General features: G+C 47.6%; 3 protein-coding genes across 3 annotated transcripts; all 3 read left to right on the forward strand.

Annotated features, from left to right (window-relative positions):
• Positions 1-7,031: 7,031 nt before the first annotated feature.
• Positions 7,032-16,194, forward strand: KRT71 (keratin 71). The gene is made up of 9 exons (XM_047740806.1): positions 7,032-7,534; positions 9,883-10,097; positions 10,784-10,844; positions 11,352-11,447; positions 11,810-11,974; positions 12,173-12,298; positions 13,715-13,935; positions 14,631-14,665; positions 15,450-16,194. Exons 1-9 carry the CDS (start codon positions 7,088-7,090, stop codon positions 15,659-15,661), a joined length of 1,578 nt encoding a protein of 525 aa, XP_047596762.1. The 5' UTR covers positions 7,032-7,087; the 3' UTR covers positions 15,662-16,194.
• Positions 16,195-37,670: 21,476 nt separating this feature from the next.
• On the forward strand, positions 37,671-44,255 carry KRT5 (keratin 5). The gene is made up of 9 exons (XM_047740795.1): positions 37,671-38,309; positions 38,865-39,079; positions 39,845-39,905; positions 40,015-40,110; positions 41,183-41,347; positions 41,740-41,865; positions 42,130-42,350; positions 43,111-43,145; positions 43,598-44,255. Exons 1-9 carry the CDS (start codon positions 37,749-37,751, stop codon positions 43,894-43,896), a joined length of 1,779 nt encoding a protein of 592 aa, XP_047596751.1. The 5' UTR covers positions 37,671-37,748; the 3' UTR covers positions 43,897-44,255.
• A 17,716-nt stretch (positions 44,256-61,971) lies between these two features.
• LOC125106560 (keratin, type II cytoskeletal 6A) lies at positions 61,972-67,396 on the forward strand. Its single transcript, XM_047740796.1, has 9 exons — positions 61,972-62,581; positions 63,500-63,714; positions 64,095-64,155; positions 64,313-64,408; positions 64,533-64,697; positions 65,218-65,343; positions 66,173-66,393; positions 66,621-66,655; positions 66,769-67,396. The coding sequence occupies exons 1-9, from the start codon at positions 62,042-62,044 to the stop codon at positions 67,020-67,022; spliced, it is 1,713 nt and encodes a 570-aa protein (XP_047596752.1). The 5' UTR covers positions 61,972-62,041; the 3' UTR covers positions 67,023-67,396.
• The last annotated feature ends 3,097 nt before the right edge of the window (positions 67,397-70,493 follow it).

Consider the following 70,493-nt stretch of genomic DNA (forward strand, 5'->3'; position numbering starts at 1 on the left):
CTTAGGTTTTAGGTCATGAATGGGACTGGTGCTCTAATAAAGAGACCGCCCAGAGCTCTCTAGCCCCTCCCACCACATGGGGACATAGGGGAAGTTGTTGGCTGTGCACCCCCTGCAGTGCGACCATGCTAGTGCCTTGACCTTGGACTTCCCAGCTTCCAGAATTGTGAGAAGTAAATTTCTGTTGTTTATAAGGTACCAGTCTGTGGTATTTGTTGCAGCAGCCTGACAGGACAAAGACATAGCCTAAATGTCCACAATGAATGGTTATAAAAAATTATAGTATATGCTTTGCAACAGGGTATTATTCAGGCATAAAAAGAAATGAAGTGCAGACACGTGCTGTAATATGGATGAATCTTGGAAACGTGATGCTAAGTGAGGGAAGGCAGACGTGGAAGGTCACATATTGTATGAATCCATTCATATGAAATGTCCAGAACAGGTAAATCCATGGAAACTATGCAGTGGCAGAGACTGGGATAGGGGAATGGGGAGTGCCTGCTAGGGGGTACTGCATTTCCTTTTGGAGTGATGAGATGTATGGACATAGATAGAGGTGGTGTTTATACCACACTGTGAATACACTAAATGCTACTGAATTGTTCACTTAAAAATGGTAAATTTTATGTAATGTGAATCTCACCCAAATAAAAATTAACATTTGGGGGCAGAAGGGTAGCAAGGAAGACGCCAAAGAAACCATGTCCTTGGACACACTCCTGGCCTTTCCCACCATATGGCAAATAGCAACCTGGAATAAAGATGGGGGAGCAGATGGGGCTAGTAGGCGCACGGAAATAACTAGCGCTCTGTTTGATTGGCCAAGGGCAAGCCCGGGAATTTGCCAGCCTCCGTCTTCCTCTGGCCCAGACTGCTTGCTCCGTAATTGGAGAATGAATCACACAATGTGAAAGAAGGCAGTCACAATGTATGTGCCCTGCCTCTTGGAGCCGCTGCTCTTCCAAGCCTTTCCTCCCTGTGCCTTTCCCTTGGCCTCAAACCTTCCCATTTTCTCACCTGTAGAAGTGTTCTCCCTGGCTTCCAAACTTGGTATTGTGCGAGGCTTTCACTGATTCATCTGTGTTCTCTGGTAGAGAAGGTCTCAGTGGAATGAATGCTTTTTCAGGCCCAGCTAGCTAGAACCTCGAATTTTCATGGTTTAGGGGATGTTGAATGAATGAATGAATGAATGAATGAATGAATGAATGAATTTGATTCCCTCAATTGGTCACCAGCTGGAGTCACCATGCTTCCTCCTTTGGCTATTATTGAAAAAGAAGAAAGGTGCCTGGGTAGCTCAGTTGGTTAAGCATCTGCCTTCAGCTTAGGTCATGGTCCCAGGTTCCTGGGATCAAGCCTGGCATCGGGCTCTCTGCTTAGCAGGGAACCTGCTTCTCCCTCTGCCTCTCCCCCCACTTGTGTGGACTCTCTCTCTCTCTCAGATAAATATGTAAAATCTTAAATTAAAAAAGGATATGATGAAGGTGGAACAGTCACCCATGTGCCACTAACAGAGAAGAATAGAGAGCTAATCTGAGAGGGACCCACTGTCAGGTGGACTGTCACCAGAAGCCAGTGTATATGTGCTCAGACACATGCCAGTGGCTCAAAGGCCCATACAGCTGGGCTCTGGCCCATCACAGTAACTGTCAGCCGCAGATCACTGGGACCGCCATGCCACTCCCTACAGGCTGGATACCCACGGTGCTCACATGCATGTTCATGACCACCCCCACACTGTTACGCACCCACATGCACCCTCTGACACGTGCTAGAGCACATCTATCAGTTGGCACAAGCCCTGGAGCCTGGGGCCACAGGAGCAAAATGCATTGCCTGACCTCAGAGGGACCTCTTTGATCATTTTAGAGGGATGCACACAGCACCTGGGCAATCAGGCGCGTGCAGAGAGGTGCAGCTGATCCTGAGAGGGAGGATGTGGAAATTGGGGAGGAGCTTCTTAGAGGAGGTGTGTCTTGGTTTGTCTTAAAAGATGGGACAAGCTGCCCTAGTGGGCAGGAGGCTAGGGGAACAGTCCAGAGCAGGACATCAGGGAAAAGCCTTGCTGTGTGTGAGAAACACGGAACCACCTCATAGGCTCTTGCTGCCCATCTTCACCCAAGTCCTGACACTACCTTAACTTTCTTCAGGAGAGCTGAGAAGGCTGAGAAGGAGAGTGTGGGGTCAGATCCCACTGGCTGGAGGGTCTGTGGTGGCAGGAAGAAGAGTGGGAGGAAGTCAGTCCTGGCGAGCACATTTCATCACGTTGAGGTTCAGATGATGGAGGGAGAGCAGGGACACAGAACCGGAGCTTGGGGGAGACTAGAGATGGTCCTGTGCACCTGGAAAAGGACAGGCACCTGTGCTGGACATCTGTACACGATTAAGCCAGGACAGCGGAGAGGCTAAGCGTGCACACTGTCACCAAGCTGCTGGGATTGAGCCCTGGTTCCTCTGCTCATGAGCTGTGTGGCTGTGTGCCCTCCAGTGAGTTACTTAATTTCTTGGTGCCTCCGTATCTCCATTTGCAAAACAGGGTAATAATAGTATCTGCCTCACACAGCTGTTGAGAGAACTAAATGAGTTACTACATGGGAAGTGCTCAGAGCGGTACCCCACAGAGCTCACAGTGTGGTAGCTATCATTAGTAGTATCAGCATCATCATCATCATGATTATTTAAGTGGTGTCTCCCATCCACCCCTGGGAGCAGGTGCAGCAGGTATGAACAGCCCCCTTTTTAGAGATGTGGAAACAGAGGCTTAGGAAGTTGGGAGACCTGCCCATGGTCACCTGGCAGGACCTGGACCTGGGTCCTCAGATTCCCATAATCCACACCCTTCACCAGAAGCTTAGGGTGGGACTGGAGGAAGAAGATGGTCAGCAAAGCTCAAAGGAGATGCTCCCGGCCCCAGAACTGAGTGAGGAGTAAGCCTCTCTGGCAGCCACACTGTGGGTGGGAGTGGAGCTGAGTGCCTGCCAGGACAGCCCTTTTCCATCCTTTATACCCCAGCTCCTCTGGGATGAGCTCACCTTCAGCCTTGCCAGCTTCAAACCTGCTGAACAGCCATCCTGCCCCCAGATGAGTGGCTCTGATTGCGGCCAAGTCCCCCAGAGACTGCACTCCATCCAGCTGGCTTGGGGCTCAGTGCCTCACCTGCCTGGAACTGCAGGGGGTACAAGGGTAGGAGGAGGGACCCCTGCGGGGGGCTCACGGGTAGCATGCTCCCTTCTTGAGTCGGTCTGCTGAGCAGAGCTGGCAGGATCCAAGCTGATGTCATCCAAATAACCCAGCTCATTCTCTTTAATTTTGGAGACGATTATTTGCTCAGAGAACCACCTGCCCCTCTCTCAGTGTCTCCAGCCTCTCCCCACCCCCGCTACTCCTACCCACCAGCAGCCACATTCTGCTTCCTCAGACTGTATTGCTTAGGTTCTGCCTGGCTCAAGAGCCCTCAATGGCTCCCTATCACTCATCCTATCACATACAGAGCTTGGGCTCTGTGAGTCCTCACCTGTGGTTGCCCTTCACTAGTACTTGCTGCGGCTGAGGGTACTTTCCTCACAAATGCCCTTCCTGGACTGCTTTTGCCATTCCGCATTGCCAGTCTACCCAAGGCTTTTTCCCCTAACAGACTGGAACCCAAACCCCCTCCTCCAGGCAGCCCTTGTGGATTCAGCGTCCCCTCTCCTCTGTGTTTTTTCTTTTTCTCTCATCTAGCAAGTACTCTCTTGGATTATACTAGATTTCTTGCCTGTCTCCCTCTGAGACCTCTCTCGTGGTTTATCAGACCCTAAAGGCTGAGAGTAAGGAGCCAATGGGTCTCGACTGGAGCCATGGGATCACAAGCATGTCCAACTGATCACCACAATGTAGAAACAAAGACCACCAAAAAAAGCTACAAATTATTTAGGTAAATGAAATAAAACATTTTGGCTATAAAATCAAGAACCATACAAATGTCATTTATTTAACAAGCAATTTAAATTTTCCTTGAGTGTCTAAGGAAAACTATGGGGTCCTGGAAACTTGGGGGTTTGATACTCTGACATGACATACTTCCCCACCATTTCACAAATGAGTAAAATGGAGACTCAGAGATGTCCGTGCCTGGCTCCAAATTTAATTCTCGCCTAGAAAACCAAGTGATCCTGATACCTCAAAGGGTGTGAGGGAAGATGAAGCTGGGACATGGGATGTAGGAAATTGTCTCCAGTCTCCCCTGCCAGCGGCAGAGGTATCCCAAGGCAGGGGGCTCTGCTTCCTCCTACCCCTGAATCTCTCCAGAGACTTAAAGCTAGGGCAGGGCCTTCGTAACCTTGCTGAACTGTGGCTCTGTTCTGGTTTCCTTCTGTCCCTCCCTTTTTCCTGCAGCAAAAACACAGACACCCTAGGAGACCTACATGGGCCCACCCTTCCTGTGGGTGGCCCAGAACTCTTCACCTTCCTCTCCTATCATCATCCTCATCAACAACATTGGGTGTTTCATTCCCGATGGCCAGTATGACTTGTTAATAGCTTGATGAGATGCTTTTCCCAGGGACACCTGCCTTTGGATGGATCCAGAAACTAAGTTCTTTAAGAACAGAATGCTTGGTGTTGCCTCCCTCAGCACCTGGTAGGTGCTCAGTAAGTATCTGATAAATGGATCAATTGTGAGAGGACTAATGTTTGAAAAGTGTTTCCTACTGAGTTTTGCACTCGGCAGACACTTGTTAGACAGCGGCGATTATTATTCTTTCTAATGGCGAATTTTCCATGACCAGACATGGTCTGAGTGGAGAGATTCCTTAAGCCTGGGGTCTCTGGGAACATCAGTCCCTCCTTGTCCTCCAACAGCAGATGACACCGTATGGAGATGTGCTGATCCAGACGTCCTCTTCCAGAGGACAGGAAGAAGGACAGAGAGCAGAAGAGGAGAGGACAGCCTGAGTCCTAACTTCCACTTTACTCCCTACTTTTGGTCATTGAAATATCTGTTAAACACTGAATAAGCAGCAGGCACATATCAAGCACTTCACACGGATCAGTGCCTGTAATTGTCACTACTACCCTATGAGGAGTTTATTATCCCATTTATGTCAGGGAAATGGAAGCTTCGAGAGGTTATGTGCTGCTGGGTGGTGGGGTGGGATTCAGACCCCTGCAGCCAGCTCCTCGTCTGGGCTCCTACCGGGTAGCCTTCTAGCTGGATGCAGGCCCAGGGGCTCCCTGAAGGTGCACTGTCCCTGCTGTTTGGTCGCTGCTCCAACAACCGGCAGTCCTCTGGCACGTGGGAAGGGATGTCCAGAGGCTGGTCTTGGGCCCCGAGGAAAGGTACAGAGGGAGGAGCCGATTGGGAGACATTGGACCTTCACCCAGACCCCAGGTCCTAGCGAACACAGCAGCTCAGGTCTCAGTGGACAGAAGAGTTCAGCACACAGAGGAGGAGATGGGGTTAAGCCAGGGTTTGAAGCGGGGTTTTAAAAGAGCAGAGGATTTGGATCAGAAGAGTTGGGGAGAAAAGGTGTTTCAGGCTGCATAGGGATAGTGTGGCAAAACCAAGGAAATATTTGGAGATAAGGAATGTGAGTGAGATGTCCCTGGCTGAGGCAGGGAACAGTCAGGATGACAGTCGTGGGCAGGGTGGGACAGGGTGGCAGCTGTGGGGATGTCGAAGCCTGAGCTGGTGAGCTGTTACGCACATCCCAGTGAAGCCATCAAGGGGGACATAGGGCTAGGATGGGTTCCAAGAGCTGGGAAAAGCCTTTAGCATTAGACCACCAGCCCCCATGTCCCCTACAGTGGGCACTTGCCTGGCACAGAGAAGCTTTCAATAGAGGTGACCGAAGGGAGAAAAGGAGGGATGGAGGGAGGGTGGGAGGAGTAACTAGGGGGTCTTTGAGCCGAACACTGAGATGACATATGACAGCCTTCAGAGGGAACTCATGGGAGCAGCCCACAGAGTCACTGTGGAGATGCCTGCTCTCTGGGGGGCTCCCAGCCAGCCTGGACCTCTGGCTCACATGCGTCTGGAGAGAGGCATCAGGGTTCAATGTCACCCGACAGCAGCTCCTCCATTTGATCTCTAAAGAGATGGTCCCAAACAAACAACAAACAAACAAACAAACAAATATTTCCTGTCCTCAGCTGCTGCTGCTCTTACTAACAGATACACATCAGAAGGAAGAAATGTGCAGACATCCCCCGCTGGTACAGGAGTCTTCCCTCGAAGCCTCCAGGCCCTGGCGAGCCTCTCTCTGCCATTTCCCTGCCTCCTCTGTGCTGACTGCCTGAATTTTCACCCACCTGCAGCAATCCCAGCCTCCTTCACTCTGTCCAGCATTTGGATCAGACAATGATCGTGACTTGTGCAGCCTCCCTCCTGCCTTGTAGGAGTTTGAGAGAGGTGAAGTGTGGAGATCCCAGTTCTTGGAGAACTGATGAAAGCATATGACTCCCCGTGGGCTCATGTCCTGTGCCAGGGAGAAGGTCACTCCAGTCCGCACGGCCCAGCAGACATGGCCACTGTCCTCTGTGGGTTAGGTGAAGGGGGCACCAGTGGGGTGTCTCTCTGGGAGGCCTGAATGAAGGGGGTCTTTCCATGAAAGAGGAGGATACACCTATGGATGGAGCCCCCAGATACCATACCCAGGAGTCTGCCCTGTCCGAGGGTCTATCCCCTTCTAACTCCCTGAGCCCCCAGGAGGAAGTCCACGACCCAGAGATTAATCAGGATAGGGATGGTGAAGTCCAGTGACATCCCTCTGGAGAGGCTGGGGCCTGGGGCAAATTACCCTATAACAGCAGGTTAATTAGATAAAACCCAAATTACATGAGCAAGGCTTGCAAGCCCAGCAATTTGAAGGTTTCATGTTGTTTCAGAGGTGGGGAGGGCTTGATCTCTAGCTCAGCATAGAGAAAATGACTTCTTGCTCCCAGGCAAGCCAAACCCATGAATTAAGCTCTTGACTGCCCATCCATGAGCCCCAACGCCAAGCACATATAAGGAAGGGTGCCTGCCGGTCCTCACTGCAACCTGTAGAGCCTGTGTAGGATTTGGTCTTCATCCCTCCTGCATCTGAACCCTCTCTCCACCACCAGGATGAGCCGCCAATTCACCTGCAAGTCGGGAGCTGCCACCAAGGGGGGCTTCAGTGGCTGCTCAGCGGTGCTCTCAGGGGGCAGCTCATCCTCCTACCGGGCAGGGGGCAAAGGGATCAGCGGGGGCTTTGGAAGCCGGAGCCTCTACAGCCTGGGGGGCATCCGGAATATCTCCTTCAACATGGCCAGCGGCAGCGGAAAGAGCGGAGGCTATGGGTTTGGTCGAGGCCGGGCCAGTGGCTTTGCTGGCAGCATGTTTGGCAGTGTGGCCCTGGGGCCTGTGTGTCCATCTGTGTGCCCTCCAGGGGGCATCCATCAGGTCACTGTCAACGAAAGCCTCCTGGCTCCCCTCAATGTGGAGCTGGACCCGGAGATCCAGAAAGTGCGAGCCCAGGAGCGGGAGCAGATCAAGGCTCTGAACAACAAGTTTGCCTCTTTCATTGACAAGGTGGGTCTAACCTTCTCTTCTCAGGGCATGAGCTTCTGTTACAGGAGCAGGGATTCAGGTTAGATATGAGGAGGCACTGATTGTGGATAAAGCAGATGTTTTCTTTCATCGAGGTGACTTATGTATGGTTCCCTGCAGTCGTTCTCAAGAGAACACAGAGGGGGTCTGTCTCTACTGGCAGAGGCTGATGGGAGTTACTGGCAGGACCTCCGAAGGAAAGATTTCGGTCTCTTAATCGAGGGTTGGCTTGGTGCCATTGCTAAGCTTGGGGTCCGTGCAGGCTGTGTGTGGAAAAAGCAGTGAGAGGGGGCACCTGGGTGGCTCAGTGGGTTAAGCCTCTGCCTTCAGCTCAGGTCATGATCTCAGGGTCCTGGGATTGAGCCCCACATTGGGCTCTCTGCTCAGCAGGGAGCCTGCTTCTCCCCCCTCTCTCTCTGCCTGCCTCTCTGCCTACTTGTGATCTCTCCCTGTCAAATAAATAAACAAAATCTTAAAAAAAATTAAAAAAAAAATAAGCAGTGAGAGGGAATCTGCCCCAGAGTCTTCCTCTCATCCATTATCAGCAGGTCTCATCCACTAGTCATTTGACGGGTCATTGCCAGATGGCTTGGCCATGGGCATTTTTTTCACTTGGCTAAGGACTCGAGAGAGAAGCAGAAGAGTGCAGTGGGGAGGACGCCTCCACAGTGCTCTGAAGTCAGACCTAGCTTCTGCTCTGGCCCCATCACTTACTAGCTGGGTCTTGACTAAGCCAGCCACGGAGCAGCTGTGTGGAGAGTTATTTATTCTGTCTGCACCTCCGTTTCCTTATCTCTATAATGCAGATAATAGCCTGCCTCTCCGGGGTTTTGTCAGGTTGATAAAAGAAAATGCATGTGAAGATCTTGGCACAGTGCCTCCTCCCACAGACGGAAGTGCTCCGAAGGGATGGTTAGCGTTACTATCATTTTCATCTTCAGAGAGATGGGGGAGGAGGGTTGAGAAGGGGAGGATCCAGGGTCTGGAGGAGGGCTCAAGGCATCATCTAAGCCAGAGATGCCCCTGACTTTTGATAGATGAGAAATTATTACTCTCATTCTATGAGTCGGCAAAAGCATGGAGGGACATGCCTTGCCAGGGTATGGCATCTGGGGTGGGAGCAGGAGGGAGGAAGGTGAGACCCACTCCTGGGCGCTGGGGGCTACGTTGACTAAATGACAATAAGGCACCAAGGGTGGGTCAACCCAGGACAAAGCCTATGCTTGAAATGGGCATTGGCCATTGGAGCCTCCCCATCTCCCCACCCCAAGCCCCAGCTCTAGACTCCTGCTCCGAGCATCCCTTGTTTGCCTCAGGGGCCAGCACTGTCCCTGTGACTTTATTCCTCAGAATGAGGACACAACCTATTTGTGATCCTGACAGTCCAATATGTAGCCCAGATGCCAGTTGTGGCGTCCTGGGTGTAGGGTTTACTCTGCGACTAACGCTCAGTCTTAGGGATATACGTGAAAGAGTCAGGACTGATTAAACCAAACCAAGGCTGGATGATCTGCAGGGGGCAAGCAGTTTGGCAGCTGTTCCCATCTCAGCGCTGAATCCCAGCCAGTTTTTGGAGGTCCTGTGCTTATGATAATAGAGAACACAACCTTATTTTGATAATGGCTGTGCTCATGTGGATTAAGTCATATTTTAAAAGTCGTGCCCCCCCACCCAAACTGCACAAGAGAAAAGTATGTAGATCCCCTCCCTCTGGTCAGTTTCTTGGCCCAGTGAGGTGACAGTGGCATGGGGAGCCCTATTTATCCATCCTGCCCCACGTGCCATGCTTGCTCTGTGGAAGATGGTTCTAAGGGGCTGAACTAGGGCAGAGGGAGGAGGCCATGAGCAATGATGGAGCTGGGGCCTGATGCAGAAATTTAGAACACCCGGAAGCTCTTGGCCCATTGAGCCTCACTGAGTTTGATAGGCTACAAAATGAAGAGCAGATTCCCTTCTGCAGAACGGTCAACTTTTCCAAAGATGGACCCAACCTGACCCTGTCTTGGTAGTTTTTAGGCACTCCCCTATCCTGAGCTGGATTGGCCATAATGGGGTTCTAAGTGACTGGATTCATGAGTTATGGGACACAAGTCTGGGTTTATTTCTGGGCTCCCCCTCTTAACAAACTGGTAGACCATGGAAAGAGGTTCAACTTCTCTATGGGTCCATTTCCTTCCTATCTAATGGGGTTGACAACTTGCCCACCTCGTACAGCTGTTGTGAGTGGGTGAAGGAGAAAATGCAGGCAGAGTGCCTTGCACAGAGCCTTGTGAATGACAGGCGTGACTATTCCCATGGGGGCTCAACAGTTTCTGCTCTTTGGGTCCCAGGTGCGGTTCCTGGAGCAGCAGAACCAGGTGCTGGAGACCAAGTGGGAGCTGCTGCAGCAGCTGGACCTGAACAACTGCAAGAACAACCTGGAGCCCATCCTCGAGGGCTACATCAGCAACCTGCGGAAGCAGCTGGAGACGCTGTCCGGGGACAGGGTGCGGCTGGACTCGGAGCTGAGGAGTGTGCGGGATGTGGTGGAGGACTACAAGAAGAGGTGAGTGGGGAAGGGATCCCCCTGCAGCTGGACAGTTGTCCCTTTCCCTCTGAGCTCCTTCTGCAGGAGTGGCAGCTACCCCTGGCTTAAAGTTTTTGGAGATGAGGGGCATTGTTCTTCGTCTTACCAGGCAGAATCATCCCAACACAACTCTGGAAACTGCTCTCTGCTCCTCCAGCCTCTGGTCTGGCCCTTGGGACAAATGTCCATTGAGCTGAACAGTGGTCAAAGGACCTTATCTGCCTGGATGAGGGAAACCTTGATGAAGCTACTCATAATTTCCTGGAGCTTCTGGGTCCTCACTGGAGGAATGGCTATGAGGAGGAACAAAGAAAACACTCCCATTCATTTGTAAGGCTTCATTCAAATTTTCAAGGAAGAGTTTGCTTCTTGCTTCCTGTAAGATTTCCCATAGAACATTTGCTCCACATGCTCTTACCTCAGTTTTGTAGCTGGATCTTCAATAATCACCTTTTTTTCCCCCTCCAGACTTAGTTACCATGTCCCCTCCTCCAGGAAGCCTTCCTTGCCTGGTGGCCTCGCTAGCCCAGGTCTCTGTGGCCCATTAGCATCTGTCCCTCAAATGACCATACTGCCTCTTAAAGTTTTCTTTGAGTGAAAGAGGTTTTCAGTGAGAGGGTTCTAAGTGAGACATATTCACTGACAAAGCTCTGGCATCCTTGCAGGTATGAGGAAGAAATCAACAGGCGAACAGCTGCAGAGAATGAGTTTGTGTTGCTCAAGAAGGTAAGAGGCAAGACAGGCCTTGAGTCCAGGGCTGGCTTGGGACCAGGGAGAGCTGAGCTTACCAGTATCCTCTGCTCTCAGTGAAAGAGCTGATTCCAAACTAATGACGTAAAGGCTGAGGAAAAACACAATGGACTATCCAAAAAGGGAATGAAAAGGCAGAGAGATGATGGCCTTTCTAAGTGTTTCATGTCTACAGTAAAGAACAGCAGAAGATGACACACTGGGGCTCCCCTGCAGCCACAGGGCCCAACTTACACATCAAAGGGATGACTGACAGCAGCCTGGCTGGGGCTCCCTTCCTTAGGGGGGTACCCCATCCCTGCTGAAGGAGCAGATACTCAGGATTGTGCAAGGCTGGGCCTTTTGCTCCGTCGTCTCCTCTCCCATGAGCCTCTCAGAGAGAAAAGGGCAACTATTTTAGTGTGCCGGGCACCCAGGCTGGGGTGAGTGTTTCCTTCTCTGCTGCACTGGCAGTGACCAAGGGATGTTGGGGGCATCTTCCAGGATGTGGATGCTGCTTATGCCAATAAGGTTGAGCTTCAGGCCAAAGTGGACTCCATGGACCAGGAGATCAAGTTCTTCAAGTGTCTCTATGAAGCCGTAAGTCTGGGTCTCCGCCCACCCGTCTGCTGGCAGTAAGTAAAACTCTGTTCTGGGGGCTGAGAGAGGCTCTTTGATCTCAGGGAGACCCCGTGGTTAGCCATTCATCTCCCACTTCAGCCCTGAGAGGCTCCCAGTCTCCACCTTCTGGGTGGAAAGGAAATGGTCCATGTCCTGGCTTCATGGTGGCAGGAATCTATCTGCGGCCTGGAGGAAACTCACTTTGCCCAGGGAGCAACAGCTTTGCCCCAGAGCCTCTAAGTTAGCATCACCCAGATTTGCTTATCTTGCTTGAAGGAATGGGTGGGAGGGCTGTTAGCCTCTGAAAGTCAAGACGTGAGACCAGCCTTGTTTCCATATAGGAGATTGCTCAGATCCAGTCCCACATCAGCGATATGTCCGTCATCCTGTCCATGGACAACAACCGGGATCTGAACTTGGACAGCATCATTGATGAGGTCCGTGCCCAGTATGAGGAGATTGCCCTGAAAAGCAAGGCCGAGGCCGAGGCGCTGTACCAGACCAAGGTGAGCTGGGCTGAAACAGGACTGGGGAGGGCAACCTCAGCAGGCATGAGGACTGGGCCTGATCATTCTCAGAACAGAGGCCATGTCCAGTTAAGTGTCCAACATGTCCTTCCCCCATGACATCAGCAATCCCGAGATATCATGTGGTCCTATGGACCATCCAGCATGCTCACCATGCTCTGTGCTTTGGGGTCCCAGTTCCAGGAGCTACAGCTGGCAGCTGGCCGGCACGGGGATGACCTCAAGAACACCAAGAATGAGATCTCAGAGCTCACCCGGCTCATCCAGAGAATCCGCTCAGAGATTGAGAATGTGAAGAAGCAGGTGAGGGAACTGGTTGCCCATGGCCTGGGGCAGGAGGGCATAATTGGAGGGGGAAAGGGTTGGTCAAGAATATCAGCCTCTCAAATCTCTGCCCATGAAAGGAAAGGAACCAATGAGGTCACTGCCTCAAATACTTAGAGCAGACATCCCTGGGGCGTCTCATCTCCCACTCTCCCCAAGAACCTCTGCTTTGATGCCCTTCCTATAGGAAGCCGTCTCTCTCATTCCCCAGAATGGGGTAGGACCACACCCCCCTGTGCCTTCTGCCTTAATCGCATGCTGTTCTGGCATCTGTGCTTCTCTTGTCCTTCTCACACTTTGGTGATTGCCCCACAGCAACCTGTCCCTTCTTCCATGGAACTGGAGGAAGGCAGGGAGCTGGCTGTTCTGTTCCCCCATTGCTTTTCCAGCATCTAGTACAGTGCCAGGCCATAGTAACAGCTTAATAAACATTTGTTAGTGAAATGACTAACAAGTGGGCTCAGAGAGCGCCATTCAAGAGCCTTCTGTAACTATTTAACTATCAGTAAGGCCTTGCTCAAACTCTTCCCAGGGCTCTAGGCTGCAGTCTCAGCTTGAGTAGATGGGGAGACAGGATGAGGTTACAGAATAACGACAGCGGTGGCTCTTATCATTTTCTCACCCAGAAGTGTCTCAAAGATTCTATGAGGCAAGAGCTACCCATTATTACAAATGAGGAAACCTTAGAGAGGTTAAGTGGGTTGCAAGCTGGCGAATGGCAGAGCTATGATTGGAACCCACTATGACTCCTAGTCCAGTGCTCTTTCCACCTTCCCAGGGGCTTTAACACTTAGTGACTCCATGACGTGGGGCAAGTTAGTTGTCCTCTCTGCACAGGCGAGTTTAAGGACTGCATGAGCTAAGACACACAAAAGGCATGTCAGGGCTGAGGGTAGTGCCAGGCATATGGTAAGCACTTGGGAAGTGATAGTTAGTTCTAGGGAACCTCCTTCCCTGTGCCCCTCATCTGTGGTCCTATGTACCTGGGCAGCCACTCTCATTGTACCCACAACACAACATTCTAAGGATCTGTCATCCCAGACTTGAAACAACTCAAGAGCAGAAAGCTCTTCTGTATCCTTGGCACATGGATGACCAAGTAAATGTCTTCCTAATGAACTGACGTGGTACTGAACTGGCCACAATCATAGGAGAGCAGGAGGGCAGGGTGCACTATTGATCATCACCACCAATGCCTAAATACAAGCAAGTGGAGATAGAGCTAGGAAGGACTTGCTGGCCCCAGAAGGGGCTCCAGCCTATTAGAGGAGTGGGAGGTGGGAAAGATAGAAGTGGGCATCCCCACCCAGGAGTCTCCAAGCACTAGTGGGGTTTGGATGTGGATGATTCTAATCACCCCGTCCAGTTTTCCAGCTTCTTTGATTCCCTGTTTAGGCTTCCAACCTGGAGACGGCCATTGCGGATGCTGAGCAGAGGGGTGACAATGCCCTGAAGGACGCCCGGGCCAAGCTGGACGAGCTGGAGTCCGCCCTGCACCAGGCCAAGGAGGAGCTGGCCCGGATGCTGCGCGAGTACCAGGAGCTCATGAGCCTGAAGCTGGCCCTGGACATGGAGATCGCCACCTACCGCAAGCTGCTGGAGAGCGAGGAGTGCAGGTGGGGGTCGGTGCTCTGGCAGGAAAGGCGGGGGAGGGGTGAGGGGGGTTTGAGAAGGACAAAAGAGAATGCTTAACACACTCATCCAGAAAAGATGAGTCCTTGGGAGTGAAGGGGTGGTGATGATGGGAATAATAACAGTAATAAATAATACCTACGCCTGCGTGAGCCCTCACTCATGCCAAGCACTGCACCTCAGCGATTAGCTCATTCCATCTTACAGTTTTCCTGGGTATACCTCGGCATACTACCACCCCCCAACCCCAACCAAAAAATAAAAAAATAAACCCCACCCCATTACTATGTTAGGCCTTCTTGTTCCATCATCCTTACCTGTCCAGAAATAAGATGAGCTTATCAGACGTGTCCCAGGGCAACCACTCCAGCTTCCCCAATGTTCTCAGCAGCCGAGAAAGACTCAGGGCTGAGGCCGGTCCTTGGGAAGTGTGCATGCCAGCCTGCATGTGTACCTTGTGCCAACTGTTTGATTCGGGTTTTTGCCTGCTTACCCCCAAAGATTCAGGGGCTGCAGCCACAGCTTCCTAAGCTCTGCTTTCACCAAAAGCCCAGGAAATTTCCAGAGGTGCCTATTGGGTTCAAAAACCCACAACAGGCCGGTGGGGATACTAGCTTTGAGGTTAATAGACTGTGGGTTGGATGACTGCTTGCTCTTACTTTATTTCTCTCCCTTACAGGATGTCAGGAGAATTTCCCTCCCCAGTCAGCATCTGTAAGTACTTGTGTGCTGGGCCCTAGAACTGTAGAATCTGCAGACAGGAAAGGGCCTTAGTTGCACCCTGTGTGTGTAGCTGAGCAAACTCAGGACCGGGGAGCAAAAACTTTGAGATCACACAGCCACACAGCAGAGGCATAGCCAGCAATCAGTTCTCCTGACTCCCAGAGCAGAGTTCTTCCTCCCTATCCCTCTGTCTCCCTGCTCCCAGGGGGTGGCCTCTAGGAAAGCTAGAAGAGGAAGTAGAGGATGAGTGTCTGTGAGACCTGGGGCACCAGGGCCACAAGTTGCAACCAGCCCTGGGCTGGAGAATTAGAGGCGGCTGAGGGAATTGTTGAATGGGGACCTCAGAGCATAAGCTGACAGTGTTGGATCTCTGTATTTCTCAGCAGGACTAGGAGTTTAACCAGAGCTCCAAAAGATGCCATTTATAGGGCAGCTAGTGAGAGGGAAAGAAAGGTTGGAGGGGAAGTTTGGCAAAAAGGCTAATAGAAGAGGGGGTGTGTATCCAGAAAAACAGGTGGTTGTATTGGTACCTGGACCAAAATGTTAGGCTTCTGAGAATTAAGAATCAGCTAGATTGGGGTCTCTGGCGGGGGCATGGCAAGGACAGGACATGGGGGAAGCGGTCTTTGGGCTATTTTCCCCAGGGAAGGGGGCGGAGCCGCGGGGCGGGCACCTAACCCATTGTTCCAAGAGACCCTGAGTCCCCGGGGGGCGGGGGCTGGGGCCTCGCCTAGCCCCGCCCCTGAGGGTACCGCCCCCCGCTGTCCCTCTGCAGCTATCATCAGCAGCACCAGCGGCAGCGGCGGCTATGGCTTCCGGCCCAGCTCCGTGAGCGGCGGCTACGTGGCCAGTAGCAGCAGCTGCATCTCTGGCGTGTGCAGCGTCCGCGGCGGGGACGTCCGGGGCAGGGGCAGCAGCAGTGACTACAAAGATACCCTGGGGAAGGGCTCCAGCCAGAGCACCTCCTCCAAGAAAGCCAGCAGGTAGAGAGGGCTGCCCCCTGCCCTCCCGCCACCCCTGCATCCCCAGCTGTCTTCCACATGCTCTGTCCCCCAGCCTGCTGTCAGCCCCCTCTCCACCCTGCCCTGCCGTTGTCCCTCTGGCCATCACACTTCTCCCAGCCTGCGTCTTCCTGAGCCTGGACAGGTGTGGATGGCTAAACTTGGTGAAATTCCTCCTGGTACGTGCCTGGCATTCAGTTTCTTGGCTGAGGTCCCCCAGCAGGCGACGGGCTCAGCTCCAGGCTCCTGGCCTTCCGCCTTGGACACAACATCCCGCTTAGTCACTAACTACTCTGTCCGGCTACTGGGTCTCAGACCCAGGCCCCCCTCTCACACTGGGCCCTCAGTTCCAACAACTGCCTATTCTGGGAGGGCCGAAGGACAAGAGAGGCCAGTCCCCACCACATGGCCCCATCTCACGGTTCAGGTCTCTCTTCTCTCTCCTGTATCCAGAAACAGAAGAGGCAGCCCCTCCACATCTCCTTTCTTCTTAGAGGTCCTCCCATTGCATCCTCAATAAACAGCACGATCTGATGGCTTGGTCTCTTGAGTAGTCAAGGTGTGTACACGTCCGCAGTCCAGAACCCACAGGAGCAGGCACCACCCAGACACACAGACACACACACACCAAACACACTGCGGATTGCCTGTGCAACCCGTGTTTCTAGGGGAATTTTCCCCGTAGAGCCGAATAAACAGAGCACGCATGAAGCGTGGGGCCGAGTTTGGGAGGACGGAGGAAGAAGAGGAGAGAGAGAAAAAAGGAAGAACATGGGAAGGGTGAATGTGTAGAGCATGGTTGTGGCTTTCAACAAAAGAAGTACCTGTGTCTACCGGCAGAAATGGTCCTGCTCCTGACAGGGACCCTAGCCTCCATCTAAGAACTGGATCTTTCCTAGAGGGAAGCTGGGGGTGTGGCAGGCAGGGGTCGGTATTTTTCAACCCTTTCCTCACTGCACAGAGGCCTGGGCTTGTGGGTTATCACCCAGGAAGGGTGGAGTTGAGGGAGACACCACACTCTGGGCCTGCTGGGAAGCTAAGATAGGGAACCAGTTCTGAGACCCTGAGGCCAGACGAGGGTGAAGTTAGTTGGGGGTCAGGGCAGCCTGTGAGTGTCAGTCACTGGCCCAGATACCTGTCTGTCCTGGAGTGAGGAGGAATATAAGGAAGACAGACAGATCACCCAGCGACCCTGCATGAGCCAGCAAACCTCAGCCAGGAAGTCCTTGGGGGCCTGAGGAGCTTAAAAAATCAGAGGTACAGGGATTGGAGAAAGGGATGAATAGGTTAGGTTAACAGACAGAACTTCAGAGTAGTGGCTGGGGTGCAGGCCAAGGTCATAGGATCAGGCTCAACCCCTTGCCACAGGAGGTGGCTATTAACGAGAGCTTCCCACCGTTCTGAACCTGGGTGTCAACACCACCGTGTGGGTGGAGGAGGGCCAGGAGTTCAAGGCTCAGAGGCAAGTTTGCTTCCCTGGTCAACAAGGCCAAGCCTGTGTGTGTGTGTGTGTGGGTTTGTGTGTGTGTGTGTGTGTGTGTGTGCGTGTGCGCGTTTTCAGAACTGGGTAGAGATACTGTCACTTCCTCAGCAAAGGATCCACATAAAACCACTGCCCCTGCTACCTTTGCAACAGTAAGAATTGAGCTGGGATAGCAGAAGGAACTTTCCAGTTGAAAGGCTTAGAAGAAGACTGGCTTCTCAAATGGAGGGATGGAGACTAATTCTCTAGATGCTACTGTTTTCTCACCCAGATTTGGGGAAGAAGTTAAGAACTCTCCCACATCTCTTTGTGCCCTAGAGCTCACAGGGGTTTCCTGGGTGGGCAGAGTTATCCTGGGTTTGGAATTTTTTTTCCAGAGCAGCTAACCAGGGTGCTGGAGGCTGAGCGGGGTTTCCTGTGGGAGATCGTGAGAGCCCACGGCAGAGAACCGAGTTCTGAGCTTGGTAGGTGTTAGAGTGAGGGGGCTCAGCTGGCTGTGGGCTACAGACCAGGCAGGAGCTGATGGATGACTTGGGGGACAAAAGAGGGCTCTGAGGAGAGAGAATAAGGACAATGACTCGCAGGGACGGTGATCATGAAGTCCCATGAGTCTAAGTGGCTATTTGATCCCAGTTGCCAAGAACCGTGGTGCTTTACACAGGCTCAAAAATAACCTGGAACTTTGAAAAAAAATACGGAGGTCTAAGCCAGTACTCCAGACCAGTGAAGGCGGTCTCCTGGAGTAGGGTCCGGGTGCTCATGGGGATCTTTTGAAAGTCAGGGAAGGGATTCTAGCAAGCATTCAGAGCTGAGAATATAATCAGCTGAGAAAGAGACCCTAGCAAATGGAGCAAGGTTTTGGAATGAGGGAATGGAGATGGGGTCAAGGAATTAAGATGGCGGGACAGGCTCTGAAAGGGACATGGGATTGTGGCACTGAGAACACTTACGCCTAATAGCCTAGACTTTAGTCAGGTGCAAGGCCGTGTGCTGAGGGACAGGGTGAGAGGTGGTATGGGACGCCAACAAAGGCTGAGGGACAGCTGGGTAAGAGCACTGTGACAGGCCCCACATCCTGTCTCTGGGTCTGAGACATGAGGCTGTCTTCCTCCCCTCAGAGTGAAGGGACGCTTGTGGAGTGGATGCAGGAAAGAGAGAAAGTGAAGTTCCAATCCCTGCTCTCAGGAACCTTCTGGCCTATGGACCACTCAGGAAGGATCCAGGTGGAGGAAAAAGTGGTGCGAGTGAATAAAGTCCTCAGCCCACCTTATTTGTCCTTTGTGTCCCCTCCCCCAAAGCCGTTGACAGGGCCTGAACTGTCCTCACCTTTGTCCTCTTATGTCTGGCACACCATTTGCACCGAGCACAAGCTGGTGGAATAACTAGCCCTCTGCACTCCCCATGGAACCCCGGCTCCAGGCTGCTGCTGTGGCCACTGATGGGAGCGGGCCCTGGGGACACTGCCTGGAGGGGACCCTGCAACAGGCCAAGCCAGACACAGCATCAGTCCAGCTGTGGGACTGCCGTGGGTCAAGCTGGCACCTTCAGGATGTCTCTGGAGGGCAAGGAAACAAAAAGGTTCCCACAGGGTCCCTAGGGTGCCCGCCAAGGGGGCTGAGGCCTCCCGCCTTGATCACTACTCACTTCTCTCCATCCGTGAAGCCTCACCCCTCTCAGCCCTTTCCTATATTTTAGGCCCAGCATACGAGATGGGGGCCCGAGGGTTGGGAGACTGATGTTTACGGAGCACCTACCATGGGCTGGAATCTCCCTGAGCTGGGCATGTCCCCTGTGTCACCTCTCTGAGGTGGGCGTTATTATTCCTGAGACAGACACCTGCTATAGCCACGGCTGCAGAGCCAGAACATGCAGCCAGAATTCCATGAGGTCTGCCTCTCCGAAGCCCACACTCTTTCCACATCACCGCCCTGCCTCCCGGTACGGGAACCACCTGCCTCTGCCCACCCAGCTGCTGTGCGTTCCCAGGCTTCCCTGATGGCCTGCGGGTTCCCTGCCCATGGTTTATTGGAACTTCCATCAATTCCATCATCTGAAGCCTGATGGCTCTGTGTCCCGGGCACTGAGCTGGGTTCCTTTTATGCCTACAATTGTCCTGTAACCCATCTCAGATTTCCCCACTGTAGGCTGCCCACGGAGGCTGTGGCCCCTTGCCACCTGCCAGTCACAGAATCAGATCCCCTCAGTGGTGGGAGTTGGGGGTGTTCAAAGCAGCTTAGATCAAGTCCCCCCCTGAAGTTCTGGTATCCTGTGCCAGAGGTGGCCGGGAAAGCTGGGTGGTGTTGGATCCGGAGTAGGAGCAGGAGGGGACAAGAAGGGAGCCTCAAGAAGGTGGTAGAGGTGGCCTGGGATGGACCTAGTGAGTGGGGAGGGGTGCTTTTGAAGGGAATGGGCTGAAGCTGACTGGGGTGGACAGTTTATCCTGAGAAGTTGGCTGGGCTCTGGGAACAGAAGTATCAAAACGAAATCCCAGACCAGCAAGAAGAATCTGGAGCAGCATGAAGGAGGTGGACACGCTTATGGGAGTGGGCTCTTCCGGGCACTGTCTTTTCTCCAGACAATGGTACGGTGACCAACCCAGCCAGCCAAAGACAGCCACCACTGCTGGCAGAGACATCTCTGCTTTTCTTTTTTTTTTTTTTAAAGATTTTATTTATTTATTTGACAGAGATCACACATAGGCAGAGAAGCAGGCAGAGAGACAGAGGAGGAAGCAGGCTCCCTGCTGAGCAGAGCCTGATGCGGGGCTCGATTCCAGGACCCTGGGATCATGACCTGAGCTGAAGGCAGAGGCTTTAACCCGCTGAGCCACCCAGGCACCCCCATCTCTGCTTTTCTTGAGCACTCTGAGGAGGCTCTGGAGCTCTCGTGTCTCGTAACTTGGCATTAGGAAAATTCTGCTTTGCCTCTGACCACCCTTCTGCAGATACACAGGACCTCGGCTCCTGGCATGAATGCACTGTCCTGCCCAGCAATAAACACTGTTTCTTGTCTGGCTCCCTCCCCGGCTGCCCTTCTCAGGGCTGGAGGTTCCCAGTTCCCACCGCCCACCCTCGCTGGCCTGGTTCTCCTGTGCTCACTCTATCAGGTGGGGGCTAATCCCAGTAGAGCTGGAGGGAGGAAAATTATCTTTCGAACCAAAGTTTCTCCTTTCCTTTCCCGAGGCTATTTCCTGTCCCCCCACGCTAGACTGGAATACGGTCCCTGTCTTCTGGGTGCTAGTGGAGGAGGAGAAAGAGCCACCCAAAAATGAAGAACGAGCCATGAAACAGGTCATTCAGAAGCACAGATGACCTAAGGATTTTTTCCATTTATAAGAAACAGAAAATATTTATCCTCTAGGAACTAGCTCTCCTCACACGGCCCTGATTTTTGTTTGTTTGTTTGTTTGTTTGTTTGAGTGGCTCTTTGATTGTCTTGGAATCTAGCCAAATCAGGAGGGCGGGGCCTCCAGGCTGCCATGGAAAATCCTCAAAAGAAAGACAAAGTGGGTGAATCACGGCTTTCAGGACAGATAGGAAAAGGACAAGGACAAGGAAGGGATGGAATAAGGGTAGGTGGTGAGGGGATCCCTGCTGGACGTTCTTCCCCAGACAAACAAGTGGAGCAGCAGGGAAAGGGGCAGATTTGAAGAGGGTTGGTGGGGATACTCACTCTCTGAAGCCAGAAAGCCCAGAGTGTTCCCTCTGCACGTCGTCAGTGGCCGGGTCAGCCCAGGCCCCTTGCTCTCTCTGAGATGCCCCCCTTCATAGTCCAGGGTGATGGAGGGCGTCTTTCCAGCTCAGTGGGAGGCAGGTTGGGCACTACCCTTTGAGTATACTTCACACTTTGTCAGCAGCAATGGAGCCCCTGGGTAAATGGGCCAGACTGGAAGAGGGGTGCCATGGAGAGCTCTGAAACCCCTGCGCTCCAGGACCGGAGGGCAGGATGCAGAGAGCCCACTATCCGTTAGGATTTCAAATTAGAAACTACGGTGGCCAGCCTTTCATTTTGCCAAAATGGGACATTTAAAAAAAAAAAAGCAACAATTACCATCCCCTACTTTCATCATCTCATAAAGGAAAAGGACAATCTAACAGTGGGAAGGACGCCTCTCAGAATGAAGTTCAATCCTGTAAGTCAAGTTAGCCCCACCTGACAACCCATATTGCCCCTTCTTAACTTTCCTCTGTTCGCACAGGACAAGGGAAAACCCCTCCAAGCTGCCATCTCTTTGTGATCTATGTGTCCTCGTCTCAACAAGGAGGATAAAATCACTCTGTCAACTACACAGTGTTTACAGAATTGTCAGAACAACAAAAGGAAGCTGGTAGGGACCCAGCATGAGTGTTTGCAGTGTTGCGGGTGTGACACTGCAGAGACGAGGCTGTGAGCTGTTGCTGGGCAGTCACTCTGGTTCCAGGTGTGGAAGGCGGCACCACTCCCTACGGCAAGTTTATTATCCTCTCTCTGTCTGTTTCCTCTTCTGCAAAAAGGGGAAGAAGTGTTACCTCCTGGCACCGTTGCAACTGAGACATAAAATGCCAGCCCCACGTAAATCTGAGCTGCTATTATTATTAATTATTATTATTCTCACTACTACTGTTGAGACAGTGGTAACCATCTAGGAAATCTGGGTAATGTTTAGGGCTTCCCTGAAAACTCTGATCCTAATTTGATCTCCCGCCAGTGAGAGTGCCCATCTCCTCCTGTCTTCATCTTGTACCCCAGGCTCTTGTATTTGAGTCCGAGTTTCTGAACTCTGCCTCCTTTGGGAAACTAACCTCTGATGCCTGCAGATGTGGAAATGAAGCACGGGGAGGGACATTCTGGCCAACCCTGCAGAGGACAGGGCCTGGAGGGTGGGCAGGGGGCAGCCGGAGGGTTGGAGACAGCCGTGAGCTGATAAAAGCTTTGTCAGTTCTCTGAAAAACATGTGTATACATGGATATACATACACATGCATATATGTACATATGTATATAAATAGGCACAGATGCTGGTCCTTATTATCATCCTAATGCTGAAGATGGAAGCAAAGCAAGGAGGATGGATGTTGAAACTTCACTGGCTCCTCAGAGATGGGAGTGATGATGCCAGCGAATCAGGTCATAGTTTTTGGATACTGGAAGATTATTGTCAGGGTTTTTTCTTTCTTTCTTTCTTTCTTTCTTTCTTTCTTTCTTTCTTTCTTTCTTTCTTTCTTCCTTCCTTCCTTCCTTCCTTCCTTCCTTCCTTCCTTCCTTCCTTCTTTCTTTCTTTTTGCTGTTTATCATGTAATGGCTATAGAAATGACACACTTTTAAATTTAATCTGCACCGCATCTTCTCTAATAATTAAATCTAGGCCCGGACTGTCCAATCCAAGTGCAATGCAAGCCACACATATAATTTAAAATTTTCTAGTAGCCCCATTAAAAAAAAAAGCTCAAATTTATTTTCATGATATATTATACTTAACACAAATATTATCATTTTGACACGGAATCAATGTCAGAATTGCAAATGAAATATTTTACATTCTTTTCCCAGGCTAAGACTTTCTAATCTGGCATGTGTATTATGTTAACAATACATCTAAACTGGACTAGCCACATTTCAAGTGTTCAGTGACCAGGTGGGGCTAGTGGCAATTTTAACAGACATTATGGCTTTAGACAATAAACAGAACAATACATCACTTCAAAATACGTTCACATGTAGAGTCGTTATGTTGTACACTCAAAACGAATATAATGTTATGTGTCAGTTATATCTCAATTTTTAAAACTATAAAAAAACAATGAATGAAGCTTTGATTTGTAGTGTTTGGTGATTCCTTTGGTATAAATATTCCCATAATGGTGATTTCCGTCACCAATACGATGCTGCTGATTATAGAGTGTACATCATTACATAGCATTTCTACCATACTGATTCAAGAGATATAAGTCATCTCAAGAGCTTAGATAATAGTAACTTAACTAAGAAGTTATGAGTTTTAAATGCTTCTTAACTTTGTTTTTAGTTTAATTTATCTAATTGTAAGTTTAGATAATTTAAGTCGAATTATGGCTCTGTATAATAAGCAGCCCACAAATTCTTAAAAATCTAGCAGTTGGCTGTCGTCAGCCCACTGAACTTGCCCCAGCACAACACTGGCGAGAGATAAGAAAAAAGAAAGGCTTCAAAGGGGCCAATGGGTTTTGGCAGAAATGAAAATAGGATTTCTCTTTGTCGAACTAAACAGGCATTTATTGACAGTGGTGGTTAATTTTATGTGTCGGCTCAACTGTGCTACCAGACATTTGGTCAAACATTATTCCAGGTGTGTCCATGAGGGTGTTTCTAGATGAAGAGAACATTTGAATCTGTAGACTGCGTAAAGTAGATGGTCCTCCCGAACGGGGTGAGCCTCATCAAATCCACTGAGTACCCGAACAGAAAATGCTGAGTTAGAAGAAACTTTGCTGGCTTGACTATTTGAGCTGGGACATTGGTCTTGTCCCTCAGACTAGAATGTGCACATCAGCTTTCCTGGTTCTCAGACCTTCGAACACCCACTGGAACAACACCACTAGCTCGCCTGGGTCTCTAGCTTACTGACTACAGGTCTTGGAACTTCTCAGCCTCCCCAGTCATGTGAGCCAATTACCTATAATGAATGTCTGTATCTATCTATCTATCTATCTATCTATCTATCTATCTATCTATCTATCTATCTATCCATCCATCTGTCCATCTATCTACCTATCTCTTTTTAGTTTCTGTTTCTTTCTGACAAAAACATTGAGGTCCCTTCTGGCATAGGGATTGTGTAAGAGGGCTGGTGTAGGGAAGGGTGGGTGGGAATATGATTTTGGCCCTCAGAGGTCTTAAGATCTAAGGGAGGCACAGATGGTTGCAGAAACCATAACTTGTGCAAGCTCTAATGGTGACCCGAAGGGCTGTGGACCCCAGAGGTGAAGAGGTAAAAGGACGTCTGGCTCTGTCTTCAGCTCATTGCCTCACTTTGTCCTCAGCTTCCTCTGTGTTGAATGAGAAGTTTCTCTTCCAGCTGCTGAGGTGTCTTCTCAGATGACAAGAACAGTGGTGGCTTCCTAGATGACATCACACTTTAGGGGCAGGAATGGGAAGGACACTTTGCTCAGGAGATGATTACCCTGGTGTGACTGCAGAATAAAGGGAAAGGAAGAGAAAAGAGAGCACGCACCAGAGTTTTAGAGTTGGTTTGGAGTTTTTGTTCTTAGATTTTATTTAGAGATCTAGTAGATGAGGAACGTGAGGATTAGAGACGTCAAAGAACTTGCCCATGGTCAGACAGCTAGTAGCTGGAAAAATCAGGTCCCCTTGACTTGATACAGATTAAGTATGTTTTTAATTTATGCATTCATGCCCAAACTCACACATTCATGTAATTATCCCAGTTAGCAACTTATTTCCAGATGCATTGATGGGGTTGGGAGGGGGTGGTCCAGGTCTCTCAGGAAGGCAACTTCAGAAAATGGTAGGAGAATGGGAAGAATACTATGAAATGCCTAAGAAAAAAACATGAGAACAACTGATTAAATTAAGTAGCTTTTATTATTCTCTGAGAAAGGGTCTGTATATTTGGATACCTTGGCCTTGCATCTGTTCTCACAAGGGGAGACCCCAGTAGCGTCTTCTTTGCATCCCCATCCTTGCCTCACAGAGCTGAAGTACCAAGGAGACTCACTGTCAGACCTCTTGAGAGCACCAAGCACCCCAGATAGCCCCAACCCCCCTACACACTGAGCCAAAGGCTGGTGGAACAGGAGCGTATAGGAGTTGTTCTTGATCCAGGCTTTGGGTCTGCAACAGACGGGCCAGCAGGCCAGGCTCAAATGGAATCTTCTTGGACTCCTCAGAGCTCCAAGTCTGAATGTGGCAGCACAGAGAGGGCCCCCAACTCCCCTCCTATATCCTGCCCTTCTCTTCCTACCCTTGGCTCTGTCCTCACTGTAAGGACCTCATGCAAACACTGGCCTTCAATTCCAACCTCCAGCCACAGCTGCAGACAGACCGGAGGAGAGCCCACCAGCAAAGCAGTCTGATGGACCTTGGGAAGAGGACTGTATAAGCCTGGGTATGGGCTGAGGGTAGTGGGTAGGAAATTCTGGGGTTTGGATTGCCTAATAGAGGAGAGTGGCTGCAGATGAGCTTGTCTCAGTGACCCTACAGACTCCTCCTAGCTCTGTGGGGAGAGGACAGCTGGGAGGGACCAAAACAGGGCCTGCTAAAGAAGGGTCCAGAGCAGGGGCCCCAGTGACCTAGTATAAGGACCCACACTAAGAAAACTTAGGGGCAAAGAGACTACGAAATGCACTTGGGGCATGAACCAGAAGTGGCCCCCACATTCTCCTACCTGGATGGTGCATGTGTGCTAGAGATTGGGCAGAGGGAATTTCTGTTTCCCTCTTGTTTCTGCCCCAGGCCTTGGCTCTGTCTTCGGAAGCCAGGTCTGAGACACTGGTATTGGTAGAGGTGTACTATGAAGCTGGGGACTCTGGGACCAAAGATATGGGTGTGAGAGAGCAAAGGGTGAGGCTGGAGCCAGTCCTGCAAACTGGGCAGGACTGCCAGATATACTCAAGGACATGCAAGCGCCCGAGTGCCACATGGTCAAGGTCATCTTTAGGGGATGGCCAGTGTGGCCATGGTAATGACCCCTGGTATGTGGGGGAGGGGGCAAATGCCTCCAAAGGAGAAGGTTTTTAGGAATTTCTCTTGGGTTCTGCTTGGGGTCAGTGACAGTGGCTCTCGGTATCTCTAGGTAGGCATCACCTATCCCAGGGTGGGCAGGGTCAGGTGCCACAGCCGCCCTCTCTCCCCAAAACACACCAGGGCTGAATCGGCCACAGCCCCAGTTGTTTTGACTACCCTGTCAGAAGCTGCTACTTGCTACATTCACCTTCTCGCCCTCTAAGGACTGTAATTTGGCGCTTTCTAAGTGCTCGTTTGTGGTTTCCAGACACTCGATGGTATAATTACAGAAATGGACTTGCCACCTCCCTGACTCTGGGTCAGGTGTACCTGTTGGCCCAAGGTTTGCAGCTGAACATTCTGAAGACAGAAAGCAGCCCGGGTATTTCCCCCTGCACCTGCCCTAAGTGCCACAGAAGGGTCTCCTTCTCACCTGGTGGGAGAGAAGGCCTGAGAACAGAGAGCAAGACCTGGACTTGTGGTGGAGAATAGATGCAGGGAGCCAGGAAATAGAGTGGATGGTCTAGTCCTATTTTGGAGAACCCCAAGAGGAACGTGGAAGCATGTTAGCAAGGAGTCTGGGGCAGAGTCCTGAGGATGGGGCTGAGATGAGCAGGAGGGACACTGGAACCCAGCTCCCTCCTTGCAGACAGGTGAAAGGCTGCTTCCCAAAGCACAGATGCCAGCCTGTGCTGGCACACGAAATCAGCCCAGGCTCTGCCATCACCTGTTTTATAGTCCTGACGTTATTTTGATGTGTATTAGAAAAGATGTCATTCAATAGTTTAAAAAGTTGCCTTAAAAGTAAATATATTGGGTAAACTTGCAGGCCCATCTAAAGCAAAAATATTAAAGAAAATGACAGTCCAGGTGGTTTGTAGATATGGGCAAAATCCCACATGATACCTGAATGGCTGTAGATGGGGAAATATTGGAGGAGACATGTACATGTTAGAGAGGGGCAAACAGGCGCTGTCGGCAGAGGCCAGCTATCCCAGCACAGCTCTGGGTTGGCTGCCAGGGTGGGGCCAGCTCCTGAGGGCTGTGAGAAGCTCAGAGTTGGGCAAGCTGCCACGGTGTAGACAGCTTAGGATAGAACCACATTTTTCTCCTTGGATGTAAGTGTCCTCCAAGTCAGAGAGGGGGTAGAGACTCAGAAATGTCCCCAAATACGGAAACATTTGGCAAAGGGAAAGAGAAATTTGAGCCTCATCTGCGTCTCTCCATTGAGCAGAACCAAAACCATGAAGTATATGTTGCAGGGAGGTGACTTCAACATGTAGTGAGGAAGGACTTTCTTCTAAAGGGGAACTGTCTGAAAATGGGCCCTGGGCCAGGGGAGAGTGGTCCTCTCACTGGCCTCCAGTAGGGTTGGGGAAGGGCATCCCCTCCCCTTGGGTTCCTCCTAGCAAGTACAGTGTGACTCTCCAATGGGCAAAGTGGGAGGGACATAACCACCATGCTCTCAGTGGCAGCTGAGAAGAGGCTCATGGCCAGTTGAGGCCAACTTTGGTTGTTGGGAATGGAATGAATGAGAACAGGGAGAGTGAGACTCTGTGGAACCTGACAGAATGTGCTCCTTCCCTCAGCTCTCAGGAGATGTTCAGATGGAGGCCCTGCCTCAGACATCTTGAGATTCTGGTCCATGGAAAACAACCACAGCCTGGAGCTGAACGTGTCAGAATGAAGAACGTGGCCAACATGCTGCCCAGCCTGAGGCCCAGCTTGAATCCCCGTACCACACTGAGGCAGGTAATTGTCGGTGCTGGAGGCCTTTGGAGGTGTCTGCCCAACTGACTCATAAGGTGGGGCCCAATTTGGCAATCTGAACCCTGTGTTTGGGTGTTAGGATAGCAATGCTGCCTGGGTTTCCTCAGGGAGCAAAACTAAGACATCACTTACTCTACTCCTACTTCCATCTGGGGCTATCCTTCACCAGTGGAAGACCCGTAAGCCAGCCATGCTCATTTCCCTGGAGGAATGTGGAGAGGAGCAGGCTGTGGGAGTTCTCGTGAGGGTGCAGGTGACAGGGAGGGCAGAATTCCCAAGGTATCCAGAGCTATTTTCATATTAGGCATGCCCCGTTCTTCTCAAGGAGTTGAACCTCGGTCAAGATCCCAATACAAAGAAAAGGCAGTCTGTTTTGGCCAACCAAGAAAACTGGGGCTTTGGGAGGATGAACAGAGCCCATTCTGTTTGGGGTAAGCCCTCTGGGGATGTTTGGGAAAGGGTGGGGCCATTTCCAATGCCTCTTTCACAAGGAACCGGACCACTGGGAAATGTCAGTGTTTGTCCATGAGGCCAAAGTCCTCAGGGAGATACCAGCTGTGGTGTCATTTTCCAGGAAAGACACATTCTTCACCAACTGTCAGAGACTTCCCTACAAATTGACCTCTTGCCTTTCTTGGTCACACCAGCATGAAGACTTATAGCTAGTGACAGGGGGAGAACCCAAGGTGGACAAAAACAGGAATGAGGAAAGTCAGGTGACCAGGCCACTGAGCTGTCAAGACCATTCCCCTCAAGACGACCAGGATGAAGCCTGGCAAAGTGGAGTGATCTTTACCAAGCAGCCTGGGCCCCGCCCAAGAGGCCAGGCTGCAGGATGGAGCAGATGTGAACTTGAAGGCTCAAGCTATCAAATAGTAACCAAAGGATGGGTCTAATTCCAGCCCAGGTTCTTCCTATCCTCCACCAACAAGTGAGCACCTGTGACTGTCATTTTGTGCCAGGCACTGCTCCTGCTGCACCTTGGGGCAAGGCAATGTGGAGGGGTCAAGAGGGAAAGGTCAGTGCTGAGGAAGATGGACTCAGGAACCCATCTGGAGTGACCTCTCCAACTGAGATCAGTGAACAAAAACTCAGAGTGTATATAGTCCCTGGGTCAGAAAAACGTATCTGGCAGAGGAGCTACAGGAGATGGTGCTGTTCTATGGACCTAGTCCAGTTCCTGGTGGCACAACATGGGAAATGGGCAAATAAATGAGACCTAAGGTGGTCGTCTGGTGTGAGCAGCTTTTGCAAGAAGGCTGTGAGAAGAGGAACTGGAAGGGAGGTGGGGCAGGACTGGGTGGAAGAGGCAGGGGTGAGGTCTCGAGATTGGGAGAGGGTTAACTGGGTGTGGTGTGGAGGATAAAGAGTAGGTTCTTTGGCCAGAGCAGAATCTGGATAGAGATAGTGCATTTGTATCCTACTGTTGCAGTAACAAACAATCAGAAACTCAGTGATAGAAACAACACAAACTTATTATCTCATAGCTGCAGAAGTCAGAGTCAGAAAGGGGTATCTGCTGGGCTAAAAGCAAGCTGTGGCAGGGCTGTGTTTCTTCTGGATGCTCTAGGGGAGAATTCATTTTCTTGCCCTTTGCAGCTTCTAGAAGCCACTCACCTGCCTTGGCTCACAGGTCCCTTTGTCCCTTCTTCAAAAGTGGCCATGGTGGTCTTCTGGCTTGACATCACTCTGACCTCCCCTCTGCCTCCTTCCTCCACATTTAAGGACCCTTGGGATTATGTTGGATCCACCTAGATAATCTAGGGTAATTATCCTAATTTTAAGAGTAGCTGATTAACAACCTTAATTTTTTCTGCAGCCTTAATTTCCCTTTGCCAGGTAACATATCATTGTCCAGGTTGTGGGCATTAGGGCATGGACCTGTGCCCATACCAGATGGTAGTAGGGGTGGTGAGGAAGGGGGATCCAGAGGAATGAGGAGGTGAGTATAAGGCCAGTAGGAAGCTACTGTGTGTTCTCGAGCAAAGGAAGGCCACGCTTTACCAAGTGACTGGGGGATAACTTCAATTCTCAGGGTTAATGTGAGATCATTTTCCAGACTCAGAACAATGAAGCCATGTTATGTCTGAGTCTTGCAGACCATAACACGTTATTGTTCTCTGCTGAGGGCAACGTGCCAACCTGCAGGAGGCCATGGCTGGCGCCAGAGTGAGGGGCCCCAGCCCTCGGGGATGCCTAGGTCATCTGGGAGCTAGGGACTGCCTGAGAGCCTGGGTAGAAGGCTGGGAAATATCGATTGCCACCGAGTGTCTCCCCGGTCCTGAATGGTGAGACTGCCCTTTCCGAGGAGGTCTAGAGGGTGAGGAGGTCGATGGGTGGGACAGGCCCTAGAGGCAGACTCAAACCGGTTGGGGCTCTTGGGCCACTGAGGAGGGAAGTAGGGCATGGTGGGGGCGGGGTGGGGGGAATCACTGTGAATGAAGCGTTTGTTCACTCCTTGACACATACCCTGTCTGGGAAGGCAGATGGGTAAATGGAGAACCAGGCCTCATAGATCCAAGGAGTCAGGAAGTCTCACCTTGTGGGGGCATCATGGTGTTGATGGTCCTAAGGGTGCCTCCAGAATTTCTGCAAGAGCAGGGCTTGGGGCTTAAGGACTGTGATATGATTGGAAAGGGGCAATGGGATGACAGGGCTGGCTCAGAACTGGTGGGCAGAGCAGCACACCATTTTCATTAAGGTGGTATGGTGATTTGAGGAGGCACTGGTGTGTGGGCTGCTGATGGAGTTTATGGCTGTGCTGGGCTCCTTGGGGTCCCCTGGGTATCACCACTTGGATGCTGGTTGAGAACATAGGCATTAGGAACAGCCAGACCTGAGGTCAAATCTCAGGTTTGCCACTTACTAGCTGATGACCTTACACAAGACACAACTCCTTTCTGAGGTTCAGAAAACAGGGATAATAATGGCTTTATTGCCTATGGTAATGTGAGTAGTAAATAAGACAAGGTATGTTCAATCTTAGCACAATTTCAGGCACACAGTGAGGCTTCAATAGCCATTTATTTCAAAGAAGAGTGAGAGGAAATCAGGTCCAATGTCACCAAAAGAAATGAGGCTTCATCTGAGTGAGATCGGGTTCATTTATTTTCCGAATAGTGTGGCCTAACTCAAGGAGTTAGTCTAATTCCTATGAGGTCACTTGGTAGCCCGTCCACCCCCAAGAATCAAAAATGCCAAATAACCCTCAGGCGGGGTCACCCCTTCTTAGCCACTTGTCTTCACGGCCTCTTTTCAACCAGAGTAAAGTTCTGGGGGACACTATCCGGGTGTCTTGGTGTAGAGAGTTTCAAGGGTGGGAAAGAGGAGCAATAGAAGGAAAGGCTGGAGGTCAAACCAAGACACTCGGTCACACATGTGGCCTTGGGAAAAGAGGTGGTCAGACACATCTTGGCCATCTGGGATAGACAGCCACAGAAACATCTGGACCTTTGCCCCGCGTCTGGTGCCAGAGATGTAGGGAGAGGAGTGGTAGTAGGCGATCTCCAAGCTTCCATCCCAGGGACATTGTATAGGATAACCCCAGTCCTCTGGAGTCTTGCCCCAGATTCCCAGCTGCCCCACCCCAGGTCCTAGCAGTCCCGAGAGGGAAGGGGTCTTCCCAAGGACCACCCCTCTATCCCCACTCAAGAATGGACACTCCTCCTCACCAGGGCTGCTGCAAGATGCTGATACACACTCACGGCTGAGTGGCATCTGAGGCCCTCTGTGTTTGGTGCCCTCACAGGCTGCCCAGAGATCAGAGACACTGCCGAGGTCCTCGTCAGGTCAAGTCAAGGTCATGGACCAACAACCTGAGCATCAACAATGGTGAAGACAAGGGCTTTTGGTGTCTTACTTGCCCATGTTCATGTCGAGGCTCTGGCACTTACCAGCTACTTATGTTCTCTGGGCCTCGATTTCCTCATTTGTAAAATAAGGATAATAACTGGCTCACCTCATGATGTTGTAAAGATTAAATGAATTACTATATCCAGACCCGGGCCTGGCCCTCAGCTGGTGCTAAGTGTGCCTATGGTTACTGTCTTCTATCATACCACAGAGCACATCCTGAGCATGATCCAGTGGTTCGGGATCATGGACAAGTCCAGGGTCAGAAAGGCACCCCAACTAGCCATTGTCAGGCACCCATTTGGAACAGACTGCCTGAGAAGCCTCTGGGTCTCTGTCTCATGTTTTGTGGCAGAGAAGCCAAGACAGAGGATGAGTCAGAGAGAGACACAGAAAGACAGAGACAGATGGAGAGACAGAGGCAACACTCAGGGTAACTGCCCCTCTTAGTATGAAAGGCAGGGAGAGGGTGGGCCCAGGGGTAGGGCTGTGAATGGATCCACCTGGCTGGCTGGACGGCCATGGAAATCCAGGGATTGGGTGGGATGAGGGACGAGGGGAGCCCTTGAAAATGACTCCAGAGGATATGGATTTGAGTAGACAGCTAGCTGAGTACACAATGTGGTCTGGACATAGGTGAACAGTGTGTGATTCTCACTCCTTCCATCAGTGGGAGGAGGGATGGGAGAAAGGCAGGAGCAAAGGGGTTTCCAGTACTTGTTCCTCATCATCTCTGGCACCAGGCCCTGGAGGGACCAGGCCTGGCAGAGGCAGATGTCTTCAGGGGAAAGGGCGCTGGTGCCGACTTTGGCTCAGAGGCCAGTCTCCACCCAGCCCTTGCACGACCACCCGCTGAACACAGGCAGTTGATAGGGGTCACCATCCTGGGCCTGGCAAGGAGATCATGGGGACCCAATCCTGTCCCCAGACCTTGTGTCTACCCCACAGGCCCGTCCTGTTCACTGTCACACTCCCATGGTGGCGGCTCACTGCATGGAACCCCCACAACGGCTCAAAACACTTGTGTTAAGCGAAGAAATGATGAAATAATTGGTACAAGTGTTTTCGCAGTTGCCTTGGACATTGTGTCTCTCTTGGAAAAGGCTGACCCATTTCCATGGGCCCTTGACAGTGCTTGTCAGTCCCAGTGGACAGTGAGTGAGGCCAGCAGTTTATGCCTATATGGTGTGAGGACAGGATCTGGGAGTGCGCGGAGGGTGCAGCTGGGCACAGAAGATGTTGGTGTGCCTCCAGGACTGTCCCAACGCCCAGTGTATTTCCTGAGCCAGCCCTGGGTCTTCTTCTCTCCACCTCCCCTACACCATTGTCTATACTGGCTCACCCCAGGTGATTATAGCTCTTGCAGAGCTGGCAGTGGGGGGGTGGGGTGGCAAATGGAAACCAGTCTCTGTCCCCAGGCCTTGCTCTAGGGCAGGACTAGGAGGCAGTGCACCTAGCAGAGGCTCCGTTGGAGAGGACAGCTCTAGCCTCTGCCTCCGCCTTCCCTTCCCTAGTTGTGGCTGCTGTGATGGGAGGAGGAAGGAGCAGGGAGGAAAAGAACATGCAGGTTAGGGATGCAAGAGGGGCTCCTTGCCACCTCTGACCCCATCAGGATAGAAGCCTGGGATCAGTGAGTAGTGTCCCTGCCTCTCCTTCATAGAGAAAGTACTGCGAGTTTGCAGAGTTCCAGGCACACTCATACCCACGTGTGAGGACAAAAGCGAATGCCAAGAAAGTGGTAAAAAGCCCTTCTTTGTTTCTTCACCATTTTAGATGTACAGATGTGGAGTTTGTAGGACAGTGCCTTGCATATGGTGAGGCCTCTGTAAGTGTTTATTAAAAAAATAAAACCACCCTCCATGAGAAAGCCAAACACAGAGGGTTTTGCTGTATATCCTTTTTTAAGTCCCTCTGACTAATGAAAGTATTTGATTTCCAGCCCATAGTTTCAATCAACCCGGGGGGATTTTTCAAAGGCTTTGGTATGCCATTGGCAAAACACCCTTCAAATGAGGAATGAGCATTCCCCAGACTTGCAGGGGCCTGTCCGAGGGCAGCTCAGCATTCTGTCCCACAAGCGCCAATCACCTGCTCAGTGTGAGGGGGAAGGGCAAGTCTGCTCCCAGGGCCCCCTGAATGTTTGCCCCACCCTTCCTGCCAACCCCAGCCAGCTCGAAATTACAACTCTGACTTGCACGGCCCCTTTCCTTCTACATCTGCAGACCGTGCTTCCTCCCAGTGTGATGGGGGAAACAGCAGTGCAAGGCCAGGCTATGTGTCCAGGGTCCCAACAGTGCAAGGGCTCCCTGTGAACCTAGACATAGCCCAGAGTAGACCCACAAGCTTCTCTACCTAGACTGTAACCCACAGCTTGTGCGAAGCCCTCGCACCAGAAAAGTCAGCTCCAAGGGCCCATTTATCACCATGACCCAGGTAACAGCAACAGGACACCACCTCCGAAAATCACCCACGCCAAGGCAAAGTGGTTGCTTTGCTTGGGGACATTTGCATTCCTAGAGAGGTAGGGAGGCCCTCTCAGCAGCATGGGGAGCCCCAGCGCACATGGCCACAGGAGGGTGGGCTGGTGTCACCAGCTCCCCAGTCTACAAAGGGGCTAGGCTCCTCGATGGCCCTGCAGTCCCGAGAATCTAGCTGAGATCAAAGCCAGGACCCAGAGTTGAGGTGGGGGGCAGGATTCCACTGACTCTGGGTGGAGGCAGGAAAAATCTTCCTTCGGTTCTTCCCCGAGGCAAGGCTGTGTGAGGAGGCGCCAGGGCTGGCGCATGGTCCCTCTGCCCTTGCCCATCCTGCTGAATCTGGCTCTGCACTCCCAGACGGGGCTGCCAGCCGCTGCCCAGTGAATAGGGTGATTCATGCTCTAACTATTGCTCCCCACTTTTTGTGCTGAACATGCATGGGATAGAAAGCCTACAAAGGCGAGGACGCTACGACTTTTTTTCTCTCTCAGAGGGGTACGGAATGGCTGGGGCAGGGCATAGGGGCAGCTAGGGAGCTCAGGTGCTGAGTGCTCACAGGGCCAGAGGTGGTGGAAGAATGGAGTGAAGGGCAAAGGATAAAGAGTCATAAGCTCTGCCGTCAGAGGGTGCCCAGGCTAAAGCGGACAGGGGCCCACCTTCTGGACATGGACCAGGGAAGGAAGCAGATGGATGGGACTCAGAGACCCAGCATGGGGCTAGGGAGAGCCTCACACCAGGATCTGGGGAAGGAATGGAGGGAAATGCCTTATGTCTGCCAGGTCAATTCAAAAAACGTTTGCTGAACACCTTCAGTGTGTCAGGCCGGGCTGAACATGTGGTGGTAATGTGAAGGGGAGCCAGCTGTGTTTCCTAACCTTGGGGCATGTCCGATTCGGTGAGACCCAGAGGCTGTGTGCAACACCATCTTCTGTTACCCATAGGGTCTACTCCTCACATTTCCTGAGAAGTTTAAAGATTGCAATGGGGCTCCGAGGAGGGAACCTTGGGCTGGAATTGCAGGATGAGTCCAATCCCTGCCCATGGACACCTGGATTTACCCTTCTCACTGCCTGCTCTGTGAGGGAGGTTAGGGTGTCCTGCCCCCTCTGCGGGCAGACCCACAGCGCCAGCCACTACAGTTTACTTAGCACCGTGCTCGTCTTTGCTGATGGGAAAGGCTAGGCAACGTGTGCTGCCATGACTTGGTCACTCCCTCCGTGGGTGCCCGGCAGAGAAGCTCAGTGAGCTCCCTGTAATCCCTCCCTTCCTGCCACAGTGCAATGCCGGCTGGGGTGGGACTCTCCCACACTTCGGTGTTACCAGTGCCTGGCTCCCCGCCCCCCCCCCCCCATTATTTATAGCTGTCCAGGTCTGGCACTGCAGGAGGGACCACCTTACCTGCTGGGAGGAGGGTTCCCACAAAACTCGGACTGAAAAGTGCCGCTTCCCCCCACCCCCACCCCAAGTCAGGCACCTAAACACTCCCTGCCACAGTTACTCGCCACCCACACACCCTTGGTCCCTGGCATTGAATCTGAGCTTGGCACACTCTAGAGATTCTCAGACTGGCCAGAATGCATTCCTGTTCCACTGAGTCCTTCTCTTTCCTCTACACAGCTGGGAGGAGGAGGGATGGAGGAAAGAGAATGTCCCAGTGTCTTGGGAGGGGTGGGGCTTCCCCAAGGGCAGCGGACTGAACCCAGGACCTGTGCGGGGGTGCAGGGTGCGTAGCCTGATGGTGATCTTCCAGTGGAGAGGGAGAACCATGCTAGGAGTCCTCAGACACCTGCTTTCAGCTTGGATCTGGTCTCTCAGGGGCTGAGAGTCCGCCAGTATGTTTCAGGGTCCCTAAACACTCACATCGGTCCCCCAAGAAGCAACAAAGTGTGAAATTGGCAAACTCAGTAAAATTAATCTCCGAGAGCCTCAGGAATTCTCCAGGTGGCAAGGCAACCCAGACCTTATTGCCCAAGACCTGGGAGGTGAGCTCTGGCTATCAGTCTGTCTGTCTGGATTTACCTGTCCACTGCTTGCTCATCACAGCCCTCTGGTGAACAAGCACATCTTAGCTGATCCCTGGTGGCCTAGAGTCATTTTCCCACAGCTGTGGCTTCCCTGGGACCGACCACAGGCCTGACTAGAGATTCTCCAGTTTGGGCTGGGTCCTCATTCCTTTACTCTTGAGAATGTACTTCCTTGGCCCCAAGGCTCTCAATCCATCCCCTACTTCCCCAGGAGCACCTTGGCCCTGTCCCAGATCCTAATGGCCCAGTGCTGTGTGGATTTAGAGTCCTACTTCTGTATTAGGGAGGCCGAGAGGTGGCCTCACTCATGTCTGCAGCCAAAAGCGGGGCGTGCTTTAAGACAGACACGTGCTCAAACCTAAGCAGACCCCTCTCCTCCACGTGGTGCCCACCGGGACCAGCACAGCAGAGGGGACTAGCAGGAGTCCTCCCTAAAGCAGTTGTGTCAGACTGTGATGCCAGCTGCCCGGTCCCCCGGATCGGCTCCCCGGGCCTAACTGGTAGGACAATCCAAAGTCTCAGAATTCCACTTTCCATGCCCCCGGCCCTCAAGGAAACTCTGGGCTGGCGCTCAGAGAGAGCGCAGCCGTCCCCGCTGCTCGCAACAGGGTGGTTCTCCGTTATAACAGGCCGGCGGATTCTCAACATGTTCCTGATGAGATTAGGAGCTCCTGCAGGTATGTGTTTGTGGCAGCCTTTAGCCTGTATCAACAGATACGATGACTCATTTCTTCCCTAGTGGAATAACTGAGGGCTTGCTGGAACACACCTGGGGGGCTGGGGGAGCGGGCAGAGCAGCTCCCTCTGAAGAGAGACGTGACTGCCAGGCTGAGTCTAAGGACCTTTTTATGAGGGTTTGCATGGGGACCCCGGGTTTGCTAAGGCCCTGCAGGGTCCTGGGGAGGCTGAAGAGCAAGGGGAGAGGTCAAAGCCATGGAAAATACTGAATCAGGAGGAGGTGTGGAGGGATTGGCCTGGCCCTGTAGACTTATAGACCTGGGGCTGAGAATGTCCCACACTCTCTGTTTCTGGAGCTTGTGGCTTGCGGAGATTTCCTGGTCCAAATCCTGCCAGAGAATCTGCCGAGTGGGCTCTGGGATGATAACTTCGCCTCCCCCCAGGAAAGGGAATTCTGCAGTAAAGGACAGAAGTCTACTTTCCCCTCTAGCACATAGCTGAAATGTCAGGTCACATTGCCTTTCCAAGTACCAAGGTCCCTGCAACAGCCCTCTGCCTAAAAGAGTAAAAAGAGCAGATCTCTGGCAGTGGGAGACTCGCTTGGCCTCCAATTAATGGACAGTGTGCCCCATGCTGAGATGGCTGACGATATCCCCAGTCCTGTAAGGAGCCCTCCAGACATTGGCCAAATGCACCCTGCCTTTCTAGTGTCCTTCTTGGGTGCTTGCAGCCCCAGGCCCCCATGGTGGAGAGAGACTGGCTGGCAACATCGCCAACTTTCTGCCAAGACATCAGCGCTGCAAGGCAAGGTTATTCCTAACTGAGCACAGCCTGCCAGGAAGCAAGCGTTTGCTCCCCACACCACTGTGCAGGTGTGCCGGTGAGCTCACAGCTGCCCCCCAGGCATGCCCAGCCCACTTAATCATTCACAGCCAGACAGCTCTCCCGCCCAACCCAGTTCTAGAGAATAAAAAGGGGGGATTGCAGTTCCTGGGTAACAGAGCCACTTTCTGCGTCCTGCTGAGCTCTGTTCTCGCCAGCACTTCCCAACCCCAAGTGCCCGGTACTCTTGCTCCACCAGGAACGAGCCATGCTGTCCCGCCAGTCGAATGTATCCTTCCGGAGCGGAGGCAGCCGTAGCTTCAGCGCTGCCTCTGCCATTACCCCGTCTGTCTCCCGCACCAGCTTCACCTCCGTGTCCCGGTCCGGGGGTGGCGGTGGCGGCTTTGGCAGGGTCAGCCTGGGGGGTGCCTGTGGAGCTGGCGGCTATGGCAGCAGGAGCCTCTACAACCTGGGAGGCTCCAAGAGGATCTCCATCAGCACCAGTGGTGGCAGCTTCAGGAACCGATTTGGTGCAGGTGCTGGTGCTGGAGGTGGCTATGGCTTCGGAGGTGGAGCCGGGAGTGGATTTGGTTTTGGCGGTGGAGCTGGTGGAGGTTTTGGGCTTGGTGGCGGCGCTGGCTTTGGAGGAGGCTTTGGTGGTCCTGGCTTCCCCGTGTGCCCCCCTGGAGGCATCCAAGAGGTCACCGTCAACCAGAGCCTCCTGACTCCCCTCAACCTGCAAATCGACCCCGCCATCCAGAGGGTGCGGACTGAGGAGCGGGAGCAGATCAAGACCCTCAACAACAAGTTTGCCTCGTTCATCGACAAGGTGAGTGGGATCGTTTGTGAAAAACCACCATGCGTGTGGCGTGTGGAGTAAATGCCAAAGAAAGTGGGAAGATGGGAGATTTTCTGACTTTGTGCAAAGACCTCTATAGTTGGCCGTTACAGCTTTTTCTGTGTCCTGGATTTGTGGCCCATTTTCTTAGTTAGACTGCTTCGTTGGCTGCTTAAGAGAGAGGGTCTTATTTCTTCCCCTTCTGAGATGACCTCATAAAGGCTTCTTGATGACTATAGGGCAAAGGGAAGAGTTCTGTGCTCCCTATAACAGGGCTGATTGAACAGAAAGATAGATGAGTTCATCTGGCAGTAGCTTGAGTGTCTTCACAGCTGCCCAGCTGTGTCCAGTGCAGTGTGGGAGTTTTGTCTCCCATAGAGGAGTGAGGCCAAGCACCTCACTCTGGACCTCCACTCTTGGGGCCCAGGGCCTGGCACTGTACATGGAAGGGGTAGGGGACCAGCATGAAATGGGAGGGAAATTGGTGAACTGATCATCAAAACATGAAATTCAGGTTTCTCCACCTTCAAACCCTGCCCTCTCCAGGTGCGTTTCCTGGAGCAGCAGAATAAGGTCCTGGACACCAAGTGGACTCTGCTCCAGGAGCAGGGCACCAAGACTGTGAGGCAGAACCTGGAGCCCTTGTTTGAACAGTATATCAACAACCTCAGGAGACAGCTGGACAGCATCCTGGGGGAGAGGGGCCGCCTGGACTCGGAGCTGAGGAACATGCAGGACCTGGTAGAAGACTTCAAAAACAAGTGGGTTGCAGGGAGCAGAGATGGGGCGGGTGATATTCTCTTGACACCAGATGTACTTTATAAACACGCTGCCACTTATGCCTTCCCCACGGGCTAGATGCATGTATGTTTCATGGGTACCTGAAGCACTAGGGAAAAAAAATCCTGCCCATGTTTAGAAAGTACCAGCCCCAAGCTCAGTCCTTTGGTACCACCAGCACTTAGCCACCAGTCAGAGCAAGAGGCTCAGTGCCCTTGGTACTGCCTGGTGAAATGAGCCATAATGTAATCCTTATTCTTTGGGGGCTTTTCTCCCCAGTATACTTGAAGTCCACAGCATGGGTTCTCTGATAGATTTTCCCCAAACCCAACTTAGTGACTCAAATAATTTCTTTAGTCCTTATGGAGCAGCAGCTGGGTTGATAGTTTTTTGTTTTTTTCACAAGGCTGTGAAAGTTCAAAAAAAGCACTAGGGAAATTGACTAGATATGGAGTTGGGGAGAAATAACACAGCTTCTTTATGGGAATATCCTTGAACCAACCCGAATGATAGCAATAACGTAATGATGATCTGGTAAGCAGTTGCAGAAAAACTGATATCCTTACAGGTGAAGAACATGCCCAGGGGCTCATACAACCAGCACTCTCTCCCTCTCTGGCTGTATGGTGTGAGAAGACCCTTCCCAGCAGGAAGGCTGGCTGACAGTGGTCTTCATGCAACAAAGACCCCAGGCCTCACCTGTCCCTCATTCTCTGATCAGTAATTCCCATCCTTTTTACCACCAGGTATGAAGATGAAATCAACAAGCGTACCACTGCTGAGAATGAGTTTGTGATGCTGAAGAAGGTGCGTGGGTAGAAGACAGTCCGCAGCCCAAGGCTATGCTGTCTTAAGGGGTCGTTCATTTAAGGCAGGGTAAAATTGGGTGCAGTGCCAACAATCCCTGTTTCTCTAGGATGTGGACGCTGCCTACATGAACAAGGTGGAGCTAGAGGCCAAGGTTGATGCCCTGATGGATGAGATCAACTTCATGAAGATGTTCTTTGAAGCGGTAAGAAATGCTTCCTATTTGGGACCTAGAGACATGGGACGTCACCAGGAATTAGGGGCTTCAGGACTGACTTCAGTGTCTCCCCTTCCCCTTTGGGACTACTCACACTTTATTACTTATGAAGCCAACAGTTTAAAAAAAGAAAGCCAAATTTAAAGCAAAAGATCTCTTCAGCAGTCGTTGTGCAGAGTGAGGTGTGGAGTGCATTACTAAAGGCACGCCTTTCCTGGCCACCTCCCCCTTCTGGAGTGGTGTCCCTTCTCTGTTTTCTCCTAGCATGCAATCCATGCTACTAGACTATTCTAAAAATACGTTATGGTCCAAGAAGATGAGTGTCTGAGAGGTTACATGAGAGGGGTTTCTTGGAAGCTCAAAGTTGTTTAAGTTTTTTTAAAAAACTACAATAGCCAAACTATGGAAAGAACCTAGATGTCCATCAACAGATGAATGGACAAAGAAGATGTGGTATATATACACAATGGAATACTATGCAGCCATCAAAAGAAATGAAATCTTGCCATTTGCGACGACGTGGATGGAACTAGAGGGTATCATGCTTAGCGAAATAAGTCAATCGGAGAAAGACAACTATCATATGATCTCCCTGATATGAGGGATAGGAGATGCAACATGGGGGGTTAAGGGGGTAGGAGAAGAGTAAATGAAACAAAATGGAATTGGGAGGGAGACCAACCATAAGTGACTCTTAATCTCACAAAACAAACTGAGGGTTGATGGGGGGAGGGAGGTTGGGAGGGGGGTGGGATTATGGACACTGGGGAGGGTATGTGCTATGGGGAGTGCTGTGAAGTGTGTAAACCTGGTGATTCACAGACCTGTACCCCTGGGGATAAAAATATATGTTTATAAAAAATAAAATTAATTTAAAAAAAATTAAAATTCAAAAAAAAAACTAGGTTGAGTCATGATCTGGATTGTTTATTGATTTATCTTAATTTTTGATGTAGGTGGTTATTATTTCTTTTCTCAAGTTGACATACCACAATGAGTGGAAGATTTGAATGGACCCAACATCAAATAACAGAATGACTGACTTCAAATCTCCCCACAGGAGCTGTCCCAGATGCAGACGCATGTCTCAGACACATCTGTGGTCCTGTCCATGGACAACAACCGCTCCCTGGACCTGGACAGCATCATCTCTGAGGTCAAAGCCCAGTATGAGGAGATTGCCAACCGCAGCCGGACAGAAGCTGAGTCCTGGTACCAGACCAAGGTGGGTGCTATGGCAAATGCATCCTGAGTGAAGGATGGACACGTGTCTAGGATTCCAGGCCATTGACAAAATGTTAAGGATAGGGCTCCTGAAACCTGCTGAGTGAGGCCTTGTGGGGTGACTTATGGGAATAGTCATGCATGACATTTGCCACATAAATTTAAGAACCTTAAGAATCTCATTCTGAATCCCACACCTCTGTCTCCATGAAAGCAAAGGCACTAAGGGGAAAAGTATCTAAGACCAGGTCCACTTGGACAAAGCTGAAACCAGCCACAGGCCTCAGATAAGGATATTACTTGCCACTTCTTGGTAGCTCCTGCCTGTGAGCTTTGAGAAATTGTTTCCATTCTTAAACAAATGGGGTCTTTCCTCTTTTCTGGTGGCTTCAGTATGAAGAGCTGCAGCAGACAGCAGGCCGGCATGGGGATGATCTCCGCAACACCAAGCAAGAGATCTCTGAGATGAACCGGATGATCCAGAGGCTGAGAGCTGAGATCGACAATGTCAAGAAGCAGGTAGGAAGAGGTTGCAAGAAGGCAAAGAAGGGACCTGAGCTCTGAAAATGAGACCCATTTGTTTTATTTTACTTTTTTATAAACATACACACACACACACACACACACGCACACCAGAGCTGGAACAAGTACCAGCATTTCAATGTTCCAACATTCACAGTGACCAGGAAAAATGTGTGGGCTTCTCCCTGGGATCCCAGAAAGAGACACTTCAGGCTTAGGTCAGCTACTAAAGGGTTCCCACTCACTTCTTGCCCTCTGTAGTGTGCCAACCTGCAGAACGCCATTGCTGATGCTGAGCAACGCGGAGAGCTGGCCCTCAAGGATGCCAAGAACAAGCTGGCTGAGTTGGAGGATGCCCTGCAGAAGGCCAAGCAGGACATGGCCCGGCTGCTGAGGGAGTACCAGGAGCTGATGAACACCAAGTTGGCCCTGGACGTGGAGATCGCCACCTACAGGAAGCTGCTGGAGGGCGAGGAGTGCAGGTGGGCATCAGGACTAACTTCACAAGCCCGGGATGGCCTCCCATTTGACAAAATGGAGCTTCTTCTCCACTGCAGGGTGTAAATCACACACACGAGTGAGCACTATCTTATACATGATAATTATTCTTCACTAATCCAGTTTCAATCCGACACCTAGGCAAACAGCTGACCTACACAGTGAGATCCCAACTCACTTTTCTGATCCTGTTCCCACCACTAGGATTCTTTCTCACCCTGTTCCCACCACCAGATTCCTCTCCTTCAAACAACTCAACAAATGCCTTTCCCATTCTTCAAGTACCCCTTCCTTTAGGAAGTCTTTCATGATCATTCCTGCTGAGTTAAATTCACTTGCCTTTGGATTCTCAAACTACTCTGTTTTCTGCAATCTTCTGACACTACCCATTGCATCCTTCCTGTTAGAAATATTTCTGTCCATGCCAAATTTCCTCAAAGAATGTAAGCTCCTACCAGGCCAAAACTGCTTGATACATATGCATAGTTCCCATAACCTCTTACTCATGTTTTCCTTATAATGGGTGGAGGAGAATGTGAATTACAATCTTCTTCCAATAACCTGTTTTCAGGTCAAACAAGCTGATACTCCTCTTCATTGGGAAGTCACTCTAGAGGGCTCTCTTTCTCTGATTTAAGCAGCTTTGGGGTATGCAGGCTTCTTGCTTGTAGGACAAGCTTTAAACATGACTACTACTGTCTTTTGGGGAGTTTTTAACTCTTACTTTAATTTTTCCCATTTTAGACTGAGTGGAGAAGGAGTTGGACCAGTCAACATCTGTAAGTAACTTTGAATAAACCTTAACAATGATGATAATATGTTGGTATTTGGTGACAACTCAGAATCCTATTGTTTCAACATACCAGAAACTCCCATCTCAGTATATAGTTATTCAGTATATTAGAGAGAGGGAGGTAGTGGAGGGAAAAGAGCACAAATTGAGACATGAACCAATATAGCTCATGTCTTATTTCTTAAAGCATAGACCCAGTATTCCATACATCCTGTACCCTCTCCCTTCACTGTCCTACCCCCTGAGGACCATCCCTTGCCTTCTATGCTCACCAACCTCTGTTAGGGACCTTAACTAAATGGCATAGTCCTGAGCCTCATTTTCTACTCTGTGAAAGAGGCCAGGTACAGTGCTAACACTAGTGGGATCAAATAATTTGGATGTGTATGATCAATCTAGCATGCTGGTCTCACCAAGTTCTCCTTCCTTTCTCTGCAGCTGTCATCACAAACAGCGTGTCCTCTGGCTATGGCGGCGGCAGTGGCTTTGGCGGTGGCCTTGGCGGAGGTCTTGGTGGTGGTCTTGGTGGTGGCCTTGGAGGAGGTAGCGGCGGAAGCTACTATTCCAGCAGCAGTGGAGGTGTCGGCCTGGGCGGCGGGCTCAGTGTGGGGAGCTCTGGCTTCAGTGCAGGCAGTGGCCGAAGCCTGGGGATGGGCTTTGGCAGCGGTGGGGGCAGTAGCTCCAGTGTCAAGTTTGTCTCCACCACCTCCTCTTCCCGGAAGAGCTTCAAGAGCTAAGAGCCTGCTGCAAGTCACTGCCTCCCAAGTGCAGCAACCCAGCCTGTGGTGACTGCCTCTTCCAGGTGGCTGCCCAAGCCAAGTTTTCTTTTTCTGGAGTGTGGTCTAGACCAATGTATTGCAGAGCAACGTTCTTGGTTCCTGGAAGTATCTAATCCTCGTTCTCTAGTCTCCCATGTTGTGATTCTGTGTTCTGCTTCAAATCAGCCTGTGGGTCTCTATAGCATGGTCCTTGATAAGAGAAGAATCTAAAGTTTTCTGGTGTCTAAACCTTCAGAACAGGGTCCCCATTCAAATCACAAATTTTATTTTGGTTCTGACTACCTCCAGAGTGTGTTCAATAAAATGCTTTTATAATATAAGCTGTTGTGAAGAATAATTTTTTTCAAGGTCTACAACCAGCCTAGAGACCCCATGAGGGTCAATTTGTCCAGATGTGATTGGTTCCTCTGGTGATTCATGGGGGGAATAGAATGACCTTCAAGGTCAAGTGGCCAACGTGGGTATCCAGAGACTCCAAGAGGCATGAAAGGATGTTGCTAAAACCTCTAGAATGGGGGCGCCTGGGTGGCTCAGTGGGTTAAAGCCTCAGCCTTCGGCTCAGGTCATGATCCCAGGGTCCTGGGATTGAGCCCCCGCATCGGGCTCTCTGCTCAGTGGGGGGCCTGCTTCCTCCTCTCTCTCTGCCTGCCTCTCTGCTGACTTGTAATCTCTGTCAAATAAATAAAAAAGAAGGGAGTTTTCTCCTTTAAAAAAAAAACAACTCTAGAATGAAGTGGTGTCTGGGGGGCATGAACAGTAATGTCCACTATATTGCAATTTGGACAGATTTTAGAGCTTTTGTTGGAGAAGATCCCCATTCAAGGTGGGCTGACTTATAAGTAATGGCTTAAATGGGCTTAAGTAAAATTTGTAAATAAGGAATATGTTACCTTCACAACTCAGAAAGGGCCTCAAAGATGTTAGGCCTGTTTTAGTATTGTGGGTGCCAAGCAAGTCAGTAGCTGTTTCTCGACAGTGTCCAGGTGGCCTTCAGATTACCAGATAATTCCAGGTTTTTACCTGAGGTAGCAAGAATTTGCACTGTGTGTGGAGAAGTGACCTATTCTTCTTTGTGACCTCCTTTGTATTTGCATGTTCTGAATGAATGTATCCAATGAATCTCTTCCAAAGAGGATTCATCAGTGTAATATCATACCTGTGCTCCTGGAGAAAGTCCAAGCATTTAAGATCTTGCCTGCAAAGATTGTGTGCAATGGCAGGGTTATGGAGGCTTTCCCTGAACATCTGAGTTAAAGATGTATTGTGTCCCATCAGGTGTGAAGGCAAATTGTGGCTGAAAGGCTGTGGGAATGGGTACTGAACAGAATATTGTTAGCCAAATCCATAAAAGCAAAGTATTTACCAGTTGCTGATTGGGTAGAGTCAGCACTTTCATTAGTATTGGGTAGGGGCCTTAATGGGTGTGACCATTAGATTAAGGCTGTGGTAATCCATTGTGAGATACCTTTATTCTTTACACATTTGAAATCAAACCAAATTGGTTGTTGAATGGAGAAACAGTGAGCATAATCCCCCTTCTCTAAAAAGATCCCATATAATGGGTTTTATTCTTTGAAGACCCTGTTCTAATTTACATTGGGACATATTAACTGTTTTAACTAGGGGAAGGTCTATGGAGTCCCATTTTTTCAAGCCAATGTGTAAGTGTTGAGAACTTGATTTAATTTTAGTTTGTTACTTATTGGTTTTAAGTGTGCATGACCACTGTGAGAGGTTTTAGGGTCTATGAATGAAATTTAGGCAAATCAATAACTCTGATAATTAAGGTGAGGTATATCTGCTTATTCTCTATTTTGGGTTCAAAATCTCCCCCAAGATTATACGGGTACCTTGTTTAATTTAGTGAGATCCCAAGCAGAAGTGTAATTTGACCTCCAGTATGAATTGAGACCATGAAGTGTATTTCAGATGTTAAAGTTAATTCAGAACCTATATGGTAGAGGCACAAAGCCAATTCATGCCTTTTTAAAAAATCTCTTGATGTATAAATTCTTTTAGTAAACTGAATTTCCAGTTGCATCAGATTGTGTTTCAGTTCTTTGTTTCCTCCTTGTTTCCAGATTTCTTTCTTTCATTCCTTTCTTTCTCATCTCTTTATCTCCTTCTTTTCTTCCTTTCTCTTTCTCTTTTTCTCTCTTCTTTCCTTCCTTCCTTTGTTCCTTCCCTTCCTTTATCGCTCCCATTCTCTCTTTTTTTCTTTGCTGTGTTTATTTGATATACTTGGGGGAGAGAGGGATTATTCCCTACCTTGCTCAAATCTATGACTGTCTTCCTCCAGAGAACTTCAAATTGGTATCATCAGGGTTTAGGGCTTCCTTCATGGAAATAGTTGAATTAACCCCTTAGTTGTGTTACAGCTGTACCATATGTGTTTCCCCCTAGAGCCCTGAAGGTGAGGACCTTTTTTTGGCAACAAAGTAATGAGAAGCAGCAGCATCAAAGTCATTTTGCAGGATCCTAGTAAACCACCTGCTTTTCAGAGTGTAGCCTTAACATGCCACATAGGAACTGCTCTTTCTCCACATGAGTGACCACCTGATGGGACAATATATTGCACAGGTTATTGATCTTTCCTTTGAGCACTTCACAGGATGGAGACCAACATCTGCCTGAGACACACATTAATGTTCACAGGGTAAGAGTCAGTCTCATGATCTTAGCATCAGTCATTGTTTATGGGAGGATCGAGAAATAGAATTCTATATGAGACATACAGACAGGTCTGGGCTGAGTGCATGACCCAATGCCATTTTAGGGAGGGCCTCAGCCCCACACTCTTGTCTCTAAATGACAATTATTGACACTTCTGACATAGGTCAGTTAAGTCTATAACAGATGTCTTGGTAGAACCCAGTAAATGTAGCACAAATCAGTATAGCTCAGAATGCAAGTTTGAGAGCAGGCAGCAATACAACTCAAAGAACCTACTAAATAGAAAGCAGTAGCTCAAACTGAATGCTCACAAGTACACAGCAGAGCTATATTACAAAGCAAAGCAAGAAAAGAAAGACCTCAATGGTAACAGTCATCCTCTAGACAACCTGCTCACAGTACCAATCATTGTGGCCCCCCCTAAAGAGGCAGAATGGATCTCCACTCAAAATTTGGTTCAACTATTGAGACTGATGACAGTACACACACACACACACACACACACACACACACACCAGCAAATATCATACTGAATGATCATGCTAGTGCAATAAGGCATGACAAAGAAGTAAACATCTTAAAGATTAGAAAGAAAGAAAACAAGCTGTAGTTATTCACATATGACATGATTATGTATGTTGAAAATGAAAATATTCTCTACACTGTTAGAATTAATAAGTAAATTTATCAAAGTTAGTAGAAAATTAATATAAAAATCATCAGACTTCTATATACCAGCAAGAAACACTTAGAAAATTAAGTTCTAAAAATAGCATCAAAAATGCCTCCATCAGAAAGGATGAATACCCAACTTTTGTATCAACATGGACAGGACTGGAAGAGATTATGCTGAGTGAAATAAGTCAAGCAGAGAGAGTCAACTATCATATGGTTTCACTTATTTGTGGAGCATAACAAATAACATGGAGGACATGGGGAGATGGAGAGGAGAAGAGAGTTGAGGGAAATTGGAGGGGGAGATGAACCATAAGAGACTATGGACTCTGAAAAACAATCTGAGGGTTTTGAAGGGGCAGGGGGTTGGAGGGTGGGGGAGCCTGGTGGTGGATATTATGGAGGGCACATATGGCATGGAGCACTGGGTGTGGTGCATAAACAATGAATTCTGTTACACTGAAAAGAAATTTTAAAAAAAGATTAAAAAAATTCTGCTACCTAAGAATAAAGATATGTACAACATATACACAGAAAACTATAAAAGCTTACTGGAAATGACTAAAGAAAATTAATAAAGAGAGGTATACACAATCTTCATGGATTGGGAAATTTAATATTGTAAATATGTCAACCCCTATTTGAACTATGGATTCAAAGTACTTTCAGTCAAATTTCAGGTGGTATTTTATGTAAATTGATAAAACTATTCTAAAATTTGTATGGAAATGAAAAAGATCTAAAATAGTAAAAAAAAAAATCTTTAAAAAGACCAAAGTTTTTAGAGTTCCAGATATTGAGACTTACTGTAAAAATATATCGAGTAAGAGAGTGTGATGTTGGGAAATGAATGAAAAATGGACCAGTAGGATAATATATAGACTCTACAAACAAAACACATATAGACTCACTTGATTTACATCAATGGTGCCATTGTAGTGTAATAGGGAAAGAATGGTTTTGCACAACAAATGGTATAAGGTCAGTTGAGTCTTCATATGGTAAAAACTGTATCATGAGTCCTAATTCACATCATAGACAAAAATCAATTTAACTATATTAAATCATCTTATATGTGATAGAGAAAATGATAAGGTATGTAAAATAAACAAATTTTTCATGATGCCCTAAGGATAGACAAAATTTCTAAACATCATAAAAAGTGCTTACCTTACCAAAGGTATAAACTTCTACTCACAAAACAACATAAAAAGAGCAAAACAGAAAGCCACAACCTAGGAAAAGGTGTTTACATTACATATATCTCTCCAAGAAATTGGATTCAGAACATACAATATCTATGTGATATTCAAAAACTATCCACAGCAACATTCTTTTCAAGTGTACATAGGACATTCACAAACATAGACCATGTTCTGAACCAGTTTTATAAGATTGAAATTATATGAAAAATTAAATTATATAGATTGTTTTATAACTGTGGTGTATTAAGTTAGAAATAAGAAACAATAAAATATCTCAAAAATCCTAATTATTTGGGTACCAAACCGAATACTGCTAAATAACCCATGGTAGTTAGTAAAGGGATAGTTTAAAGGAAAGGGTCTAAATTTTGGTCATTACCTATTGCCTGCTCCTTTACAATAGAAATCCAGAGCAGCAGCCCAATCACCAGTGTCCTTATCTGTAGTTCAATATGAGGGAAGATCTATATTGGTATATATCAGGGTTGCCAGAAATAGAAAATAAAAATATGAGATGTGCTCTTCAATTTGAATTTCAGATAAATGACACATAATTTTTTGGTGTTAGTATATTCCGTGCAATATTTAGGACATACTGAATTTCTTATGTTGTTTACGTGAAGTTGAAATTTAACTGTATGTCCTGTATGTTTTGGCTGGGTAGTCCAATTCATAGGTGACTGGGATAGTAATGCCTGCCCTGAGTATCAAACCTGCTGGTAAGTAGTTGGCCTCCGTACAACTAGGACTCATTGGGGCTTTACTCAAGGATGTGAGGGAGGCCTGTAGGGTAACCAGCTGTTATGGAGCTTCTCAAATGGGGAAGGAGAACCAGAGTCTGAGCCTGACTCATTAGAAGTTTCCCTGTCAGCTTTTGGGATTTTGTTCAGCATGGCAGTTCCTAAGCTTTTCTTCCACCATACCCTTGAACTCAAATTCTAGAGCTGCATAATAGAAGGATAGGGAGGTCACTAATATTCAAAAGTCTCCCTCAGCTCCAAAACTTCTGCCTAGCAACCTAACCTGTTCAGCAGCAAGACAACTGCCCACCTGTGGACAACCATGGAATAAACCGAGACTGCAGCATAATTCATGAGTAGGGGGTGGGGGAGAAGATCTTTTCTGTGGCTTCAAATTAGCAAAATATTATTATAACAATTGGTTATTGTTGTTCTTGTGGAATTTTTTTCTGCATTTTATTATTTAGCATATAGATAAGCCATGGATGGATTGTCTGATTATCCAGATTCTAGAATAAACTTGTATAAACATAGTCTAAAAGGGAAAAACCCCATTTCTGTCTAAAAGTCAAAATTATGACCATGAGAGTGATATCTGGGAAGATTTGAATTAAACTGTTCTTGCTTGTCAAAATGTATATAAAATTTATGCTAAAAATGGTTTTTAAATATTTTACCACAAAAGGAGAATGTTCCCCAGTCAGAACCACCCTGATGCTAATCTGGGTGTCATCTGTCAACATGGACCATCCTTCAATTTCATCTTTTAGTCAATGACATTTCAAAACAGTCTTTAACCAACACTGTTTTGAGATTTTAGTAATTATTTTTAAACTAGTACTGGGTAGAAAAATCTGAACTGTAATTAAAATTGTTGGAGGCTCGGTGTGGATAAATTTGAGAGTTAAAAAATTTCAGTGGGGTTCAGTCTTTTGGGGACAACCACATTTTGAGAATTTTACCTCTGGGAGTTCTATCAAGGGCAATGACTAGAAAAGAGTTAACAAATATGGTAGCTATTAATCCAACTATATCAATAATCACTTTAAAGGTCAATAATCTAAATACATCAATTAAAAGAGAGATTATCAGAATGTATCAAAACCACAAGACCCAAGTAAAGATTGAATACAACAAACACATTTTAAATATAAAGACATACATAGAGTAACAGTAAAGAGATGGGGAAAGATATACTATACTAAGACTAATTTAAAAAGGTTGGAGTGTTTGTATTAGTTTCAGAAAGAGCAGACTTCAGAGCTAGGAAAATAATCAGGGAGAAAAAGGGGTATTACCTAATGATAAAGGGATAAATTCTCCAAAAAGATACAGCAATCCTTAATGTATATACATCCAACAACAGAGCACCAAAATACATGAGGCAAAAACTGATAGAATGGCAAGGAGAAATAGATGACTGTACTATTATAGTTGGAGACTTTAACACCCGTCTATTATTAATGGAGAGATCTAGTAGGCAGAAAATCAATAAGGACATAATTGAACTCAATAGCATCATCAATCAACTGGATATAATTGACATCTATAGAATACTTCATCTAACAACACACGTTCTTCTCAAACTCACATGGAACATTCAGCAGGATAGAAAGAATAGGAGTCATACAATCTGTGCTCTCAAACCACAACAGAAGTAAATCAGAAACGAATAAGAGAAAGATAATGGAAAAATCCTCAGTCATGAGGAGATTAAACAACACATTTCTGTAACATGTGAGTCAAAGAAGAAATACCAGGAAAAATTTTAAAATATTTTGAACTAAGTGAAAATGAAAATATAATTTATCAAAATTTGTGGGATCCTGCAAAAGCAGTGCTTAGAAAGAAATTTATAGAACTGAGTGCATACATTAGAAAAGAAGAACCACCTAAAATCAAAACTCTAAGCATCCATCTTTGGTAAGTAGAAATAGAAGCAAATTAATTCCAAAGTAAGCAAAGGGAAATAAATAATAAAAACTAGAGCTGAAATAAATGGAATAAAAACAAGAAATTGGTAGGAAAAAATCAATGAAACCAAAATCTGGTTCTTTGAAAAAAATAGAAAATATTAATGTTCCTCTAACCAGGTTAAATAAGAAAAAAAAAAAAAGAAAAGACGCAAGTTGCTAATATCTGAAATGAATGAGTGAACATCACCATGGATCCCCTGCACTTAAAAAGATAATAAAGGAATACTATGAACAAACTCTATAACCACAAATTTGATAACCTAGATGAAATGGGAAAATTTCTTGAAAGACACAACCTACCAAAATTCATATAAGAATAAACGATCTCAACAAGCCTCTATTTATTGAAGAAACCAAATCAATAATTCATAGCCTTCCAAAAAAAAAAAAAAACAGAACAGGCCCAGATGAGTTCACTAGTGAATTCTATGAAACATTTAAGGAAGAAATTATACCAATTCTGCACAATGTCATTCAAAATAAAGAAGCAGAAAGAACACTTCCTAACTAATTCTATGAGGCCAGCATTGACCTAATACAAAAACCAGACATAGACATTATGAGAAAGGAAAACTATAAACCAAAATCTATCATAAACATGGATTAAAATATCCTCAGAAAAATGTTAACAAATTGAATCCAGGGGTGCCTGGGTGGCTCAGTGGGTTAAAGCCTCTGCCTTCGGCTCAGGTCATGATCCCAGCATCCTGGGATCAAGCCCCGTAGTGGGCTCTCTGCTCAGCAGGAAGCCTGCTTCCTCCTCTCTCTCTCTCTGCCTCTCTGCCTAGTTGTGATCTCTGTCAAATAAATAAATAAAATCTTTAAAAAAATTGAATCAAACAATGTTTGAAAAGAATTATACACCATGAGCAAGTGAGATTTATTTAAAGTGTATATATAAAGTTGGATCAACATCCAAAAGTCAATGGTTATAATCCATCACATCAATAGGCTATAGAAAAAAAGATCACACAATTTTATCAGTAGACTCAGAAAAACCATTTGACAGAATCCTATACCATTTATGATTAAAAAAAAAAACCTCTCAGCAAGCTAGAAATAGAGGGCAACTTCTTCATCTTGTTAAAGAACATCTTCCAAAAATCTACAGCTAACATCACAGTTAATGGTAAGAAACTAGCAGCTTTCCCACTAAGGTCAGGAATGAGGCAAGGATTTTCCTCCTCATGGCTCCTTTTTAATATCTGGAGTTCCTAGCTAATGCATTAGGACAAGAAAAGGAAATAAAAGGTACACAGACCAGGAAGAAAGAAATGAAACTCTTTGTTCACAGAAGACTTAATTGTTTATGTAGAAAACACAAAAGAATTGATAAAAAAAAATACTCCTAGAATTAGTAAGTGATTATAGAAAGACTGCAAGATATGTAGTTAATATATAAAAGTCAATTGCTGTGCTGTATACATCAATGAACAATTGAAATTTGAAATTAAAAACCCAATTCCATTTATATTAGCAGCCCCAAAACTGACAAAGTATATATAAGATCTGTATGAGGCGGGGCACCTGGGTGGCTCAGTGGGTTAAGCCTCTGTCTTCGGTTTGGGTCGTGGTCTCAGGGTCCTGGGATTGAGCCCCACATTGGGCTCTCTGCTCAGCAGGAAGCCTGCTTCCCCCCACCCCCGCCTGCCTCTCTGTCTACTTGTGATCTCTGTCTGTCAAATAAATAAATACAATCTTTAAAAAATAAAAAGATCTCTCTCATGGTTCATATTATGGACTCTGAAAAACAATCTGAGGGTTTTGAAGGGGCGGGGGGGTGGGAGGTTGGGGGAGCCAGGTGGTGGGTATTATGGAGGGCACATATGGCATGGAGCATTGGGTGTGGTGCATAAACAATGAATTCTGTTACGCTGAAAAGAAAAAAAATCTGTATGAGGAAAACTATAAAACTCTAATGAGCAAAATCAAAGGACTAAACACATGAAGAGACATTCCATGTTCATCAATAAGAAGACTCAATATTGTCAAGGTGCCAGTTTTTCCTCCAACTTAATCTATAGATTCAATGAAATCGCAATCAAATTCACAGCAAGTTATTTGTGGATATTGACAAATTGATTCTAAAGTTTGCATAGAGAGGCAAAAAAATCAGAATAGCTAATACAATATTGAATGAGAAGAACAAAGTCAAAGGACTGATACTATCTAACTTTAAGACTTACTATAATGCTGTGGTAATTAAGACAGTGTGTTATTGGTCAAAGAATAGATAAATAAGTCAATGGAATAGAATAGAGAGCCCAGAAGTAGACTTCCACAAATAGAGTCAATAGGTCTTTGACAAAGGAACAAAAGCAATACAATGGTGAGGCAATCTTTCCAACAAATGGTGCGGAAACAACCAGACATCCACGTGCAAAAATGAGTCTAAACGCAGACCTTACACCTTTCACAAAAGTTAACTCAAAGTGCATCATAAACCTAACAGAAAATGCGAAACCATAAACCCTGAAAGACAACATAGGAGAAAATCTAGATGACCTTGGGTTTGGCAATGACTTTTTAGAAACAATATCAAAGGCATGATTCATGAAAGGAAGAATTGATAAACTAGATTAATTAAAATTAAAAACTTCTGTTTTGCAAAAGGCACTGTCAAGAGGCAGAAGTCAAGCCACAGACCGTGAGAAAATATTTGCAAAAAAACCACATCCAATAAAAAGACTGTTGTCTGAAATATAAAGAACTCTTAAAACTCAACTATAAGAAAACTAACAACCCAGGAGCACCTGGGTGATGCACTCAGTTAACGCATCGGATTCTTGGTTTCAGCTCAGGTTGTGATCTCAGAGTCATGGGATCTGAGCCCCAAGTGAGGCTCTGTGTTTGCCATGGAGTCTGCCTGACACTCTCCCTCTGCCCCTCCCCTTCTAAAGAAAATAAATAAATCTTGGGGAAAAAAAAAAAAAGAAAACAAAGAACCCAATTAGAAAATAGGCCAAATACCTTAACAGACAGCTGACCAAAGAAGATACACAGATGGCAATTAAGCATATGAAAAGATGCCCACATCACATGTCATTAGGGAAACGCAAGTTAAAACAATGAGATGCCATTATGCACCTTTTAGAATAGTGAAAATCCAAAACTCCGACAATACCAAATGCTGATGAGGACCATAGAGCAACAGGAACTCCATTCCTTGTTAATGGGAATACAAAATGGTACAGCCACGTTGGAAACAGTTTGGCAGTTTCTTGCAACACTAAACATACTCTTACCATATTATCCAGCAATCATGCTCCTCAGTATTTACTCAAATGAACTGAAAACTTATGTCCATACAAAAACCTACATGTGATGTTTTAACAGCATAGTTTCATCAACTGTAACAAATGTACCACTCTGGTGAGGGATGCTGATAGTAAGGGAGGCTATGTATGTGAGGGGTCAGGGAGTATATGTGAACTCTCTGTACTCTCCACTCAATTTTGCTATGAACCTAAAACTCTAAAAATTAAAAAATTAAAACTAAAAAAAATTACCAAATTTTAAAAATGGTACAATCATTTTGGGAAAAATGTTTCCTGTGTGTGTGTGTGTGCGTATTCATGGTACAGGTGAGATGTGCCTGGCTGGGCTGGTCATACATTTACTCTTGATGCAACAGTTATATTTCCAGGTATTTATTTGTGTTAACTAAAAATGTATGTCCACACAAAGCCTCACGAGTATGTTCATAACCATTTTATGGAAGGTAATAAACTGGAAATACCCATCCTTCAGAATGGGTAAAGAAACTGGTATATTCATACTATGGCACATCACTCAGCAATAAAAGAGACTGAACTATCAATCAACAATGAACTATCACAACAATCTGGGTGAATCTCAAAAACATTTTGCTGAGTAAACAAATCCAAACACACACACATGTAAATAATATATAAATATATATAGATAATAAGCAATAAATATATATTTTAAAGTATATACTGTTGATTCCATTTAAAATTTCTAAAATGAACACATTAATCTAAGATAGAAAAATTCAAAACAGTGATTGCTTGGGAGCAGTGGGATTAGAGGACATAGATTTCCTAGCATAACAGAAATCTCTATCTTGATACTGTGTGGGTTACAGAAGTGCATGAGTTTGTCAAAATTGATTGAACTCCCCACTAAAGATCTGTGCATTTCACTGTACATAAATTATATCTAATAAACTTCTTAAAGATCTTGAGAAAAAGAATGTCTCACTTTCCAAGTTTCTATAGTGGAGATGGGAAGGAAAGTAGGGAACTGGGAATGAACTCTAGAATACCCAGTCAACAGATTCTACCACAGTGTACAAATGCTCTAAGTGGCATCCAATGTTCTTCTATGCCTATTGGAAAAATCCAGGCTGTTTCCTGGAAGCAGCTGAGGAAAGTTTAGAGGAAAATGGGAAATAAGTTGAATTTATCAGATCCCCCGAGGCTTCCTTCAGCACATTAGTTCCACAGACTTGTGCCAAAGAATCTATTGAGGGGAGAAAAAGGAAGCAAGGGCCAGACATGGCTGGCAGTCTCCAGGCAGAATTCCTGAAGGCATACAGATTGCAATATCCTACAGCTCTTTCAAGGACTTGCTTCATTGCTTTACCCTTGTAGCTTTGCTCTTGTGGTGTCACTCTCCCTGATAGCTGCAAATGCTCCTCAGAATTTATTGTCAATGACCTCCAGAGCATACGTGCCACTGATACACATCTGAAGGGTGTCAAGACTGACTTTTACTAGGCAATAGTAAATAACCCTATTTTAGCAGTGGTTAGTCCCTTGTGGTCCTGAAAGCCCTGTTTCCAAATTTCTTAGAGACTTCCACTATTCTTAGCCACCAATAACTAGAAGGGATATAATCAGCCACTCCTCATGACCCCAGTGCAGCTCCTTCTGCCCACGGGTCCTGTCACTGTGAGGTAATAAAAGCACCTTTTTGTACCTAAGACATTTCAAGAATTCTTTCTTGACCGTTTGCTCCCGGCCCACATCACATCATTGAAGATCTGTCACTAATCCTAAACCCAGGCTTAAAGTGAGATTACAAAGGATTAACAGATGGAAGTTGCTACTAAATGCCAAGAAATCTCAGAGGAGCACTTCTGAGGTATGTTTGCTCTCTAGGATATTCATAATAAAAGCCAGATGATTTTGAGATGCATTTTCTGGGGTAGGAATTACTGCAAATCATCCTGAATTGGGGGGACTTACCCAACGTACCCATCATTAACTAGATGTCCTTCCCTCCCATACTGACATTAAGGGAGTCTCACCAAAACGCAGATGTAGTAAGACATCATCCCATAGGCTGCATCTCAACCAACCACTTACAGTATTTAAACCAGGTCTTTGTGCATCTCGCTGGAGGGTTGCTGGAGTATTTTTACCCAACTATAATTGTTGTTTCTATGACACAGGCTAGTGAGGTGGACACTTCAGTGGTGAGGAGGCAGGATACAGATAGGATGTGGGGGACATGAGGGAGTTGGTGGAGAGAAGCAGAAACCAAGCCACCTAGAAATTTTGCCAGTGCCAGGCCACCTAGAACTTTTGTCGGTGCCTGGGGAGGGCTGGCTAGGCTTTCCTCAACCCCGGTTGTTATGATAGGAGGAGGCTCCCCACCCATGCCCTTTCACCCTGCTCATCCCAGGCCTGATCTACACCAGCCCTGCTGTAAGTCTTCTCAAATCTTTTTGAAAGATCTTTCTGCCTCCAAAATTGCTTCTTGCCTCAGAGCCTCAAAATGCTTCACTTCCTCCAGACAGTTTCCATACTGTCTGAATTGCTCTATATGTCATAGAGGGCTGTGTTTCTACTCCAACTTGAGTGCTACTATCTCTCCATGTTGATCAGGGAAGGCAAGCATTGTCCCCTTCATCTGAATCTGTCCCAATGCCAGCTTAATTATGCACCTTTCAGTTATTCATCCATTCAAATGCCCCTACCGACCCAAGACCAATGTGTACAGGGTGAGTCAAAAAGAAATGAACACTTTCAAAAATGTGTTATGCAGAAACTAGGTTTTATAGGAATATGCACCAAAATCAATGTTTAAAGGAACAGCAGAGTTTTTCTATAATTATACAAACACTCAATTTGTGTCCTTCAAGGCACATGACATGCATCAATCCTAAATGCTAATAATAGTAACCCAATTCATCCCAAACCCTTTGTGCATATTACTTTTGGTGGTTGAAATGATAGCTGTAATGCTTCCCTTCATTACTTCCAGGCTGTGAGGAAGAAGCAGGACAAATATGAGGTTCTAAACTTATACTAGAGGTCACATGGGGTGACGTCAGGGGGTCCGGGACCACAGTTCCACAGACAGGCAATGCTCTGAACTGAGCAGCTCACTGAGCACTGCAGAAGGTATTCTCTTAGTGACCGCTGGACCCCATGACTGACCTGAGGTAGAGCCTCGTCCCACTGGAAGATAGGAGTTGTCAGAAACTTCCAGCAGCTGCGGGTAAAGCCACTCAGATTTCATGTCCAGATATATGACCCTGTCACTGTATTCTCTGCAAAAATGGATGCACCTTGTGTGTGGAAATTGAGAAATACAAGGGAATTTCTACAGTTTAGTGCGACTATATGTTCATGACAGCCTAGTTACTAAGTCGTGAAGCTTTGGAAGTTTTCATATTGTCTGAACTGCTCTGTAGATCATAGAAGGCTGCCTTTCTACTCCAAGTTGGGTGCTACTGTCTATAGTCTTTACACAGGTGGCTGCATGTGTTTTTCTTTCAGTGGGTGCTCCCTAGGGACAGGACAGGATCTGTGGGATTCCCTCTGAACAGCATCATCCTGCGCTGGGGCTAGCAGGGTTAGGTACTCAGTCTTAAACTTTTGATGGGTAATGACAATAGCCTAGCCCTTAGTTTCATCTGCCAGCTCCACCTAGGGAGGCAGAAAGACAAGACAAATTCCTCTTGAGGCAGACTTTGCATGGACTCGGGCTTCTGGGCTTCCTTGCTGCCTTCCTCCATGCTGGGAAAAATGCAAGGAGCACAGGTGAACCCCTGGGCCCTAGAACAAAGGCCTTCTTCATTCCAAGACCAACAGACAACAGCAATGAATGGAGGATGTCCTGGCAGAGGGAAGAGGCTGGGTTCGGCAGCCTTCTGGGGAGGAGGCTAGCTGTCATCGGTGTTACTCACGTTGCTTGCTTTAGTTTCTCTCACATATTTGCCTGAACTATCACCCTTTGTTTCAATCTTGTTATGAAGGTCTGGCCTTCTCCACCCTGCTCCTCTGGGAAAATATAACCACCACGGGACATGATTCAGGAACGCTGGAGAGATTTCATTGAAGAAATCGATTCTCTAACCATCCAGCAGGTCCCCTGTGAGCACATCCCTCTCCTGAGTGTGGAAGCAGGAGCAGAGGGCAGAAGACTGGACTGTAGAGGAGGAAAAAGGACAGCTTATCCCAGAATGGCAGTGTCAAAGTAGAATGCAGAAGAGAGGGCACCTCCCTGCAGTCAAAGATACAGAAAACCAAGGGCAAATGAATCAAGTACAAAGAAAAGAGTGAAATCAGAAGTGGACCTGCCAAGGTGCCCCTCCACTGTAACTCCTCCTCTGCTGTTGTAGGAGCCTACAGCAGCTCTCATGAGCCCTCCTAGCTGACCTCACTTATGGTCAGCGTTTCTAGAATTGGTTCTCAGGGCATCATTCCCTGGCAGGTAGTGATGAGAATCTTGGGGGAAAATGTACCTTTATATATATCTTAGAGAGAATATAATATAAAATAATATATTGCAGAGTGTCTTAGAAATCTATCAATATTACATGGAGGACAAGGGGAGTTAGAGAGGAGAAGGGAGTTGGGGGAAATTGGAAGGGGAGGTGAACCATGAGAGACTATGGACTCTGAAAAACAATCTGAGGGGTTTGAAGCGGCGGTGGGTGGGAGGTTGGGGGAACCAGGTGGTGGGTATTAGAGAGGGCACGGATTGCATGGAGCACTGGGTGTGGTGCAAAAACAAGGAATACTGTTACGATGAAAATAAAATAAAATAAAATAAAATAAAATAAAATAAAATAAAATAAAATAAAATAAAATAAAATAAAATAAAATATAAACAGCCACACACACATACACACACACAAAAATCTATCAATAGGAGAAATACTTGTGTAGGGAAATGAAACTTATTAGTTTATATTGCTGGTGCTCTCTGGTGCACATGCCAAGCTGGGAAGTGGGTAATATGTTCAAGATAAACCATCCTCTGACCAGATAACTGGTTGAATGTGAAGTTCCTGCTACTACTGAATTACACACTTATTCAGGGATGAGTCTTCCCCCACCCTAGAGAAGATATAAAATCAGTACTAAAAGAGGCACTGATCTGGTCATCCATGTTGGTTGATGGCAGACTGTCCCTGCATGTACAGCCCTGAGAACAGAAGAGGGCCCAGCAGAGGATGGCCCAAGGGAGCCTGACTCCACACAGGACAGAGAGACTAGTCTGCTCGGCTCCTGCCAAAGACACAGATCCTCCTTCTCTCTGGCCACAGCTTCCTTCCAACCACTTAGGCAGGGAGCTGCATCTGCACTACAGCAGAAATTTTCCCTATCCTGTTGCTTTGAGCACCGGCAAACTTATAAATCATATTTCTGCTTCTGTTGCTTTTCTGACTTCCATGGTGCTGCGCTGCTTCTGGGAGTAAGTGCAAACCCCTACGTGTGGCTTCCAGGTCCTTACCAATAAGACACAGACCTTCAGTGTTGGCACTGTCTCCGCCCCCTCCACCACACGCACAGCTGCACCTGTGGTTCCAGTTCTGGAGGATTCTCATGTATCCCTGAACTCACCAGTCTTCTTCCTACTTGTATTGTAATAATGATATTAACTCAGCTCAATGGAGTACTTCTGTGCAGGCCCTATGCTAAGGCCTCTGCATTATTTCCTCCAATCCCCACTGTGAGGTAGATATTATTTTCACCCCCACTTTACAACTATAAAAATGAATAATTTTCAAAGACACACATGAGCCTAGTTATGAGCCTGAGCACTCCATCTCCTGAGCCCATGCTCTTAACCAGGGGTTGATATACTTTTTCTTTAAAGGGCCACATAGTAACTCTTTTAGGTTTTGCAAGCCATGCACGCTTAGTGGCAACCACCCAACTCCACCACTGCACTGTGAAAGCAGCCATAGATATAAATACTGGGAAAAATGTGTGCTGCTCCCACCTGACTTGCCAATCCTTCCTACCCCTCCTGCATCATCTATGCCAAACCTCTATCTCAAGACAGTAGAACAGAGCAGAACACCATGCCATGGGAAGGAACACTTCTTTCCCAGAAATGGGTGGAAGCACATTGTGCAACGAGGGTGGAGAGAAGGGAGCTGTTTCCGTTGTCTTGAGAAGGTATCTCTTCCCTATGCTTAGATAGCACCTCTTTTGGGCAGGAAATGACCTGCTTTCCTAGATATTGTGCACCCCAAAACACTGGAGAGATGGGACATTTCTAAGATAGTAACAAGAGCTTTTCTCTGGTCATCTCAATGTGCAAGTTTGTCCTTCCTCTGCTAGTTGCCATTGACCCATGTGTTTTCACAGAACAGCATGCCTAAAACTGCCCTCAGTGCTCCTGGTGCTCAGTAGTTAATGTGTGGGCTGGGGAAAAAGGACTTCATTCCTCTCCAGGCCAAACACCACTCTCACTCACACAGCCTTCTTTCCCTCTAAGGTGTGTAGCCATTTCAGATTTTAAGTGCTGAGATCAGAAATATAAATTTGGAATTTACTTGTGACATAATCACACATGTAAGGGCACATTATTATGATTCACTGTTTCCATATGCCCCTCAACTTTCTGTACACACCCCATTAAGGTGTCTGCTTTTTTATTCCTAAGAAGTGTCAAAGTGTGTTGGAATCAAAATTCAGTGAATTCCTCAATAATTTTTGTCCTACTCATTTTAGATTTCTTAAGTTCTAAGTGATCATTCCAAAATAGGAGAGAAAAAGGTGTTTATGATTTCCAGTTGGACAAAAAAATTGCATAATAACAAGTCATTGGGAAGCAACAATTGGGGAGGGAGTTGCAGAAGTCAGGTCTCTAGGCAGAGGTGTCTTTGGTGATGTCTCCTGTCCTTTCAGGAAACTGCCAATTGGCGAGCTTATCACACAGGACAGAGAGCAAAGGCTTACTACAAGTGTAAAAACCCAACCCTTTTGGCCCTTTGTTTTTCAAAGGAAGATTATGTCCCCAGTATAGCCCCCATATTCATGCCCAGGCCACCAGGAAGAAGCCAGGAGTTACAGAAGGACAGGCAGAAACATGATGAAAAACACTGCAGGCCACTTCTTGTGCAGGCCTTTGGGCAAATGCCTATAAGAACTCAGAGTCAGTCCCACCCTGATGGGAAGGGTGGTGCTTGCAGAGGAGAAAACCTGTGTGGGAAGGGGGCACACAGAGGAGTGTCTGAGTAAGCAGAAGGAAGGGACAATTATCACAAATCAGCTCCTTGTCTCCTTTGTTTGAGAACATGACTAACTCATGACTTCAGTGAATTCACATCCAGGCTTATTGTGTTGGGATCATCAAGGCTGGAAGGCAAGAGAATTTCTCCATGACTAAAGGAAGCCAAAGAAGCAATCTTCATATTTCATACCTTTAAGAGGCTGGGGCTGATCTCACTATTTGTAAAGATCAGCCCTTCCCAATCTGCAAGCTCACCTTCCAGGACGGAGCCCAACCCATTTCCACCATATATAAACTGCTGCTGGGAGGTTCATCTCACAGATCTGCTCCTCTCAGCCCTACCCTTCAGCCTCTCACGCTTTCTTCAGCCTTTTCCTCTTCAGGAACCATGTCTAGCAAATCTACCGTGAGGAGCCAAAGCATCAGCCACCGTGGCTTCAGCGCCAGCTCAGCCAGAGTCCCAGGGGTCTGCCGCTCTGGCTTCAGCAGTGTCTCCGTGTCCCGCTCCAGAGGCAGTGGTGGCTTTGGTGGAGCGTGTGGAGGAGCCGGCTTTGGCAGCAGGAGCCTCTATGGCCTGGGTGGCTCCAAGAGGATCTCCATCGGAGGGGGCAGCTGTGCCATCAGTGGCGGATATGGTGGCAGAGTTGGAGGTGGCTTTGGCTATGGAGGTGGAGCCGCAAGTGGATTTGGTTTTGGTGGTGCAGCTGGTGGTGGCTTTGGGCTCGGTGGTGGACCTGGCTTTGCTGGTGGCTATGGGGGCTCTGGCTTCCCCGTGTGCCCTCCTGGAGGCATCCAAGAGGTCACCGTCAACCAGAATCTCCTCACTCCTCTGAACCTGCAAATCGACCCCACCATCCAGAGGGTGAGGACTGAGGAGCGGGAGCAGATCAAGACCCTCAACAACAAGTTTGCCTCCTTCATTGACAAGGTGAGCCACGAGCACCTGCCTCCACTGGGATTCCAGACTCCCCAAACTAGACAACTGACCAGTGTCCTACCAGGGGGAGACTCAGGAGGAAGGGAGGGAGAAGGGGACTGGGACTTGCTCTCTCCTGGGATGCCAGGTGGGCTCCATGTTCACAACAGGCAGAAGGTGATGGAAATCATTTAAAACCACTGGGTCTCTTAAGTGTCCTTCATCATTCCCAGGGAAGAATACTCTACTTTTGATAAGCATGAAGCAAAAGAAGGCAGTGAGAGAATGGAATGGGTTAGCTTTCCTTTCTGAAGATTCCTAGAGATTAAAAAATAACGCCAGCAGATATCTTCTCGAGGACTCTGGGCATGAGGAAAGAGTGAGAAAAAGAAAAGAAAAGGACTTCTGCCTGGCTTAGAAGAAAAAGACCTAGAAACATTTATATAGCCATAGGAAAACTAACTGTGTAGAACCAGAGCATGACCATTAAGGTGTTTGTTGTAGCGGGCAACCATGCTAAAACAGAAGTTATTGGAATCCAATCATTAGCTACATTGGATTTAATTGTTAGATTCTCCACACTTAATATGCCTTTAACTGAAGTACGATTTAAAAAAAAAAAACTGCAACATAATGGGGAAATATATGATTGTGTTTTTCAATGAAAAGGAAAGAACTATTAAACGTCATTGATAGGCAGCATAACTTACCTAGTGAGAAGACTTCATATGTCCATGGAAGAATTTCACACAGCATCACTGGAGTGGGAAGGCAGTAGGTTTGTGGGTCCAACACTGTCAGCCTGAGCCTCTGTACATGCTGTGTACATACACATGCTGGGTGACACTCCAGGCATGCCTGGGCACCTGACAATGCCTACCTCTTTCTCCTTTGCTTTCTCCGGCAAATAACCACCTTGTCTTCCTCCAGGTGCGGTTCTTGGAGCAACAGAACAAGGTCCTGGACACCAAGTGGACTCTGCTCCAGGAGCAGGGCACCAAGACCGTGAGGCAGAACCTGGAGCCCTTGTTTGAACAGTACATCAACAACCTCAGGAGACAGCTGGACAGCATCCTTGGGGAGAGGGGCCGCCTGGACTCAGAGCTGAGGAACATGCAGGACACAGTGGAGGACTTCAAGAACAAGTGAGTTCAAGGAGAAAAGGGGCCTCAGTTCCCTGAAGCAGATGCTTGAAGACTGCAAGGTGACCAGGTCCAGATGTGGGCATGGCTCCGTAGGGAAACAGGTCCATGGAAATGAATATCACAATCATTGCCCCAAAACAACCCCCAAAGAACAAATGGGCCATAGAGGTGGGTGGGGAGAGAAAAGATATGAGGGATTGAGGGAACACACACACACACACACACACAGACACACACACACAAAATGTGTGTGTGTGGCTCAGTGGCAGGAAAGCTCAATTTGGACATATCTGTTTTGTGGAAAGTTGGGATCCCAGGCTGATCTTGCTGTATTATCTCCAGCTCTGGCTCAATTATGCCTTACCTTGCTCTAATTCTAGATATGAAGATGAAATCAACAAGCGCACAGCAGCAGAGAATGAATTTGTGACTCTGAAGAAGGTGAGCTGATGAAGATCAGGGGATCATGTTCCTTTGTAGAGGGGGAGGACTCTGCATCTCTGCACACATCCAAGAGGGGAATAGAGGGGGAGACTCAAAGGTGCTGAGACTGGGAAGGAGGGCTCAGCTGACTCCAAGTTGTTGGCTTATTCCCCAGGATGTGGATGCTGCCTACATGAATAAGGTTGAACTGCAAGCCAAGGTAGATGCTCTCACAGATGAGATCAACTTCACCAGAGCCCTGTACGACGCAGTAAGCATCTCCACTCCTCTTTTATTTGCTGTGATGGGGCTCTGCAAAGGGTGGAAGATCTTGGGGTTGGATACCTCAGTCAGTGCCACAGGAAAAGATGATCTGACCATCTTCTGCTCTGCAGGAACTGTCTCAGATGCAAACCCACGTCTCAGACACTTCTGTGGTCCTGTCCATGGACAACAACCGTAACCTGGACCTGGACAGCATCATCGCTGAAGTCAAAGCCCAATATGAGGAGATCGCTCAGAGGAGTCGGGCTGAGGCTGAGTCCTGGTACCAGAGCAAGGTGAGTCTTGAGTTGACAGCTGGACACAGGAATGCCTGTGTCCCCTACCTGATCACTAGTGAGGCTACAGACTTTGCTGGGAAATCTGCTATAAGGAAGCTGATATTTTCTCATAAGATGTGTACCCTGCCCTCACAGACCAGGCATTTACAGAATTCAGGTCCAAATTTGATAAGCCAAGAACCCAAGTCACTAGCTAAAGACCTAGTGTTCTTTGCTTTTGTCCTCTCCCTGATCCTGGCTCTCAGAAACAGGATACAGAACACTGTTTGTCCACAAATGAACTAGGCAGACAGAGGTCCACTAGAGAGAGGGTCTGTGATCAATGTACGGTATCCAATGACCTTGGACCACATCAACTTTCCCTAAAATCCCTTGTGGAGAAGCCACTGGCTTCATGGTCCATATGTGTTAAATGCCTCGTTTGGAAGGTGAGCCACTGTTGGGATGTGAAAGCCCATATACACCAACTTCTCTTTCTTTCTCTCTCTCTCTCTCTCTCTCTCTCCCTGGATTTCAGTATGAGGAGCTACAGCTCACAGCAGGCAGACATGGGGATGATCTGCGCAACACCAAGCAGGAGATTGCTGAGATCAACCGCATGATCCAGAGGCTGAGATCCGAGATCGACCATGTCAAGAAGCAGGTGTGGTAGGGGGCTCTGGAGAGGAAAAACGTCCTTTCGTGATACACCACCAGGTTGTCATCAGCCACCATTTGGGAAATGCTGGGAATTGAGGGAACAGCAGAGAGAGGGGAGAACACACAGCTCCCACCCTTGAGAATTCCCACAGATCAGGGCACATGGATGCCAACACTACAGAATGATACAGTCACATCACAAGAATAATCCCAGTTAGTCAGAGGTGAAAAGATAGTCTTAGGACATTTAAATAGGTTACTTAAGGAGAGTGGTTGTTTTAGGAATATAAGAAACAAGTCAGGAAAGAAAAGAGGTCAGGACAAGGCAAGATTGCTTCAAATCTGCTCAAGATTCAATGGAAAAAGAAAGTTGAGCAAGTACCCAGGGTGAATATCAGTGTTGCCCAAGTGTGATAGAATCTGTTAGGAGTGAGGAAGGCAAGATCTCCATAGTTAGATGTGAAGTTCATCTGCTTAAATGAGGATGTTCCTAATTTTGTATAAGTTAGTGTGGCATCCACATGACATCATCAGAAGATATCCTTGTCTGGCTTTGAAGATGGCACTCAAGAGAAATGAGTAGGTCCATTTCTTCCAAATTTGCTGGTATTTTGTCCAGTGTAGTGCAGGGAGGTTAAAAAAGGGCACAGGTTTTCTCACGTGGCTCCCAGACTAACTCATTTGTGCAGAACAGAGAAATACTGGGCAAAAAGAGGAAGAAGGCCCTTTCTATGATATTGGACTCTGGAACTCTTCCTCACCAGAAGGAAGTGTGTTTAGTCTCCTCTAGAGGACTGAATCTCGAGTTCATCCTGCCTGTGTTCCTCCTCTAGTGTGCCAACCTGCAGTCCGCCATTGCTGATGCTGAGCAGCGTGGGGAGATGGCCCTCAAGGATGCCAAGAACAAGCTGGCTGATCTGGAGGATGCCCTGCAGAAGGCCAAGCAGGATATGGCCAGGTTGCTGAAGGAGTACCAGGAGCTGATGAATGTTAAACTGGCCCTGGATGTGGAGATCGCCACCTACAGGAAGCTGCTGGAGGGCGAGGAGTGCAGGTGGGTAACTCACCACACAAGCCCCTTCAATCATCCTGGATCCAGGTTTAGGATGTTGGGCCATGAGCACAAGTTGAAGGCACCCTAGTTATGGCCATAGTGGCTACTCACAGAGAACCATTTCTAAGGCAGCTTCCCCATGGGCTATCCTCACATTGAGGCTTCCCACTCTGGTCCCTTGGTAGCTCTCTGAGGTCTCATGCCCCCCGTGTCTTCTCCCTTCCTAGGCTGAGTGGCGAAGGCGTTGGACAAGTCAACATCTGTAAGTACCTTTGCTCACCTCCTTCCCTTGCCCTTGTGCTCCTCTGACTGGACTGAGGCTGGCAGAATGAGCTCACTGTGTCCTGTGTGTCTTTGTCCCTCTCTCCTTCACAGCTGTGGTGCAGTCCACCGTGTCTGGCGGCTATGGCAGTGCTGGTGGCTATGGCAGTGCCAGTGGTATGGGTGGTGGCTCAGGCCTGGGCGGAGGCAGCGGCTATTCCTATGGCAGCGGCCACAGCCTTGGAGCTGGTTTCAGTTCCAGCAGTGGCAGAGGCATGGGGGGTGGCTTCAGCTCCTCTGGAGGCAGCAGTTCCACCATCAAGTACACCACCACCTCATCCTCCAGCAGGAAGAGCTACAAGCACTAAGTCCTGCCGTCGGCTCTTGGTCCCACGTTGTCCCTGTCTATGGCTGCACTGCCCTCTCTCAGGCCATGTCTTCTCTCCTGTCTCTGATTTCTCTTACTTTCTGAGTTTGAGCTAAAGTTGCTGAGCACCTTCATGTCTCCTCACTGTCTCTACCTGTCCCACCTGAGCTTCCATTGCTCCCCATCAGAAGGTCACTGCCTGGGTCTTGGTCCAGAGTAGGGCAACATCTTCCTTTTACTGGCCCAGGAATTCCCATCTTTCAAATATTGAGATCCTCCCTCACAATGGTTATGAATGCACAAGTAATCAGGTGTGTGATAAACATGGTTTGTATCTCTGTGACGTTTTCTGTTCTTTGCTCTCTTCTAATTGCAATAAAGCAGATTTATAATATAATTTATGGTGTAGTATTGACTTGCTTTATCACTTTTCAATTTTTAGCTTTTTCATTGCACAAATGTCTTATCATGTGATAGATATTCCCAATATCCATGTACTTTACTCCCTTCCTTCAGACAGTTTCAACAAACTGCCATTTGGTATCCTGATGTTCAGAATTCCTTCCCAGATCAGATTCCATATACATTTTTGGCAAATGGAGTGGCAAGGATCTGGTCTACCATCATTATAAAGTTATTTTTACTGCCTGTATTAGGTAATAGTAGCTTAGTTTTTCTAACTTAGTCTCTAAGACTTCTCTGCCACTTGCCCAGTGGCTACCCATAATGCCCAGAGAAATATATTATTTTCCCAATTACAGCAAAAGAACATTGGGAAGAGAATAAGATATTTGATTTTTGCTTGCAATTGCCTTTATGACCTAGAAACTTGCCTGACAAGGTGTATGAAGAATAATTAAAATGTGTATATCCCTGAACTGGAATTACACTTCTAGAAATGTATCCTGAGAAAATAGTACAAATGCAGGAGGGTGTATGTATGTCTATGTGAATTCCAATGATCTTCACAATATGAAAAAATTGAAAACTCTATAACTGGACAAATTAAGAGTCCAAAAATGCGGGCACAAAACTTAGATGCTGATTTCTTGAAGTGTGAAGGCAGAACAAGAATAGAAACTCCCTCTTCCTTACCTCATAAGGTTTTCATGGTGGCTCAAAGAAGTCAAGTGCTATTGCTCTGGCGAGATGGTCTCACATCCCTTCTAGGTGTGCCCTGGCCCGCTTTGACTTCTAAGAATGGTTAAGGGAAAACAGGATACAGTACAAGGATGGTCTGTTAGCTTCTACTTCCTGAGGGCCAGTTACTGTTTCCAGTCCGTTTTCTCCATGCCCCTAACCCCAACTCTCAGTACGAGAGAAATTCTCAAAGACTGGCTAATTTATTAAGGTATTTCTGGATCCCACTGTATCAGTATCTTGCTGTGTTCTCCTCTAACCATTCCTGCAGGGAGCAGAGGTAGCCTTTCATTTTGGCACTGGCTCACTTTCTGCACAGGATTTATCTAATACCAGATTTATGACATTTGGCTTCCAAAATCTAAGTCCACTCACCACACACTAATATTCCCATGAAGGATAATGGAAAGTAAAATAATTGGCAAAAACAGACACATGAAAAAGTACTCCAAATCACTCGGCATCAGGGAAATACAAATCAAAACCACAATGCGATATCACCTCACACCAGTCAGAATGGCTAAAATTAACAAGCCAGGAAATGACAGATGCTGGAGAGGATGCAGAGAAAGGGGAACCCTCCTACACTGTTGGTGGGAATGCAAGCTGGTGCAACCACTCTGGAAAACAGCATGGAGGTTCCTCAAAAAGTTGAAAATAGAACTACCCTATGACCCAGCAATTGCACTACTGGGTATTTACCCTAAAGATACAAACATAGTGATCCGAAGGGACACGTGCACCCGAACGTTTATAGCAGCAATGTCTACAATAGCCTAACTATGGAAAGAACCTAGATGTCCATCAACAGATAAATGGATAAAGAAGATGTGGTATATATACACAATGGAATACTATGCAGCCATCAAAAGAAATGAAATCTTGCCATTTGCGATGACGTGGGTAGAACTAGAGTGTATCATGCTTAGTGAAATAAGTCAATCAGAGAAAGACAACTATCATATGATCTCCCTGATATGAGGAAGTGGAGATGCAACATGGGGGGTTAGGGGGGTAGGAGAAGAATAAATGAAACAAGATGGGATTGGGAGGGAGACAAACCATAAGAGACTCTTAATCTCACAAAACAGAGAGTTGCTGGGGGGAGGGGGGAAGGGAGAGGGGGGTTGGGGAGGGTATGTGCTGTGAAGTGTGTAAACCTGGCAATTCATAGACCTGTACCCCTGGGGATAAAAATACATTATATGTTTATTAAAAAAATTTAAAAAAACAACTAAAAAATAATTGGCAAAGAATTTTATCTGGGGGGGCGCCTGGGTGGCTCAGTGGGTTAAGCCACTGCCTTCGGCTCAGGTCATGATCTCAGGGTCCTGGGATCGAGTCCCGCATCGGGCTCTCTGCTCAGCGGGGAGCCTGCTCCCTCCTCTCTCTCCGCCTGCCTCTCTCTCTACTTGTGATCTCTCTCTGTCAAATAAATAAATAAAATCTTTAAAAAAAAAAAGAATTTTATCTGGGATATAGCAATACACAGAAATGAAGTTAAAAACCATATATATGCATATATGGATTTAAATTAAAATCTTAGGGTGCATGGACATCAAAACTATAATCAAGAAAAACCATAAACAACTCTATACTTACAAATTTGATAATTTAGATGAAATTGGCCAAGTTAGAATGACATAAAACTACCAGAGATTACACAAGGAGAAACAGATAATGATAATAGTCTTGTACCTATTGAAGAAATCAAATCAATAATATATAACCTTCCAAAAATGAAAGCACCAGGCCTGGATATTGTCATCGGTTAATTCTACCAAAACAATTAAAAAAGAAATGGTACCATTACTTGACAATCTCTTCTAGAAAATAGAAACAGGAAGAACACTTTCTAACTCATTCTATAAGGACAGCATTACTTTAATATCAAAACCAGATAAAGATGTTTCCAGAAAAGTGAAGTACACTCCAATATCTATTCTGATCTTGGACATGAAGATATTCAGCAAAATATTATCAAATTGAGTCCTATGATGTATAAAAGAATTCTATACCACAATGAATGAGGCTTATTATAGACATGCAAGGCTGATTCAACATTCAAAATCAATCAGTGTAATTCACCATAGAAAAGGCTAAAGAATAAAAATCATATGATTATATTAATAAATGCAGAAAAAATTATATAACATAATGTAACATCCATTCTTGATTTTTTAAAAAAAGGCAACTCACAAAACAAGGAATAGAGGACAAGTTCCTAATCTTAATAAAGAACATTAAAAAAAGTCTTATAGCTCATATCACACTTACTGGTGAGAGAATGGACCCTTTTTTTCTGAGGTTGAGAATGAGACAAGCGTGTGTT

The sequence above is a fragment of the Lutra lutra genome, chromosome 8 (genome assembly GCF_902655055.1).
Source record: "Lutra lutra chromosome 8, mLutLut1.2, whole genome shotgun sequence".
NCBI classification, from domain to species: Eukaryota; Metazoa; Chordata; class Mammalia; order Carnivora; family Mustelidae; genus Lutra; species Lutra lutra.

Bases quoted from the DNA above. Each gene is read 5' to 3' on its own strand.
- LOC125106560 (XM_047740796.1), top strand. From the start codon at position 62,042: ATGTCTAGCAAATCTACCGTGAGGAGCCAAAGCATCAGCCACCGTGGC. The intron at 64,698-65,217 runs GTGAGTCTTGAG...CCTGGATTTCAG, and splicing joins AGTCCTGGTACCAGAGCAAG to TATGAGGAGCTACAGCTCAC. The intron at 66,394-66,620 runs GTGGGTAACTCA...CTCCCTTCCTAG, and splicing joins CTGGAGGGCGAGGAGTGCAG to GCTGAGTGGCGAAGGCGTTG.
- KRT71 (XM_047740806.1), top strand. From the start codon at position 7,088: ATGAGCCGCCAATTCACCTGCAAGTCGGGAGCTGCCACCAAGGGGGGC. The intron at 7,535-9,882 runs GTGGGTCTAACC...TTTGGGTCCCAG, and splicing joins TTGCCTCTTTCATTGACAAG to GTGCGGTTCCTGGAGCAGCA. The intron at 13,936-14,630 runs GTGGGGGTCGGT...TCTCCCTTACAG, and splicing joins CTGGAGAGCGAGGAGTGCAG to GATGTCAGGAGAATTTCCCT.
- KRT5 (XM_047740795.1), top strand. From the start codon at position 37,749: ATGCTGTCCCGCCAGTCGAATGTATCCTTCCGGAGCGGAGGCAGCCGT. The intron at 38,310-38,864 runs GTGAGTGGGATC...TGCCCTCTCCAG, and splicing joins TTGCCTCGTTCATCGACAAG to GTGCGTTTCCTGGAGCAGCA. The intron at 39,906-40,014 runs GTGCGTGGGTAG...CTGTTTCTCTAG, and splicing joins AGTTTGTGATGCTGAAGAAG to GATGTGGACGCTGCCTACAT.